Below are 62786 nucleotides of genomic sequence, written 5' to 3'. Positions count from 1 at the left end.
CAATTCACAATAATAAACATAAAAGAATCAGATGAAGTTGGACCAAGTGTCAGAATCTTTACAAATCACCTCAACTACACTCATTAGGAAAATGACCCTGAGAAAGAAGATATAGTCAATTGAGACTATGATGAATGAAAAAAACTAACAAAGGGCACATTGGTCCTGAAGTCTCGTAAAAAAATTGAAGGCACTTCTTAGATCGAGCTCTCAATCGGCTCTACTATGAACGGTAGTGGTATGGATCACCCAAACTCTTCCAGCAAGATGCAAAAAAAGTAGGCAGTCTTGCTAGGACTCCAATCTTGATATCGGTTTTGGATCTTCAAAGAATTCATATCCTTGAAGTAAAGGTACCCTTAAAAAAGCAAAAGAACCTAGAGAAGATTCACCGGACATATGAGATGACTTGTTACTTGGATAAGGCAATTGTAAACACCCCAAATTTTTCTCATCCATTCTCAGACAACCCCCCTTGTGCAGATGCCAACCCTGGTAAGTCAATATAGGAGTCTGACCCCAAGTTTGTCTTCAAAAATTACCATTTCACCCCCTCTCCCCTTTTATTAGGAAATTTACCATTTTACCCCTAAGTCATCCTAGACCCATGTCAGTCAGAGTCAACCAAGCTTATTCTCAGATCAGAAGAGTTAGAATATCAGTCATTTCCAGCTCACTTGAGCTCACGAGGAACAAATCATGTTCACTTCTGACCATTCTTACCAAAATGGGATCATTTCTTCAGAAATGAGCTCATTTCTCACTCAAATCCAAGCCAATTGTCTCTGAGTCAGTTATCCATAGTTAATCATATTCTCCTGAGTTTAGCTTGAGCTCACTAGAAGTTCAAGTGCTCTAGTTTCAGTTTAAATCCATTTCCAAGTATCTAGGAGCCCATTTCAGTTCATTTAGTTGAAATTGAGCTGAGTCCAGTCAATTGAGCTAGTGTTTGAGCTTCAGTTTTAGTTTATCTCAGTATTACTGATCTTTGTTTCATCTCAAACCCAGCTCGTGTTCGTAATTCACTTCACTCTAGTGATCATTTCTCACCATTTCTCTAAAAATGACAGTTTTTCTTGATAATTCAATCTAGGAGTTCAGTTGAATTGGTGTTTTGTTAGTCCAGTTGAGTTCTGAAACCTAGAACTTAGCTCATTCCAGTTCAAACCAGCTCAAGCCTCAATTTTTAGTGTCACTCTGACCCGGCAGGGATAAAAACCACTTTACTCATTTTATCAATTTTACCACTTTCTGAATGGATACAATTGTTAATCGGGGTCCAATATCCAAATTTTTTCATCCAGGGTTAGCATTTCGCATGGCATTTCTTATTATTTTCCATCATTTCATATCATTTCACTACATTTTCATTTCATTTTCGAGATCCAAAATTTCAGTTTTGAAAATTCCAATCCAGATTCGAGTTTTAAAGTTTTCAAAAATCAATTTCAAACCCTGGGTTTCCAAAATTGATATTTTTTCTCCCAGGACTCTAAATTTGAAAATATTTTTTCGAGAAAACAATCTGAATTCTTTTCAAACTTGATTTTTCAAATTTCAAACTGGATCTACTCTGTAAAGAGGTATAGAATTTCAAATTTTGAGTTTTATTTCAAAGTTGCCAAAAATAGCTCATTTTATCCAAATTTTTTTTTGAGAAACCATTCTACCCCTTTGGTTTTCAAAATGAATTTTGAAATTAAAAGTGGGCCCACTCCAAAATGGCTTCACCATTGATTTTATTTGCATTTTCTTTTAATGAATAAAAAAATGTTTCTTTTCATTTTCTTTTTATTTTATTTTTATTTTATTTCATTTTTTTTTAGAGAGGTGAGTCCCACAAGGGGGTCGACCCCCTCTCCCTTCCATTTTTTTTCCTCTTCCTTCCCTCCTTTTCTTTCCTTTCCCTTCTTTTCCCTCCTTTTTTTCCTTTCCTTCTTCTCTTTTCTTCTTCTTCCTTCTCTTTCTTTCTTCCTTCTCCTCCTCCTTAGTCGACTCTCTCTCTCGCAGAGGGAGAGAAAAATTTTGCGATGATAACTCCAGATTGAGTATGAAGAATGGGTTAAAGAGCATAATCTTTAGAGCATATCCAAAGGGAACTGGAACATATGCATGAGAGAAACAGAAAGTTCTCTCTTCCTCATTCTGATACAAATGATCCATCATCTGGTTAAAGTGGAAGTCGCTTCACAAAGATCCATATCTTGCATACTTGAAAACTCGGGGATGGTGCTGGTGGCATATGCTCAAGATGAGCTTAAACTCTAAAAAAGAGCATCCAAGGTCAATAACAGCAACCGAATGGCACTGAAAGGAATGCATTGGGTTTAGTGAGATACTAATCTTACCGGTACACACTCTTTAAAGAACCATTGTTTGACATATTTGTCCACCAGATTTTATGAACTCACCGTGTTAACTTCTAAAATGCCTTTGGTACTGCATTGCATGAGCGTGCCAGTCTTTAAAGATAAAAAAGAGACGGCACTTTTTCACATCTAAGGATGTCAACAACAATAAATGTTTGAGTTGGACCTCTACTAACCCAAATCTATTTACTTGGGATTTGGTAAAAAAAATTGAATCCCATTACTTAGTTGGGCGTATGATAGTATATGATAGAATCTAACTGATCCCAAATCCATTTTCACTGTAGCCAGATGAACATCTAAAAACATAAAAGAGTAAACGCAGGCGCAAAAGATTTACTAGCCACCTGTCCACTTGGAAGTTGCAGTACAGTCTGCGAGTTATTTCTCAAAACTAAACCTAACAGCATAATAAACTTGGATTATATTTAAATCTGCTAGAATATGAATATTTAATCAGATTTTGGTTTTCATAAAGTAGTTACTTATGTAGTCAGATTTGGATTTAGTTGGGCCAATTTCATGCTCCACTCTTCCTTCTGATTTCTGAACCAACTCCATGCAAAGCATACCTCTTGGTCAGATTTGACAATACCCAAATTAGCATATAATTGATTCAACGGCGAGACCAAGTCCCCAAGCAGTTTCAAAAATAACTCAACCTGCAGTGCCACATATTAGCATATAATTGATTCAACAGCGAGACTAAGTCCCCAAGCTGTTTCCAAAATAACTCAACCTGCAGTGCCAAATTCGCGTGTAATTCAAAGCTTTGCACTCGATGATTATATCTGTTTTCAACAGAAAACCTGCAATCAGCAGTACCTCCACTAATTCAGCAGCAACCAAACTCCATGGAAATCTGCTAAGTACTTGCACAAACACAGCACAACCTATTTCTTGCCACCCAATGTTCCAGTGACGGTTTTCTAGCAGATTATGAACTGATTGAAATACACAACTCTAAGTTTATGAAACCAGATGCTTTTGGCTCTGACAATATGTATTTTATACATCAATTTCGACAATGGAGAAGAGACAATATTTTAAATGTCCTATGTGACACTGCTAGGTTCAAGCAGGCCAATATATCTTATAACATATGCACCCCAAATCCGATGAGAGATAGCTTTGCTATATATGTTAAACAAGGATGCATTCATTCAGTTCTGCCATTACAATATCACTATTATACATCTGCAGAAGTTGGTTTGATGTTAGCTGATTGAGGGTCTTCTGCTTCCATTTGTACGGTATTGCGCGGGTTCAAAAGTGGTGTTATACTTTCAACATTGACAATACTGTCTCTTTTGTCCTTCCAGGAAGGGTATAGTATATAATGTTGGACAATAAACAGAAGATCGAAGAAAACTACTACCTGCAAAAACTCTCATTCAGTACAACAGCAAAGTCAAGCAAGTGATCAACTGATCATCCATAACATAAAATGGAAATGGTCGTCCACATTGAGTGAAAAAAAAGAATAAATAGACCCAAGACTTATACTGCTTAACTATGATACAGCATTACCGAACAACCAAATTATCATTTTAAAGTTTATTAACAACAAAAGTGGAATCCTTCCACTTTCTACAAGCTGCATGCTTTCTTGAATTTTTGAACTAGTGAAATGGAATGTAAACAAGAACAGTTTCATTTTCTTACTAATCCATTCAGTCAAATAGAATTTGGGCATACAAATGCCATACAACAAGCATTTCTTCAATTATACAGTACACATTAGGCGGATCAGAGAACATTTATTGATATCTTCAATTTTCTTTCATAGTTGAATAAGCATAAGAATAGAGATGTATAAGTTGATGAATGACATGTTGGGAGGTATCCACACAGCCAAAAGACATCTAAAATTTCCATTCAATGTAAAGGAACATTTACATCTTATTTACTGACAAAATAACGTATTCGATTCAAGGATAAATAAAAAGAATGAAACAATAATTCATCCAATTATATTCTTTGGGTTTAAGGCCACTTCATACAATCCTCACCCATCAATCACCTTATCACAACATTCCAATTTAGCTAGTCATTTCTCTCATAAACAAAGCATGATAGAAAGAGAATGGTGGACACACACTCATATATTTGGTCAGGCCTACTACATACACACACACACACACACTTGTGTGTGTGTGTATATATATATATATATATATATATATATATATATATATATATATATATATATATATATAATCTGGTTGGATTCAGGTACAGCCAAATTGGTCAAATGCTGAACCTAGAAATGAATAATCAAGAAAATTGATATTTTCTCAAAGATTTGGCTAATCACATATAAATTATTCTTGATAATAGAAAAACAAACCATGAAAAAGGAAACTTGGGTATTCTTTCTTCCTCATACAATGATAGTGGTTTCATTGTTATCGATGAGAGAAATATACATCCAATCACACATATATGAAATGCTAATCCAAGATTTCCTAAAGGTCGTATTGCAATCAAGAATGTGATCCCAAATTTTATCAAAATCCCAATTTTGTTTCAATTTTCTCTATTTACACCAATTTATGTTTTCCTAAAGGATTTATCTACAAGAACCATGTGCACTAGATTGTGACATGGAAAGCGCCATATGGTAGGTGGTGCCTACCAGAAGTTAAAAGTACTTGTTATGTCTGATGTTAGAGTTGATGTTAATGTATGACATAATAGGTCTCAACCACTATCACCGATATTGGTGATATTTTGAAAATATCGCGAGAAATACCAATATTTTAAGGTAGCCGATATTAAAGGTAATATCTCGCGATATTTTCAAAATATCGCCAGAAGACAAAATATCGCGATAATATCATGATATTTTTGGGGAAAACTCTCCTTTTTTTAATTTTAAGTTTGCATTTCTTATATTTTTGTTTTTTTTATATTTTAAAATCTTTAAAACATGTTTCTTAATATTTTTGAAGAAAAATAATGCAAAGCTTATTATTTTCTTAGCTTTTTTGCTGTTATTTATATTTTTTTTTTATTTTAAACTCCCAAGATATTGCCGAGATTTATCAACTTTTGAAAATCTCTCTAAGAAATACCCTCCCCGAGAAATTACCTTTAACGGTACAGGTGACTATGGTTTCAACCATTACAGTGAGGAGTCTGTCTTTTGAAGTACATGGAATAAGAAATTAGTTCCTTCTTTGTAATTTAATCAATCATTGTAATTTAATCAATGAAGAACTTTGTCATAATTAACTTGTTAAAATGCATAATTGCCTTTTATTCAGAATAATAATAAATCATTTCATTCCTTGAGTTAATCCAGTTAAATATATGGGTCTAGCTACAATTGCTTCTCTTTCTACTGTCAAATACTTTGTTGTTTTTGTAGATCACACTTTTGATGCCTACAAAATTTTCAAAGATTGTTCCAAAGCATTATAAGAAATAAGTATATTTACTTTGAATGATGAAGACCAGTATTCTGTTTTTCAGATGTGCCAAGTTAGCAAAATGAGGTGGTTGAAAGGAAGCATAGGCATATAGTTGAAGTTCCAGCAATAACTTTTCCCAATAATATACCAAACATTCCTGTGGTAGAAGCTTTTCAAACAATCAAATATCTTATTAATCTACTAGTAACGATTTTTTGCTATAAGTAGCTATCCGCAACACCAATTTGAAAAGATTCTGAATACTAGAAACTTAAGATTTTTGGTTGTTGGAGTTATGCATGGGTAGACAAGTGAAAATGGAGAAACTATAAGTTAGAATTTTGTATTTTTGTTGATTCATCCTAAATGATATAAAATACAACTGATATTTTAGGAGATCTAGAAACAAAAGGGAAGTTTTGACTTTTACACATCTGACATGATTATTATGATATATATCACCAGCAAGAAAGCCATATAAAAACATGTGCATCACAAAGATGAGCCTTTTTTTTAAGTGGTTTTCATAACAATAAAGAAACTTCACAGAATGATGAAGGCCCTGTTAGAAAGTGGTATTCCACCGTCAATCACAAGAGGAATAGAGAGGGAGAGAGGCGTAGGTGGCTGCAGAAAACCCAATTAGGGTCTGTGGTTTTGCTTCTCATTAACTATATACAGGTACAGTAATTAAGGTACAAAAATACCCTTTACATAAAGTGTGAAAATTACATGTCATTAATGAGCATGTGTTTAAATAAAACTAAAACAGATTGGCCAGGCCCAGTCGTGACATCTTTTCACCCTCCCTCAAGTTGTACATGGTTTTGAACCATGAACAACTTGCCTTTTAACATCCAAAATTTATCCTTGATAAGCCCTTTTGTAAATAAGTCAGCAACTTGGTCAACAGTCCGAACGTATTCTGGTTCAATTTCCTTCTCTTCAACCTTCTGTCTTACAAAATGTTGATCAATTTCAATATGCTTGGCACGACTGCGGTAGATAGGATTGAATGACATGTTGATAGCACTTTGATTGTCACACAAGAGAATGCTTTTAGAAATCGATTCTCCTACTTCTGCCAATAGGTGTTTGATCCATGTTACTTCGGCTGTAGCAGCTACCATTGATCTATATTCAGCTTCTGTGCTCGACCTGGCTATGGCCTTTTGTTTCCTACCGCTCCACGAGACAAGATTTAGACCAATGAAAACACAGTATCCTGAGACTGATCTATGCTCATCTGGATTTCCTGCCCAATCTGCATCTGTGTAAGTAAGAAGTTCATGCATTGTACAGAAGACCATCTCTAATAGTTCCCTTCAAATATCGAAGAATGCGTTTAACAACTTCCATATATCCAATATGTGGTTCATGCATGAAATGAGATACCTGATTGACCGAATAGACAATGTCAGGTCGAGTGAAGGTAAGATACTGAAGCATTCCTACTACCCTGCGATATCCTGTAGGGTCCTCATACAAATCTCCATCTTGGGAACTGAGTTTTTGATGAAGTACACTGGGTGTGCTTAGAGGCTTGCAATCTGTCATACCTGTCTTACTAAGAACATCAACAATATACTTATGTTGAGTAAGTGTCATGCCTTCAGAAGTCCTGTCAACTTCTACTCCAAGAAAGTATCACAGTTTACCAAAATCCTTCATCTTGAATCTATGGTTCAAAAGTTCTTTGACCTGCTCAATATGTTCATTAGAGTTACCTGTAATGATAATGTCATCAACATATATCACTAACAGGGTAACTATATCTTTGCATTTGAATATGAAAAGAGAATGGTCAAGAAGAGACCGACTAAAGTCATATTATATACTTCAAGAGAGAAACTGTCAAACCAAGACCCAGATGCCTGCTTCAGACCATATATAGCTCTCTTTAACCTGCACAAGTATTCTTTGGAATTCCCTTTAGCATACCCAGTCGGTTGCTCCATGTATACTTCTTCCTTCAGAGTTCCATGTAGAAATGCATTTTTTACATCCAGTTGACTCAGAGTCCAGTGGTGCTCAACAGCCAATGATAATATGATGCGAATAGTGTTCATTTTCACGACCGGACTGAAGGTCTCTGTTAAAATGTAAATTGTAATATATATATATATTATATTTTCTTTTTCTATTTTTCTTTATTTTCTTTTTTAGCATCTAGTTCAATAGAAACTAGATATTTGATCCAGTCAAGTTCCTGTTGGAACTTGACTATGCAAATAGTTGTTGGACTGTAGTCCAACAGCTATAATAAATGTTGTTCGACTATAGTCCAACAGCTATAATAATAAATGTTGTTGGACTGTAGTCCAACAGCTATATTAAGAGACGTTGGAATCCAACGTCTCTTTTGGAGAGCTCAAAATGAGCTCTCCTCTCTCCCACTTTTTTGTATATATAGGGGTGAACCCCTTCAATGTAAATAACTATGCTTCTTAAGCATTTTGTTCATGAATAAAGTATTATTTATTTTTCAAGTGTTCTTCCTTTTATACCCTTTCAAGGGTCATGCTTGTAGTGTCTCCAATAGACACTTGTTTGTGAGTTATTTGTGCATTTGTTGAAGACCACCATTTCATTACAGTCTCATCATAGTCTTGTCCTTGCTCCTGTGTGAAGCCTTTAACAACCAGTCTATCCTTGTATCACTCGATAGTACCATCCAGCTTATACTTTATCTCATACACCCACTTTGAACCAACCACATTTCGATTGTGTGGTCTGGGAACAATATCCCAAGTGCCACACTCATGGAGAGCCTCAATTTCTTCGTTTATAGCTTCAATCTATCTTTTAGAATTTATTGCTTGATAAAACATGGTGGGTTGATCTTCTTTGCCCAAAGAGGATAAGAAAAGTTGAAAATCCATTGTGAAGTTCTCATAACAAACCCACCTATCAATAGGATGTCGAGGCCGGGTAGACCTTATGTGAACAGGTGATTGAATGGAAACAGAGTGATACAAGGCTATTTCTACCAATGTGCGAAATATGGTGACGAGACTCATCTTCAGTGACAATACTATTTATACCAACATAAGGAACACGATTTAGGAGCTTATCAGCATCACCAGTGACATGAGTGGCTGCACTAAAATCAACATACCAAGTACCTTGATCATTCTGTTTGATGTTCAATTCAGCCAAGGCAGATAATAACAACTCTTTGACTTCTCCAGTATTATTCAATGTATCTATTCCCTTTCTTGTCTCCAATTGTTTTCCTCTATTTTGCAGGTTATACCAGCAATTTGCTCTGATGTGCCCCCTTTTGTTGCAGAGAAAGCAGGTAGGTATTGTCCTTTGACTTTGCAGATTAGGAGGCATACTGGGAGTAGGTAATATTCCACGGGCTTCTTGTCCATTCTTCTCTTGACCTCCCCTTTTCCGAGATCCATACCTGTCACATCCTCGACCATAAGTAACTCTTGTGGCAAGAACATCGTTGTTAGAAAGTGACTTTGAATATTTTAGGTTCGATAATGAACCCATACACATGCACATTAAGTGCGAATACACCCACTTAAGGGAACAACACAAGCACATCAAGTGCTAATACATAAACCAATAAAAGGGATAAATATGACTTAAAGTCATAAGTTGAATATTATTGAAGAAATAGGGAGAAGAGGGTAAAACCCCTATACAATGGAGCATAAGCTCCTCCAAGGAGTGAAGGAATTACAAGGGGGAGACCCCTATTTATAACACAAGAGAGGAGCCACCTAGGGGGCGTCCAAAGGAGTCGTTGGGAGCCCCCAACGGTCACATTTGTGACCGTTGGGGGCTCCCCAACGACTCTTTGGGGAGCCTCCCTAGGTGGCGCAAACCACAAAAAAAAAGAAAAATAAAAAAAGGAAAATTAAAAATAAAATTACAAACATATTCCAAATGGAATATGCGTAAAACTGTGAAATGTCTAAACTACCCCTATGCCTATAAACAGTGAAATATATATTTTATATATATAATTAGGATAATACATATGCATATATACCATATATGAATATGTATTATCCTTTATATATATAAAATATATATAATATTACAAATGTTGAATGATACATTTTAACACCCCCCTCAAGCTTTGCGTGGGGGAACGAAAAGATTAAAGAAAGCAAGAGGAAGAATCTCAAGGCTTCAAGAGCCTTCAGTACGAATGCCATTGCAAATGTCTTCCTCCAATGTCTTTAACGATGAGCACCTTCCATGATCTATCCAAGGTACTTCTTTTCCTCTTATCTTCAAGATCCTGAGGAACAACAACAAAGAACAAGTAAAAAATATCTTTGCACTTTACTCAAAAAATGAACATTCCTAACAAGGTGCAAAATTTATGCATAATAGGATAATTACTTTAGCATGAAAAGAAAATTTAGAAAACCAAAGTTTCAAAAATCAAATATCATGTTAAAGAGTGAGCGGAAACGAATTGCAAGAATGCATAATGCATTCATAAGGTCCAATATTGGACAAACACAACCCCACAATGGGAAATAACAAAATGGTCCACTAAGGGACACCACAATAAGTCTATGAAGAGGCATATGTTTTATTGAATGAGAGCCTAAAAGGTCATAATGAGCATATGCATATACTATCATGAAATGAATCAACACTTAAATAAAATCATTAATGAACATGCTCCAAACATACTTTAGTCAAAATGAACACGGATGCAAATGTTCAAAAGCATGATGAATATGAACTTCAATGGGCTTTATAATTTTAACACGCATAGATCAACAATAGAGTTTTCCACATCTTTAGGGAGAAGATCTATGTCAAACAAATGTCATATATAAGAAGCATGATTTGACTAAGTATATTAAAGCATCCACCCATGATTCAAAAAATGAATATCATTTGAGACAAAAGACTCATTTGCATATCAAATACAAAAGATGCCGAGAAACTGTAAGCACTTCATATATAGATTAAATACTAAAATATCAATTTTAAAAACATATCATAGATATGATTCACTTGTATCAAAAAACACAATAAATTTTGTAATTTTCAAAAATAGTTTATCCACTATAAGCAACTACCTCATTAGTCCTCTAAAACCCGTAAATCAAGTGTATAAGCTACTAGATCAAGAATATAAATATAATGTCATTAAAGGTCAAATGACACACACTAAGGTGTATAAAAATACCTCTTGTCTACATATAATAATACTTGAAATGAGTGCATCTACGACAAGAACAAGAGAATACACGCCAACATGGACCAAAAGCATCTTTTGTCTACGTAAAAATACACTCAAAACCAAGTATGTTCAGCTACTAGAACAAGAGTAACAAGCCAACCATGGGCTAAAACACAATACATCTCTTGTCTACATAAGATGACACTTGAAATGAGTGAAATAAGCTAACCATGGGCATACATCTCAGCGACTAGAACAAGGACACAAATGCCAACATAGGCTAAAATCACACACCATGGTGTGAATCAACGTGCCTTGTCTACATATAATAACACTCAAGACAAGTGTGTTCAGCTACTAGACCAAGAGAGCAAAAGCCAACAAAGGGCTACCAACACACGAAGGTATAATAAAATTTTTGTCTACATATGATAACACTTAGATAAGGGGCATAAAAGGAGAAGACTTTTGAGGTAATAAAACTTGGAATGACAAACATATATATAAATCAAACCTTGAATCAATAGAACAATATTCTTCAAAAAGAATACCCATAAAAATAACATTTTGGAATAAACTATGTAAAAGTATCTTCAACAAGATACAACAACCGATAGAACAATATTCTTGAAAATAAATGTGTGAACATACGCACACCAAGAACATATAGAATACTTGTGCACAAAAGCACGAAATCACAAATGTGCAAATGCACTCATATGATTCATAAACAATAAAAGATTGGGCAATAATCCCCAAAACCTTGATTTTAATATACCTTAAAACATTTAAGGTTTTAAACACTATATATCCATCACATTTACATATAAATGAGAGCATCAATTAGATCAATGGCCAAAAGAGAAAAAATGAGTGACACACTCATAATTAGAGATCATATAACAAATCATTTTAGAGTCCCAAGGTGCCCATAACTCACCTCAACAACCATCTATAATATGGCAAGTGGACAATCTAGAATGATATAACACGAGGTGCCCATAACTCACCTCAACAAACATCTCTAATAAAACAATAATAAGGCCAAACAAATGATGCATTAAATAACATGTGATGGACAAATATAAATGCCACAAAAAGGCAATAAACACTTTAGGAATCATTTTTCAAAGAAATGAGGACCGATTAAAAATTGAATCAAATGTCCAACATAATTAATCACAACAATATGTCATATGACAATAATGTTGTATATATACAAAATTATGTTTAATCATGATCATTATAAAAAGACTTAATCAACACAACATGAAATATTTAAGCTATGTCATATGGGAAAAAGGATTTGGAATAATCCAAGAAATAAATCAAGCCTTTATAATTAGCAATTTATATGTATACCAAGATGCAAAATGGCAATAATCTTAAATGTGCAAATTTAGGACAACATGTACTAAGATATTACGAAAGCATTTATAATGATAAAAGAAACAATCTTACAAGTCCATTTAGGGATAAAAACAAACACAAGCCCTAAAGAAGGCAATAAAAACATCTCTTTATTGAAAAGAGAGTACTATGTGAAAATGTCTATGGATAGACAATACGCATACAAGCATAAATATTTTATAAAAGAAGTGTACAAAGACATTTTCACAATCACTTGAACAAAATATGCAAAAAGCGTAATAAAGGAAAACATGTAGTAAAGCATGTATTTCATAAAAAGAAACAAATGCTTGAGACTCTCAAGCTTTAATTATGCAATCATATGCAATTTAAGACAAGGAAGACCATATTATGGCCAATGTAGGCATCCTTAGAGGAAAAATCAAAATAATGAAAATCTTTTATACCAAAGGATGCAATAGATACCCTATGCACTCTATAGAGTGTGAGAAGATTTTTAAAATAAACAACAAATATTTAGATGCAAGAAATTCTCATTATATCAAAATATATATATAATTTTTTTTTTCACAAAAAAGCATTAAAAACCATACACAAGAGTTTTAAGCAAAGATCATTAATTTAGCAGGAAAATATATATAAAAAGTTAATTTATAGGTTAATCACGAAATTCTTACGGAAGAATCATAAATCTCACATAATTGAAAACAATTTTAAAAAACATAAATTACTATTATATGTAATTTCAAACATAAATTACTATAATATGTAATGAGGAATCGATAACTTATATAAACAAGAATTATATATTTGAATAATAAACACGTTTACCAAAATTAAAAAGAGATATTTTTAAAATATACTAAAAGGAAATGATTCAACTATCTAAAAACACTAAATGTGCAAAAAATAGTTTCATAATGCATAATATGTTAAGAAAAGAGATACATACCGAAAAACTTCCAAAAAAAGAGAAGGAACAAAGAATACTTCACCATTTCTTGAGCACCACGCTTTCCGTTGCGCCAAGAGACAACCCCATCGTAACCGGGCTCTGATATCATGTTAGAAACTGACTTTGAATATTTTATGTTCGATAATGAACCCATACACATGCACATTAAGTGTGAATACACCCACTTAAGGGAACAACACAAGCACATCAAGTGCTAATACATAAACCCATAAAAGGGATAAATATGACTTAAAGTCATAAGTTGAATATTATTGAAGAAATAGGGAGAAGAGGGTAAAAACCCTATACAAAGGAGCATAAGCTCCTCCAAGGAGTGAAGGAATTACAAGGGGGAGACCCCTATTTAAAACACAAGAGAGGAGCCACCTAGGGGGCTCCCAAAAGAGTCGTTGGGAGCCCCCAACGGTCACATTTGTGACCGTTGGGGGCTCCCCAACGACTCTTTGGGGAGCCTCCCTAGGTGGCGCAAACCACAAAAAAAAAGAAAAAATAAAAATAAAATTACAAACATATTTCAAATGGAATATGCGTAAAATTGTGAAATGTCTAAACTACCCCTATGCCTATAAATAGTGAAATATATATTTTATATATATAATTAGGATAATACATATGCATATATACCATATATGAATATGTATTATCCTTTATATATATAAAATATATATAATATTACAAATGTTGAATGATACATTTTAACAATCGTGTGCTCCAATGGGGTTGTGAGTACCTTCGAAGAATCCCTTCAAGGTCATCTCATACTCTAAGAGCTTAGCACGAAGGTCTTCAAATGTAGGTAAGTCTGGCAAACACAACAAAAAAGTAACCATCATGTGATAATCGGGTCCCAGTCCGCTCAAAGTCTGTTGCACCATATTTTTGTCACTGACCGCTCAACCCACGATGGCCAACTGATCCTTGATAGTCTTCATTTTGTTTAAGTACTCCATGACCGTCATGGAGTCCTTCCTCGACATTTGAAACTCTTTCTTTAAAAATAAAATTCTAGACTGAGAAACTTGAGAATATGTCTGAACAAGACGATGTCGTAACTGCATAGTTGAGCAGTCATCTGGGATTGCCACAAAGCACCTCCTGTGACAGAGTGGAAGTGATGTAGGCAACCAAAGCCTGATCTCGCTTCATCCAGGATACATACTCTGGATTTCTAACAAAAGTAATTAAAGTGTCACCCTCCCCGTTCTTGCCTTCTTGTGATATGAACTTTGGAGGAATAGGAACAGAGTCATCCAAATGTCCAAAAAAATCCCGACTCCTTATGAATGGGATGATTTGTCTCTTCCAGGTTAAAAAGTTGGAATTGTTCAGTTTCTTAGACACAAGCTGACTGAGAAAGTTGGAAGAATGGCCAAATTGCGAAGAAAATGAATCCATAGTCAATGGGAAGCAAAAAATGAGAAGGATTAAGAGACCGGAAAGAGAAGTCACTTTAGAGCAAACAAAATAAAAACTTAGAACAGATAATTTAATTTCAGAGAACTCGGCTACCTTTTTTTTTAATAATAATAACTTGTAGACCCGAGGCAGAAAAAGCAGAATATGCAGTTAAGAAAAACTGCTCTAAAGAAAAATAAGTATCAATCAGTAAGAAAACATGTTAATATGAAAATAGCGTGTTTTCTTTAATGTGTTTTCTTTCTAAAAGGGAAAATTCCAAAGTGGAGAGGAAGATAGAGTGATATTAATCAATCAAGGTAGAACAGAGATCGTGTTCAAGTCAGATTCAGTTTTAACGTCAATATGGAAGAAAGGGAAGAACGAGTTTGACGTGATTTCAATCTTTGAAATCACGCAAACATGAATTCTGATATTGCGTGGTTAGGTAAGATTATTGTATGGATGAAATCAGATGCAGCAGTATGAAAGAAAGAATAGTGAGAGAAGAAACAAACAGGAGAAGAAGAAATCGAATATTTTGGATTGTGAAGGAAAAGAAGAAACGATATGAACCGAGAGAAAAATACCTTAGAAGATGACAAAGAGGCTGGACTGAATGCTCATAGGAGAACATGATCTTCAAGGAAGGATCTCTTGCTCTGATACCATGTTAGAAAATGGTATTCCACGGTCAATCACAAGAGGAAAAGGAGTAGAGAGGGAGAGAGGCGTCGATGGCTACAGAAAACCCGATTAGGGTTTGTGATTTTGCTTCTCATTAACTATATACAGGTACAATAATTAGGGTACCAAAATACCCTTTACATAGAGTGTGGAAATTACAACATGCCATTAATGAGCATTGTTTAAATAAAACTAAAACAGATTGGATGCGCCTCAAAATTTTGAGTCCAACGATATTTTACTTTTCCCAATCCGAGCTACGGTTGGCCCGAAAATCATTTTTTTTTAAAAAGGGACCGCCCAGATGGGTTGGATCTGGATTTGGATTGGACTAGATCCAAATCCATGTGATCCAAATTAATATGGATCTGGACTCAGTCCAAGACCCATATTAATTAGGAATTGATTCAATTTAGGATCCAAATGGATTTTGGGTATAGATTTGGATCTCGAATATGGATCCAGATCCAATTAAAATACAACTTTAAATTCATTATACAGGTTAATTAAAATAAAGTAACTATAAAGTTAAAAAGACTCCCAGAGGGATAAGATAACCTCTTCTGGATAATTATTTATTAATAAATAATTAAAATAATATTAAATAAAAATTAATTTCGAATTTCAAAAGTTACCTAATGGTGGGTCTCTAGAAGAATCCACCATAACAATAGGATAAGGAGAGAAAAAGGTAAGTAAAGGTAAAAGAAGGTAAGTAAAAGAAGTTTGAAAAAGTTACCAAAAAGGGGGAGTTTGCAAAAAAGTAGGAAAAGTAAAAATTGAAAATAGAGTGCAGCCCCAAATGAGAAACCCTAGAGGGGCATCACCTCTAGGAGCTCTCTCTATTTAAACAAAAGAAAATAAAATCGTGAACTAGAAAGAGGAAAAGAGAGAGAGAGAGAGAGGAAGAAGGAGAAGGAAAAGAGAAGAAAGAAGAGGCCATCTTCTTCTCCAACTATCCTTCATTTTTCCGGTCTTTTCAAGTTTCAAGAAAATTTATGGGTGTTCTCTCTTGTTTCGGATGAAAAAAAGAGCCTAAATAAGCTTTAGGCAATATTTTGTAGGGAACCATGGATTCTATTTTGGGTTTTCATCTTTTAATCCACGGAAATCGATGTAGGTAGGTCTAGAATATATGAAATTTGAATTCCTACATTATTACATTATTTTTGCATGTATTTGTATTTTTCAATATATATATATATATATATATATATATATATATATATATATATATATATATCCATAGATATTTTGGACAGATCTGTCTCATGTGTTTAGCGGACAGATTTGGCTATTGTGATGAGGGGCAGATCTGAACCCTTGTTCGTTCTGTCTGTCCTGGACAGATCTCTCTGTTGGACAAGTGAACGATTCCGAACAGGTGGATAAGGGACTCTTGATGCTTGAAATTTGAATCTGAACATGCAAATTTTTTTTTATATATCTGCTTAAAGAAAAGAAAAAAAAAATCAGACTCGATGTCACTGTTTTCCGGGACGGACAACTGTCCAGTCCCAGCTGACCGTCCAGGCTAGGACTCGGTCCCTGATTTAACAAAAAAAAGGGGATAAATCTATAAATAAATATATAAAGCGAGTCTCCAACCGACTCAGTCGGCTGGACTGAACTGGGACAGCTTAGTCCTAGATGACTGATTCGGCTGGGTTGGGTCATTGTCAATATATATATATATATATATATATATATATATATATATATATATATATATATATATATATATAATGTACAAAAAGGGGGGGGGGGGGTACTGAAGAAAAAAAAACCCATGATGTTTCCACTTATGCCTAAACATAATATTTATGTGATTCATACTTGTTATACATTCGGACTTTTCGATATGTTTCATGCATCGGATATCGTTGCAACTGTTTAGATTATGTATAGTTGATGTTCAAATTTATACATGACAAATATTCAAACTTTTGCCCATTAAATGTGTTGTTTTGAGCTTGATGAAAAAATTCATTTTGGTGAAATTATTTCTAGATTTGCCTATAATGAATGATTAAGCTACACGCATGTCAAAAATCTAGTGTTTGCATGGTTATGATTGATTGAGTGTGCATGATCAATATTTTAAATGCAATGTTACTCACATATGCATCTAGTGGGCATGTGAAAATCCTGAACTTTTGTATTGCTTTGCCTATGCATATTCGGATGGTTGTTCGCATTTGAGCATGAAATGATTCATGAAAAGAAATATGTATCTTGTATGATCATGTGAACACATGCATTGTAACGCCCCAAAAATCCAAGACTTATAACTTTTAGAATGGTTTAGAAAGCTTTGAAATCATATAATTATGAGAGTCTAAATAGTACTTCAGCGGAAAATAATATTTTTAAAACAACAAGTCGATGGACCTTGAGCGCATTACAGCGTAAACTTTTTTTTATCGAATTCCGCACAACTATTGAAATCAAATGGTTTTAAAATGCAATTTCAATGATGGAGAATTTGTTTGTTGAAACCAAGAAAAAGTTTACTAAAACAGTTTTAGTAACTCAAGGTTTAATAAAAAAGAGAAATTTTGAAATACACTTTATACCAAATTTACCAACATTTCCTCAGGAGCGAAACGTCAGGTAAAGAGCTCTATCTTGATCTCATCACGTCATCGTTCCATCGCAGACTGTATTACCTATCCAATACTTGCCCATAAAATGGGTCAGTTTCACTAAAAACTAGTAGGTGCACAGACAGGACATATAGAACATAATTAAGCAGAATAATTTAATATGTCAAGTAGGCAGACAATTAAATAGTAATTTGCTTTCAGCAGAGTCATAGAGCAAACTATCATGAGCACAACGCTAAAATTATTACAAGCATTTTACTGGCACAAGTAGGCTAACTATTACAAGCAAAGAACTGCATAAGAAATTTAACTAGCAAAATACAATATTTCATCACACACACGCAATTCCATAAGTATTGAACCTGTTGCACACTATAACTTTCATACGCGCATAACTCAATAAATTGTGTGATCAGATTATGTTTCAATATTAACTGGCCAAGTGGGTACGCACAAGGCACGACTCTAGAAACAGTCTAGACTGATCCAGGGGTTTATTATGCTATGTATTTTATGATAACCCGGATAGCTGACTGAGTCCGCACCTAAGGGGACGATCAGTGACCAAGAGAAAAATCCCCAAAGCAGCATAAACAATGAATGCATCCCAAACATGGAGAGCTACCACCTAGGATAATTATGGTAGTCCCATTCCCCTAACTCCGATGACTGGGGAAGCCGAGTCTTTTGCTCGTAACTGCCATCAATGGCCTATCCATCGAAGTTTTTGTACCTTCCCGTCCTCTCTCCTGACAGGAGTCAGCGGTTCGAATGAGTACATCAGGGGTAGTTAACTGAAGACCCATTCTACATACTCTGGTCTTTCGACCCAACTCGAGTATCTTGCCGGTGAAGGCGGAAACATCACTTATTTAGGTGATCACAACATTTTGTTATTTGCACTCATCGAGGTTGCCACAACCTACTCATCCAATCATCGCAACGTAAGAAGACGTACTTGTCAAAAAGTACGGTCATACTTGTCAAAAGTACGACTACGATGAAAGGGAAATGGTTCCACAAAAGAAACCCCAACAAACATTATCTGCAAAAGAATCAATACAACACAGTTTGGCAAGATAAGTCTTGAATTCACTTCAACAACATTTTGCATATTTCATGATGCAAGGTCGTCTCGGATCTCTCGTCTGATCAACAAAGTACTTAACATGGTGTGCATGTCTAACAGTACGCTATACTACACAAGGAAGGTGTGTGGGCTTCTCAAAAGGGATACTCAACACACAACTTCATAACGATCCAAAGAATATAAGAGTGCTCATTTGGCACGATTCATTCTTAAAAGTCATAATGCCATATTAAGTCATTCACGCAAGGTATAACACTATCAATCTTGCATTCAAAATTTATCTTAGTATCGACATGCAACACTAGATTGTTAAATGAAGAATGGATCCTTCAACAGAACCCCACTCATTCATAGGCTCATGCCCCTGATCGGGTTATTCGAATTGGGTCGCAACTCGAATCGGGGTTATAAAATATTTCTCCCAAGTGTGTGGACCTGGGAGGGCCCAAATGTGACTTCGCAATCCGACAAAACTTAAAACTTAACTTTGCAAAAGCTGTGCATTTTGAAGAGCCCTGGGTTTGTAGAAGGAAATCCTCTTTAAAAGAACTATAGCTCACAAGCGCAACTTCTAGTGTTTTGAAAACAACTGAATCAGGATAGGCACAAGACTTCATTTATGTAAGTACATATTTACCATAAATGTGAGCATATGCAGGTTATAATATGACGACAAACAACTCTCAACTTGCGATGCCGCACATCAAGCGAAAAACACATAAATAATACACGAGGTGTCAAACCATACTTTGATCACTTAGATAGGCAAACACATAAGGTCATAAGTAATACATGAGACACGAAGTCGTACCTTACTCAAAGGAAATATGCAGGCAGAAATGTATACAAGCAAACAAGGGCATATGTATTTCAAAAGTGTGAAACCACCTTCAACACATAAGCAAATACGCAAATTAATACTCGAAGAGTAAAATCGTACATTGACTCATAAACATGCAGACAAGAATAATACGCCACGCAAAAGCAATATAAATCTAAGTACAACTAGCATGGACATCTTAATTATTTCAACTTAATTAGATCTATTGCCCCTTGTGCGACTTTACCCTACCTTGGGATGTTGTGCAGCTGCGTACGCCTACGCGTGAGGATAATACGAGGGTTGAGCCACGGAGCACGAACGGGACCTGTTGCAACAATCTGCAAGAGTGACAATATTCAATTATGCTAATATAATTAATGGTGCAACGGAGCAAGGATAGGATTAGGCGGCACGGAGTGATCCCCCGACTGCCGACGACAACGGGGTGGCAGGGAATGAGCCATTGTCAAACATAGCGAGGCGGCAGGGGGCGAGCCCCTGCAGACAGCACTGAAGCGGCAGGGGTCGCACCCCTGCCGACGGCACTGAAGTGGCAGGGGTCGCACCCCTGCCGACAGCACTGAAGCGGCAGGCGTCCCACCCCAGCCGACGACAGTGAAACGGCAGAGGCTAGCCCCTGCCGACAGCACTGAAGCGGCAGGGGTCGCACCCCTGCCAACAGCACTGAAGTGGCAGGGGTATCGCCCCTGCCGACAACACTAAAGCGGCAGGGGTCTCACCCCTGCCCACGGCAGCGAAGCGGCAGAGGGCTAGCCCCTGCCGACATCAACGAATCGGCAGGGGGCTAGCCTCTACCGACAACACTGAAGCGGCAGGGGTCGCGCCCCTGCCGACAGCACTGAAACGACAGGGGGTCGCACCCCTGCCGACGACAGCGAATCGGCAGGGGTCGAGCCCCTGCCGTCCGGCGAAAGGACGATGGCAGGGGGACAAACCCCTGCCGAAGAGAGAGAGATCGGGGCGAGGGGGTGTCGCAGGGGCCATTGGCCCCCTGCCGGCGAACCCCCCCCCATGGAGGAAAAAAGGGGACGACAGGGGCCCGTAGGCCACCAGTCGGGCCTCCGATGGGCACAGGGGAGGTGGGAGGCGCGGCAGGGGTCGTGCGTCGCCTGTCGGCCTCCCGACGAGGTGATAGAGAGAGAGAGACGAAGAGGGAGGAGACAACATACCTGGGAAGAAGCCGACGACGATGGTCGGCGTCGTCGATCGGCGTCGACGTGGGTTGCAGCAGCGGCGGCACTGGAGGCGTGCGCAGGGAAGAAGGAGACGCAAGGGGGAGGTGTGCCTCCCCTTGTCCTCCATGGGTGCTCTTAAAGAGCTCGGGGGAGGAGGCGTGAAATCAGGAAACCTCGATTTCCATCCTTATCGGGTTGAAAAGGGGGGGATTGCGGCGCAGAGAGGAAAGGGTTTTTCTCAAAACCCTTTCTCCTGTGTCGGGTTTTAAAACCCTAACGACAATGGGCTCGGGTCGGGTCGGGTCCGGACCAGACCCGGCCCGGGTTCGATAATTTTTTTTTTTTAAATGCGGGTTTTACATCCTACCCCTCTTAAAAGAATTTCGTCCGCAAAATATCATTAAAAGATTATCTGCAACAATCTGGTTCTTAGTTAATCGTTGTTAATGAGGATGCCCTATATGTGTGAGCGGTCTGAAACACGTATGCTATTAAAGTAGTCGGGATAGCACATAATAAATTCCTGAAAAAGATTCGAAGCCAACAATTCGATTGAACAAAATGTGAGTGATTTCGTTAATAATTTATGTCTTCGTAAGAGTTTATTTAGAGCCACATCAAGGGTTTGGCAGAAGATTCTAAGAATGTTTATTTGTCACCTTCTACTAGATTCGATACGAATGAAGAGACACAACGAGACATTGCTCTTGCTTGTTTACGTTCCTTGAACGGGGGTTTCTGTATTTTATCATAATCAGGTTGTCGTTCGTTACCCTTACTATTTCTAACAGACTCTTTGTCTGGAATAGCCTCAACTAATCCCCATATCGCAAGGCCTTACATGGCCAGTTGTCCTATATTCGCTTAAGTTATCATTCGTAGAATGGCCCTAACTTTCGTAGAAGACAAAAAACATAACCTTGTATCAAGATCTAGAATCGGCAAGGATCCGATTTTCTAATCTAAAACCAGTATATAATCATGCTACAACAGAGAGCCAAATTTAAAGATTCGTAAATAGCTATATCAAATGCTCTCAGAAGAGCATCAAAACACACCAAAATTCTCTACGAAATCAAAATCTACAAGTTCTACGCTGGATCACCCGGTCTGGGAAATGTACGACCTCACAAGGAATTACCGCCCTAGATGGTTTACCTGGTCTTGGACAATATACTTCCTCACAGGAATTCACCGTCTTTGCGGCTACCCGATCTTGGACAGTTTACTTCCTCACAGAGATTCACCACTCTAGTCGGATTACCTGATCTTGATCATAAATACCCTCGCAGAGAATCCTTTACGGACAAGGTCCTCAACTGGTACCCTAATCAGTGATGCATACATCAAAACAAATCACTGCTCTCAGGGTCGATAGCCACCAATAATGGGCACAAGCATATATATCATCAATGAGCATCACATCACTTTATATGGTACATACATAAAAAATCACACCTTTCACCAATAAGGTTCCATGAGTCATAGTTCATTATTGAACTTTATAGCTTCAATCTATCTTTTAGAATTTATTGCTTGATAAAACATGGTGAGTTGAACTTTTTTGCCCAAAGAGGTTAAGAAAAGTTGAAAATCCAATGTGAAGTTCTCATAACAAACCCACCTATCAATAGGATGTCGAGGCCGGGTAGACCTTATGTGAACAGGTGATTGAATGGAAACAGAGCGATACAAGGCTATTTCTACCAATGTGCGAAATATGGTGATGAGACCCATCTTCAGTGACAATACTATTTCTACCAACATAAGGAACAAGATTTAGGAGCTTATCAGCATCACCAGTGACATGAGTGGCTGCACCAGAATCAACATACCAAGTACCTTGATCATTTTGTTTGATGTTCAATTCAGCCAAGGCAGATAATAACAACTCTTTGACTTCTCCAGTATTCTTCAATGTATCTGTTACATTTCTTGTCTCCAATTGTTTTCCTCTATTTTGCGGGTTATACCAGCAATTTGCTCTTATGTGCCCCCTTTTGTTGCAGAGAAAGCAGGTAGGTATTGTCCTTTGACTTTGCAGATTAGGAGGCATATTGGGAGTAGGTAATATTCCACGGGCTTCTTGTCCATTCTTCTCTTGACCTCCCCTTTTCCGAGATCCATACATGTCACATCCTCGACCATAAGTAACTCCTGTGGCAAGAACATTGTGTGTTCCAATGGGGTTGTGAGTACCTTCGAAGAATCCCTTCAAGGTCATCTCATACTGTAAGAGCTTAGCACGAAGGTCTTCAAATGTAGGTAAGTCTGGCAAACACAACAAAAAAGTAACCATCATGTGATAATCAGGTCCCAGTCCGCTCAAAGTTTGTTGCACCATATTTTTGTCACTGACCGCGCAACCCACGATGGCCAACTGATCCTTGATAGTCTTCATTTTGTTTAAGTACTCCATGACCGTCATGGAGTCCTTCCTCGACATTTGAAACTCTTTCTTTAAAAATAAAATTCTAGACTGAGAAACTTGAGAATATGTCTGAACAAGACGATGTCGTAACCGCATAGCTGAACAGTCATCTGGGATTGCCACAAAGCACCTCCTGTGACAGAGTGGAAGTGATGTAGGCAACCAAAGCCTGATCTCGCTTCATCTAGGATACATACTCTGGATTTCTAACAAAAGTAATTAAGGTGTCACCCTCCCCATTCTTGCCTTGTGATATGAACTTTGGAGGAATAGGAACAGAGTCATCCAGATGTCCAAAAAAATCCCGACTCCTTATGAATGGGATGATTTGTCTCTTCCAGGTTAAAAAGTTGGAATTGTTCAGTTTCTTAGACACAAGCTGACTGAGAAAGTTGGAAGAATGGCCAAATTGCGAAGAAAATGAATCCATAGTCAATGGGAAGCGAAAAATGAGAAGGATTAAGAGACCGGAAAGAGAAGTCACTTTAGAGCAAACAAAATAAAAACTTAGAACAGATAATTTAATTTCAGAGAACTCGGCTACCTTTTTTTTTTAATAATAATAACCTGTAGACCCGAGGCAGAATATGCAGTAAAGAAAAACTGCTCTAAAGAAAAATAAGTATCAATCAGTAAGAAAACATGTTAATATGAAAATAGCGTGTTTTCTTTAACGTGTTTTCTTTCTAAAAGGGAAAATTCCAAAGTGGAGAGGAAGATAGAGTGATATTAATCAATCAAGGCCGAACAGAGATCGTGTTCAGGTCAGATTCAGTTTTAACGTCAATATAGAAGAAAGGGAAGAACGAGTTTGACGTGATTTCAATCTTTGAAATCATGCAAACATGAATTCTGATATTGCGTGGTTAGGTAAGATTATTGTATGGATGAAATCAGATGCAGCAGTATAAAAGAAAGAATAGTGAGAGAAGAAACAAACAGGAGAAGAAGAAATCGAATATTTTGGATTGTGAAGGAAAAGAAGAAACGATATGAACCGAGAGAAAAATACCTTAGAAGATGACAAAGAGGCTGGACTGAATGCTCATAGGAGAACATGATCTTCAAGGAAGGATCTCTTGCTCTGATACCATGTTAGAAAATGGTATTCCACCGTCAATCACAAGAGGAAAAGGAGTAGAGAGGGAGAGAGGCGTTGGTGGCTACAAAAAACCCGATTAGGGTTTGTGATTTTGCTTCTCATTAACTATATACAGGTACAATAATTAGGGTACCAAAATACCCTTTACATAAAGTGTGGAAATTACAACATGCCATTAATGAGCATTGTTTAAATAAAACTAAAACAGATTGGGTCTGGATCCTGAGATCCAGGCCCAATCGTGACATCTTTTCAGGCCCTAGTGATTCAACAAACCTCATGCAATTCTTTGATATTGAACATGATGATCTGCTGCCCAAACAAATAATGATGTAGATGAACCACAAGTTATGATATAAAGCAAACCATATAGAAAAGAGGTATATTAACAATAGTCAAACTCAACTAAGAAGAGATTTTTCCTGTTCTGAAGATTATTATAGTAAGAGTTGTTCTTTGCTCTACTACATAACTGATTCATCATCAATCGGGCCAAAGGATTGCCTTTTATATAGAAATTTGAAAGTTCATATTAGTAGCCAGTGGGTTTAAGTGAAACCAAAGATTGGGCATGCACAGAAATTTAATAGATTTATTTATGAGTTTAAACAAGTATTAAGAACTTGGTTTCAACATTTTGTGACAGTTTAAAGAAAGGAAAATTGAATATATATATATATAGAAGTGCAAGTATGGTGATAGTACTTCATGTTAGAATTTAGGGAATCCGATGTTCAATCACACGAAGAGAGAAGAGAACATAAGAGAGAAAATATGTTGCAGAAGATGTAATGTCATGCATTTTCATACTTAGACAACTAAGTGTTGAAGGAAAATTGATGAACCTTCAATATTAGGAATACGTTAATCGAGTCTAGGCTTGGCCCAGATCTCATCGACAAGGTCTAAATGAGCCAACAAAAAGCTAATAAAGAGTTTTATTTTTTGACCTTTAAATTGAAGCAAAATTTGGGTTAAATTCGGGCAAATTTCGGAAGCGAAATTTGAAGTATATGTCGTTGGATGCGCCTCAAAATTTTGAGTCCAACGATATTTTACTTTTCCCAATCCGAGCTACGGTTGGCCCGAAAATTATTTTTTTTCAAAAAGGGACTGCCCCGATGGGTTGGATCCGGATTTGGATTGGACTAGATCCAAATCCATGTGATCCAAATTAATATGGATCTGGACTCAGTCCAAGACCCATATTAATTAGGAATTAATTCAATTTAGGATCCAAATGGATTTTGGGTATAGATTTGGATCTCGAATATGGATCCATATCCAATTAAAATACAACTTTAAATTCATTATACAGGTTAATTAAAATAAAGTAACTATAAAGTTAAAAAGACTCCCAGAGGGATAAGATACCCTCTTCTGGATAATTATTTATTAATAAATAATTAAAATAATATTAAATAAAAATTAATTTCGAATTTCAAAAGTTACCTAATGGTGGGTCTCTAGAAGAATCCACCATAACAATAGGATAAGGAGAGAAAAAGGTAAGTAAAGGTAAAAGAAGGTAAGTAAAAGAAGTTTGAAAAAGTTACCAAAAAGGAGGAGTTAGCAAAAAAGTAGGAAAAGTAAAAATTGGAAATAGAGTGCAGCCCCAAATGAGAAACCCTAGAGGGGCATCACCTCTAGGAGCTCTCTCTATTTAAACAAAAGAAAATAAAATCGTGAACTAGAAAGAGGAAAAGAGAGAGAGAGAGAGAGAAAGGAAGAAGGAGAAGGAAAAGAGAAGAAAGAAGAGGCCACCTTCTTCTCCAACTATCCTTCATTTTTCTGGTCTTTTCATGTTTCAAGAAAATGTATGGGTGTTCTCTCTTGTTTCGGATGAAAAAAAGAGCCTAAATAAGCTTTAGCCTTTAGGCAATATTTTGTAGGGAACCATGGATTTTATTTTGGGTTTTCATCTTTTAATCCATGGAAATCGATGTAGGTAGGTCTAGAATATATGAAATTTGAATTCCTACATTATTACATTACTTTTGCATGTATTTGTATTTTTCAATATATATATATATATATATATATATATATATATATATATATCCATAGATATTTTGGACAGATCTGTCTCATGTGTTTAGTAGACAGATTTGGCTATCGTGATGAGGGGCAGATCTGAACCCTTGTTCGTTCTGTCTGTCCTGGACAGATCTCTCTGTTGGACAAGTGAACGATTCCGAACAGGTGGATAAGGGACTGTGATGCTTGAAATTTGAATCTGAACATGCAAATTTTTTTTATATATCTGCTTAAAGAAAAGAAAAAAAAATCAGACTCGATGTCACTGTTGTCCGGGACGGACAACTGTCCAGTCCCAGCTGACCGTCCAGGCTGGGACTCGGTCCCTGATTTAACAAAAAAAAGGGAATAAATCTATAAATAAATATATAAAGCGAGTCTCAAACCGACTCAGTCGGCTGGACTGAACTGGGACAGCTTAGTCCTAGATGACTGATTCGGCTGGGTTGGGTCATTGTCAAAAAAAAATATATATAATATATATATATATATATATATATATATATATATATATATATATATATATATATATATATATATATATATAATGTACAAAAGGGGGGGGGGTACTGAAGAAAAAAAAACCATGATGTTTCCACTTATGCCTGAACATAATATTTATGTGATTCATACTTGTTATACATTCGGACTTTTCGATATGTTTCATGCATCGGATATCGTTGCAACTGTTTATATTATGTATAGTTGATGTTCAAATTTATACATGACAAATATTCAAACTTTTGCCCATTAAATGCGTTGTTATGAGCTTGATGAAAAAAATCATTTTGGTGAAATTATTTCTAGATTTGCCTATAATGAATGATTAAGCTACACGCATGTCAAAAATCTAGTGTTTGCATGGTTATGATTGATTGAGTGTGCATGATGGATATTTTAAATGCAATGTTACTCACATATGCATCTAGTGGGCATGTGAAAATCCTGAACTTTTGTATTGCTCTGCCTATGCATATTCGCATGGTTGTTCGCATTTGAGCATGAAATGATTCATGAAAAGAAATATGTATCTTTTATGATCATGTGAACACATGCATGTAAAATTTGTTATTCATGTACATTCTTGTTTAGTATGTATGAATGTGCATTTGAAAGTATGATAAATGAATGCATAAGTGACATGCTAATTATGGTTTTTGCTTTAGAGCCATCGGTGGTCAAAAGTGGATCATCGTAGGTCGTGTGGGCCTTGAGCAGGTGTTGCTCCATGTTTAGTTTCTCTTATGCATCGCAAAAATCAACTTAATATTTATTGAACTAATTGCACTGTTCCATGTTGCCACGGGCTGTGGTCCCGTGATGAGTTTCGCATGTTGATTTGTGAAATGTATGTTGTAGTGTTTTGCATGTTGAATTGCAAAATAAATAACTGAAATAAATTATTCTTTTAATAAAAAGATAAAGAAGAGAACAGTGTAATTCACGTTTTTCTTGGATGTCCCTTCTTTAGTGTAGGAATCCTTGACTGTGGTTTTAGGGAACCGTGAGGATACTAAAACTCGATGTGTGTTTGTGCCCCTGAACCCAACTAGGTGGTTCACCTCCCGTCCACGATTTTAGAGAAATTCTGTCACTTTCCCTAGGGGTCGTATGTAGACACAGCTGTTTTTATTGGTATACCAAGAAAGTGGCATCAGTAGATGTTGATTTTTCTAGTGTCCCGGCATTATATATTGATTTCTAATGTTCCGATGGATAATGTTGATTCCTGATATGGGTCGAGGGCTAAGTGTGAAACCTAGTAGTAAAATATCAATTTGTGTGCTAAGCCATAACTGAGAACCTAATTTGACCTCAAAAATTGTTGTATCTGCGGGTTACGGTAATAAAAAGAGAAACAAAATTTGTGAGCATTTAATAGGGTCATCCATATAAAAAAAACACTGATAAAAGATAATAAATTAGTCATGCATGTGCATTGCTATCATGCATATTCCTGTTATGCATTAGATCATGCATGTTTACTTGTCCCCGTATTTGTGTTATATTAATGGTTGCAAGATAATTGTAAGGCCCGAAAAAAAAAATTACCTTGGATTCGTGTCATTCATTTAAGAGTCATTCAATAATTTTGGAACATTTATGAATGTCCACACTATTGATGAGTCATTCAATAATTTTGGAATGACCCATCCTCCATTCCTTCCACCTTTTCTCATATTCGGAAACGACTTTAGCCATTTCCTCTCCTTGAAGCGCAATTTTTTTTCCATTCTCCAACTTTGTAAGGATGAGTTTTGGCTCTTTGTCGGAGCCGTCAACTAACCCCCAAAGCCCCTTTTCCCATATTTTATGTTTTACTATGGATGCCCACATCACATAGTTGACGCCATTTAAGTGTATGGGAATAGAGACAATCACTTCCATCTCATTCTCTATTTACAACAAACGGAAAACAAAAAATAAGAGAAGGTGAGAAAGAGAAGAAAGAAAAAGGATATGATAAAAGGCTCTTTTTTTAGATGGTCCGCTTCCCGATGCAACAACCGAAATTTTTCCAAGTCCAAGAACCCTCCTTTTGATCACGATCTTCTTTCTAGCAAACGTCCTTTGGAATAACACCAAAGCTCTAATACCATGTAATGAAATGGATCGAATCCGATACACATGCAAGAACATGTAAGAACAAACTCTCAATCAAGTTGAATGCTTGATTGAATCACCGAACTACCCACACAAGGGTCTTACAAATGTTGGCATTGCATAAATTCACTCATAAGAGTGTTAAAGAATACAAGGCCTTTAAGGCCAATTTATAGAACAAGTTCACCATTAGGGGCAGCCCAAGGTGACTCTTGGGCTACTCCCAACGTTCAGAGTTATGACCGTTGAGAGCAGCTCCAAAAGTCACTTGGAGTTGCTCCCAATATTACAAAAACCTAGAAAGCAAAAAAGAAAACAGAAAAAAAAGAAAATAAAAAAGAAATAAAAAGGATTGTCAGCCCCTATTGGGTTGACGCCTATTACAGTGAAAGTACCAAAATACCCTTGATGGATATTTTGGTTTACATCACTTTAAACATACATATACATATATGTATATGTAAATCTATATCTTAACATGCATATTCATATGTGTATATGTATACATATAGACATATGTATATGCATATCTTACATATCTTAACACCCGATCCAATCTGTGCATTATATATTTGCGTCAAGGGATAGGGCACAACGCTTTTTCACTGAAGAATAGTGATAACCGCTGCAGTCTTCTCCCTTCTCCACTTCCACCACAGACAAAGAGGAGAACTACATACACAGGTGCATGGTTTCTTTCATGGTATCAGAGTGGGTTGAAGCCTAACGACCAGGTCGAGTTTCTCCTCCTTCTCTTATTCTAAATAGTTTCTCCTCCTCTTATTCTAAATCAGATTCCTCGAACAATTTTTTCCTCTCAGTTATTCTTTCTTCTCTCAACGCCGATCTAAATCAGATCTTTCCCTTAAACAATTTTTTCTCTATATTGATTCAGGTCACGTTAGCTTGATTTTCCCCTTTCTTCCAGAAGTGGCAAATCAAATCTGATCATATCAGATCAGATTTGATTCTTTTGAATCCCGATCGCCACCCAATCTCTTCCCTAACGTCGGATCTGATCATTCAGAACAGATCTCATCGTCTGAAAACAAATTGATTTTATTTTGATTGCGTCAAATCAAGTTTTTTCTTCTTCTAATGTCAAAACTGAATCTGATCAATTTGATTGCGTTAAATTGAGTTTTTCCTTCTTCTCACGTCAAAACTGAATCTGATCATATCACATCAGTTTCTTTTTCCCTTCTGCTCTCGTTTCCCAATACGATCCTCAAATGTTCACGATGTTGTTCTATACTATCAGAGTATATAAGTATATCATCAATAAAAACAATCACAAAAGTGTCCAAGTACGCTCTGAATACCCTATTCATCAAATCCATGAATGCGGCGAGAGCATTTGTCAGTCCGAATGGCATAACTACGAATTCGTAGTGACCGTACCTTATTCTAAAGGCTGTCTTGGGAATGTCATCGTCCTTGATCCGAAGTTGGTGATATCCAGATCTAAGATCGATTTTTGAAAACACCTTAGCCTTTTGCAATTGGTCGAACAAGTCTTCAATGCGAGGTAGGGGATACTTATTTTTGACTGTTGCTTGATTCAACATCCGATAGTCTATACACAACCTCATAGAACCATCTTTCTTCTTTACAAACAGAATTGGTGCTCCCCATGGTGACACGCTTGGTCTAATGAAACCTTGTTCCATCAACTCTTGGAGTTGTTTCTTCAGCTCCTCCAACTCTACTGGAGCCATACGATAAGGTGCTTTCGAGATTGGTGCCGTCCCAGGCACCAACTCGATATGAAAATCCACCTCACGCTGTTGAGGTAGTCCAGGCAACTCATCCGGAAACACTTCTGGGAATTCACGAACCACTTCAAGTTCTTCTAAAGGTGTGACCTTCGACTCGCAGGAGAATACATTTACTAGGAATGCTCGGCACCCCTGTCGCATATACTTCTGAGCCTTTAATACTGATACAATTCGGCCCTTTACTGTAGGTCTCGAGAGCCGAAACTCAACCTTTGGCAATCCTGGTCGGGACAAAACCACTTTCCCTTGGCGACAGAGAACGTTGGCATAATGTTCATATAACCAATCCATCCCCAAAATGACATCATATTCAGTCATATCGAGCAAGATTAGGTCAGCAGGTAAGTTTTGCCCTTCAAGTACAATTATGACATCAGGGATGTAGTTTACACATATCGAATTATATCCTATCGGATTGTACACATATAATTCATGTTTCAGATATTCAGTATGTGCACCAAGTAATTTTGCAAATTCTACGGATATGAACGAATGTGTAGCACCACAGTCAAATAGAACAAGTGCAGCACAGCCATTGACAAATACAGTACCTTGTACCAGATTTCCTTTCTCCAACTCTTCCGCAGTGGTGGCATATACTCGTCCCGGCACCCTCTTCTGTGCATTTTGCTGTGGTGTTTGCTGCGGCTGAGATGGTTGATGTTGTTGTCCTCCCCCGGCATTACGTTTCTGCATATCCGCCATCTTCTTGTGGCACTGACGGGCATAATGACCCATCTTTCCACAGTAGAGACATGCTCCTGTGTCTCTAGGGCAAGGTTGTCCGTAGTGGGACCGGTTGCACTTCTGGCACACCCGATTTTGTCCTTGTTGCTGCGGAGGACGATTTTCACCATTGTACTTTTGCTTCTTGTAAGGTGGCTGGTACTTCTTGCCACCGTGGTGCTGCGGCGGACCGGCTCCCCGTTTCCCCGGTGTGTCTTTTTGACTCTTCCTTGATCGCTCCCATTCTTCATTCAGCATAGTAGCCACTTCAATGGCTTGTGCGAGAGTGGACGGCAGATTTATCATCACTCGTGGTCGTAATCCGTCCTTGAGTCCGCGCACATACCTAGTTGCTCTGGCTTTATCATTTGCGAACAAATTTGGGCAATAACGCTCCAAAGTCCGAAATTTGGTAGTGTATTCCACCAAATTCATATTTCCTTGAGTAAGCTCCAAGAACTCCTGATGCTTCTGATCACGAGCGTACTGGGGGAAATATGTCTCTAGAAATGTCTGCTTGAATTCTTCCCATGGAATAGTATCCTCTCCGGCAAAGTGGATGGTTCGGGTCGTGTCCCACCATTTCTGTGCATCTTCCGTCAAGCGGTAAGTGCCGAAGTCCGTTTGCTTATCCTCGGGAACAGACAGAACCCGAAAAGCTCGTTCTGTCTCTGAAATCCAATTCTCAGCTAATTTAGGATCAGCCTTGCCTGAGAAGGTAGGCGGGTTCAACTTCAAGAACTTCTCATAGGTGATTGTGTTCGTATTATGCCTTTCACTTATGGCTGCGGCTAACTCCGCCTGATGGCGCATTTGAGTGTCCATGGTTTGAGCCAGATTACCGAGAGTTTCCATCACGAAACCCCTTTGGTCCTGCCATTCGTTTGCCGTGCTCGAACTAGCTTGGGATCGACGGTACATCTAATAACCATTTCAATACACACAGTTTTACTATCTTTGCATTATAGTGTTTCAAAAATCATTACAGGTATATATTTATACTTATATAGGAGAAACAATGTAATTATCATGACTACTAAAGTAAAATAAGTAAAATATACTCACAGAGCGATCTCAGGATGTGGCATGACCGTGAACTTTGATTTATTGTTCCCAGGCTCTGATACCATAACTGTAACGCCCCGAAATTTAACCCAAATTTTCAAGGATTTTTTTTTTTTTAGCGGAAACAACTAATAATTCCCGGGTTAAGCATTTCAGAACGATACAGGAAGGTAAAAGCAAACCACACCATTTATTTCCACTTCAATAATAATAAAATCCAACATCAGAGTTTTCACATTGTGAGTCTCAAAACAAAAATCTCAATCTGAAAGAAAGCAGAACCGCCAGGGAACAAATAGATCAAGTCTGGGTCAGCGCCTCATCCCGCATCGCTCATAGAACTACTCTTCTCCTGAAAATAATAGAAATTATAGGAATTAGACTACCACGTCTAAGTAGGAAAACTGTAATTATTCTTGCAAGTAGATCATGTGTCAAGTGTGATGTGGGTGTCGTGTTTGAATTTCAGTCTAACATAAACACATAAGGAATTCGATGCAACAACAATCATAGACATATATCTGAATAGAAAGGTAGATTATGTAACAGTTATACTTAAGCACAAAAAGCATTTTATGCAACTACAACAATTAAGCAAGGTATTAAGCAATTAAAGCAGAACTTACACTAACATGAATAACATCCATAATATGAATTCAATTAACTAATACATACACAATTTAGGCTGTCGTTTCCTCATATGCACCGAATATAAAGCATGATGAAAGAGTAAGCAAGTGTCTCTTTAATGACTCCAACACCGTGATACCTAACTGTTCTAGTTAATGTTTATCTTTTCTTATCCCGCGGGTACACACGGGCCAAGGCAACCATCACAGAAGAGAACGTTCGGGGGTATATTATTCAAGGTTGTTTTATTAACCCGAACCTTCTAACTGTGACTGAAGTCCCAAGGGAGCGGCCAGTGACCGAGAGAAACTCCCAAAGGCCAAAACCAAACCGGGATGCATCCCTAACTTCTGCAGAAGAACATGGAACTACCACCTAGGACATATTGGTAGTCCGGGTCCCCCAACTCCGAGGACTGGGACCAACGAGTCACTTTAGCTCGAAACTAAAATTATGTCCCCGGAGTTTTGTACCACTTACCCTCTCCAAGGTAAGCCCGAATCTGAGTGAGTAAATCTTTTCATTTAGTTAACCTTTCAGGGTGTAGGAGCATTTTTCCCCAAACCTACTACTACCACAGTCGTAGATTTCCAACCTTAGTCATTTTACCCCAGTGTATGAATCAACCCCATCATTTTCCATGTTGTTTTCATAAACTCACTCAGGGTGCTCTGGTGCCTTTAAACCAGTCAAGCACAAGAGTTAATATTTTAATTTTCTTACCATAATAATTGAATCAAACCACGTACCTTCATTAGGTATCTAACCCATATCGCCCATTGAGCAAGGTTTCCCAACCAAACCCCTAGTAGAAAGGGATAACCATGACTTACTTAATCATTTGCCCATTTAGGTTACCACTAGATTATTTCCTTTCAATTCAGAATGCTCCAAGGAAAAGAAATTCACATACTCTGAACACGGGCAATATACAATGTCAATACATAACATTTCTTTGATATGTCTCACTCATTTTCTACATGAAGAGATCAAGGAATTGTCTTAAGACTTTAAAACTATCATTGGTGTACAACTGCTACTCTAAGGCGGAAGTTGGAATGTAAGAGGACTTGCAGTTTTATGTGGAATCTAAGCCAAAAATCACAAAGACTGTAAACCCATTCAGCCTATTTCAGTAATACAAACACAGAAATTTCGTGCACAAGAGAAGTGACAACTAGGTATTATTCAGCTAGCATATTGAAATTCTAAAATCCAACATGAACCACTCAGCCATTCTACTGTATCCCACAAGTTAACTAAGTGATGCACAACACGCTGGGTTACACAGAAAATAAAAGAAGGAACCAGAATTCATTCAGCAGCATGAACTAAACACATATTTTTTTGTTTCAGTTCAGCCACCATACAGCATATACATCAAACAATGGTTTCAGCCATTCTACTGCATTTTATAGTATTGTTAAATATCAAACAGCATGTTGTGTTATACAGAAATAAAACAACAACTAGACATTCATTCCGAACCTATGGTGTGATCAAGATAACTCAGCTGAACCCCAAAAAAAAACGAAAGTAACTACCTATTAAGTTCTTCCACAGGTTAAATCGTAGCGGCAATCACCACTCCTAAGTATATCAGGTGCACACGGTCATAACACAGAATTGATAAACATAAATGAACGATTATTTGAAGGTATGATATATTCATCTTTTAAGTATCCCAAAACAATTTTAGTGATGATTCATACAACATCAGACATAATTTGAAACGGTCATGCACATTTCAGGCTTGAAAGGATAAAAAAAAACACACAGACTCTTAGTTAGGGCTTTCAATACCAAGGTCAAGAAAAACACAATTCGAACTAGGGTTTTCGATTGAAAAGGATATAGATTTAACATCTAAATTTCATACTAGTTCACTAATCCGAGAATGAGGAATGAATCATCAACAAACACCCAATCGGTTAAAAGAAAAAAGAAAAAACAATCCCCTCTTTCTCTTCTTTTTTTTTTCCATAATAATCTAACCCCCCCCCACCCCACACACATGCTCGATCCCTAAAAACAGAAATCCGAAACCCCCAAATTAAAAATTTGGGGTTTTCGGTTTGGGGTGACAGACAACCCCAAATTGGGGATTCCCCCCCCCCCCCACGAGTCGATTGATTTGGGTTTTGGACAACCCACATCCCACCAACCCATGATTGACCTGAAAAAAGTTACAGACCCTACCATTTTCCGGCGAGGAGGTTGCGGCAGCTACGATAGGAGGTCGGTTGCGTCTCCTGTCAAGGCTTCGAACAGCAGGCCCGAGCTCGGGGTGATCCGAGGGTTTAGAGAGAGAAGAGAGTGAGAGAGAGAATAGAACAGAGAGAGAGAGAGGTTCGGGGTCCCCTCTTTGTAGGAGGGTGGCCTCCCGAAAAGGAAGGAGCTCCTCCTCCTCCCGGCGGCTGCGGTGTGCTCCCCCTGTAACGCCCATCACCTTATGTGTTAGGGTTCGGCTGAACCCTAACACCCGATGTCTCGGGGGAGAGGGTTTCCCCCCCCCCCCCTTTTTTAATTTAACAGGGTGTGGGTCGGTCCGGGTCCGACCCACGACCCGAAATGCTGGACCCAAATTTGATTTGGGTCCGGGTCACTTAACCAGCAGTGGACCCAAGAGTTGGATCCACTTGGGTCCGAACCGTGAATTTGAAATATCTAATTTCTTAAATATTTATTTATATACTATTACTAAAATACTCTAATATCCGAAATTTTCTTTTGGGTCCAATAACGGATCCTAGGCCCAAATCCACATAATTCTTAAGTTTTTAGTGTAAAATTTGTGGTTCTTACAACTGTGGCAGATACTAGCGCAGACCTATTTATAGATTTCAGAGGCTAGGATTCTTCATTTAAAGCGAGAATTTCAGCTCTTGAAGAAAGAGAATTTATCGGTTACAGAATACATGAACAAAGTCAAGAGCATCACAGATCAATTAGCGATGGTGGGTTGTGTAATTCCTGACAAAGAGAAAGTTCAACAAGCGCTAAATGGTCTTGGATCTGACTATCACATGTTGGTCACTTCTCTTCTATGTCTTCCTTCATTGCCTAACTTTGATGATATGCGGGCGAAACTACTGCAGTATGAAGTTACTATTAGAGGTGAGGAGTTGACTCAAAATAGCAATCGTGAGGTTCTCGTCACAGGCATGGTGGCAGGACAAGGACGTGGAGGCTTTCGAGGTGGATGGGGACAGACAAGAGGTAATCGAGGAGGTCGTGGATTACTTCCCACGCCTAACATGTCACCCAACTCACTCTCAGGGAACCATTCTTCTAGACATATACCAACGTGCTTTCAGTGTAATAAAAAGGGGCACATTAAGGCAAATTGCTGGCATAATCCGCAAAACAAAAGCAAATTTAATGGGACTGGGCCTTTCACTAGAGAACAAGCAAGGGATAAACAGGAGAATGCGAAGAATCTCTTGATTTCTGCTCTTTCTGAGTTAAGTTTCAAGTAGACTGAGCAGGAAACTTGGTACATTGACTCTGGGGCTGCTGCACATGTGACAGGTGATGTTGGTAAGATTTCACAACCTATACCTTATCGTGGTAAATTTAGTATTAAGACTAGAGATGGTGCCCTCCATTCTATCTCTCATGTTGAAAACATTTCTCTTCCACTCCCAAATTCTTCTCTTCTTTTATCTAATGTTTATCACTCACCCAGTATTGTTAAAAACATTGTTTCTATTTCTAAACTTGTTGATTATACTAATTCTTCTGTCAAATTTACTCCTTCTGTATGTGTCAAGGATCTTCTCACGAAGAAGACGCTCGTTGAAGGAGAACAACAGGGAAATATGTATGTCCTCAAGGAGTCTCCTTTTGTTCGTGTTGCTCCAATAAACCCACAACCAATGTCATTCAAAGATTGTTTTAGTTTGTCTCAGTGTAATAAGCCAGACATTTGGCATCATCGTTTGGGTCATTGTAATCGTTCATTTATTGAAAGACTTGTGTCTAGTGGACTTGTTCCACAGTCTAGTTTGAGTAAGTCTGATATTTCTCTTTGTTTCAATTGCCATTTATGTAAGAGTCATGTTCTTCCTTTTCACTTAATAAATCAAAGAGCTTTTGCGCCTTTTGAAATTGTATATTTTGATGTTTAGGAACCTGCCCCACAATCTTCTTTGTCGGGCAGCCGCTATTATGTTACTTTTATTGATAGTTATTCCAGATATACTTAGATCTACTCTATGAAACATAAATCTGAAGTGCTTGAGGTCTTTCGTGTATTTTGTGCCTTAGTTTGTAATCAATTCTCATCTCAAATACAACATTTTCAATGTGATGGTAGGGGAGAGTATCTATCAAAGGAATTTACTGAATTTCTCCAGGATAATGGAATAAGTCATCAAATATCTTGTCCACACACACCGCAACAAAATGGTGTGGCAGAAAAAAAACACCGACACATCGTAGAAAGTGCATTAAGCATGATACATGTTACTCATGTTCCTTTAAGCTTGTGGACAGAGGCTTTTCATTCTGCCGTGTACGTCATAAATCGACTGACAATGAAATTGCTTGCGAATCAATCTCCTTCTTTTACATTCTTTGGGACTCACCCTGATTATAATGAATTGCGAGTGTTTGGTTGTGCATGTTATGTTCATATTGACAGTTCCCAACGTGACAAGTTCCAAAACAAGGCAAGCAAGTGTAAGTTCGTTGGTTATGTTGATCAGTACAGAGGTTATCGTTACTACGATCCCACTACTAGTCGAATCAGAGTATCACGGAATGTTGTATTTGATGAGACTTAAACTGAGAGCCTAAGAAGGGTAAAAGAACACAACGTGGATGATGAAGGTTATCAGTCGTGGCTTGCTGCTGAAGTATTCGATCAAATGGCCACACACGATGCTTCCTCATGTCATTCCATATCAGCTGAACAGAATAAAATTGATGTGTGTTCACAAATGGAAGAATCACCAAATACCCAGGGCATTATGCCTACCGTTTCAGATGTTACCAAGTTTCAAGGAGCTATGTAAGGCAAAATAAAGACAATGCTCAGCGAACCGATGTGCAAGCTAGAAGACCTAAGAGGATTCGCCATCTTATTGAAAGATGGGTTAGTTATAACAACTTCTCTACAAACTTACAGTTGTTCATCTCCCAGATTGAAAAACAGGATTAACCTATTAGTTTTTCACAAACATCTATGTCACTCAAGTGGGTTGAAGCCATGGTTGCCAGTTGAGGAAGCGAGAGCGGGAAGCGATACGGGAAGCGGGAAGCGAGGCACTTTCAAAATTTTAGGAAGCGTGGGACCACTTAGGACCGATTCAGGAAGTGTCTCGGAAGCGACCTAAGAAGCGTCTCGGAAGTGAGGGGGAAGCGAAAAAAATAAAAATAAAAAATAAAAAAAAAAATTGAAAAAAACAGGGGAAGCGAGGGGGAAGCGTGATGGGAAGTGTGCTTCCCATTAAAGGGAAGTGTGTCCCCCATTAAAGGGAAATGTGTCCCCCATTAAAGGGAAGCGCGCTTCCCAAAAAAGGGGGACGCTTCTCCCCACGCTTCGGAAGCGCGACATTTCGCGCTTCCCCTTTTAGCTAGGTGCTTCCGGTAACCTTCGTTGAAGCCATGAATGAGGAAATGAAAGTCTTACATGAGTGTGGAACTTGGGAGATTGTCCCTAAACCATCAGATAAAAATATTGTAGGGTCTATAAAATAAAGTATAAACCTGATGGATCCATTGAGCGTTACAAGACAAGGTTGGTGACAAAAGGTTTCACACAAAAATATGGGCAAGATTACGATGAGACTTTTAGTCCTATGGTCAAGATGGGAATTATTCAATTAATTTTGTCTTTGTCGGTTCAGTATGGATGGACTCTTAGTCAGCTTGATGTCAAAAATGCATTCTCGCATGGTAGCCTAAAAGAAGAGGTGTATATGGAACAACACTCTGGTTATGCAGAATACAGCCCCACCAGCACACACGTTTGCAAACTACGAAGAGTCATCTATGGGTTCAAGCAGGCTTCTCGTTTTTGGTTTGACAGTTTTTCCCTTGAAGTTCAGTGATACGGTTTAATTCGTTCTCACCTCGATCATTCATTGTTTATCTTATGTGATCGTCAGGTACATACCTTGATTCTTATATATGTAGATGACATCATTATTATTGGGAATTCAGATGAACACATAGAAGCCACCAAGGACTTACTGAGTCGGCAGTTTAAAATGAAAGATTTGAGAGTCTTACATTATTTCTTAGGAGTTGAAGTGGATAGACAGAATGGATCTCTTTCATTAACCCAACACAAATATACCTTGGATCTATTGGAAAAGGTAGGCAGGACAAATTGTAAACCACTATCCACTCCTAGTGTATTAAATCACAAGCTCAGTTCTCAAGATGGGGAACCATATAAAGACTCTAGGCAATATCATAGTCTCGCTAGTATGCTTCAATACCTCACCTTCACCAGACCAGACATTGTGTATGCAGTGAACCAAGTGTCATAATTCATGCATGATCCACGAACAGAGCATATGAATGTTGTTAAGAAAATTCTTCGATATTTAAAAGGAACTCTTTGAGATGGTCTAGTTTATAATCGGTCCAAGTTCAAAGGAGAGCGACATCGAGTGGATGTTTACACAGATGCAGATTGGGCTGGAGATCTAGATGACAGGCGATCAGTTTTTGGATATTGTGTTTTTCTTGACGGGAACTTGATAGCATGGAGTAGCAGAAAACAACGTGCAGTTGCACGATCCAATACAGAAGCTGAGTACCGATCTATGGTGGCTGCTACAGCAGAAGCTACATAGCTGAGACATCTTTTGACTGAGATCGGAGAATCTATTATGCCCACCAATCTCTTTTGTGATAATAAGATACAAATTGCCTTCAACCCCATTTATCACAGTCGTACCAAACATATAGAGATTGATCAACACTTTGTTTGGCAAAAGATCGAAGATAGAAAAGTTGAGCCAGCCTATGTTCCCACGGCTGACCAAGTGGCAGATTTGTTTACTAAGGGTCTTACCAGCATCCACTTTTGGTTTTTGAAAAACAAGTTGTCCATGGTACAAAACTATGCACAACTTGAGGGAGGCTATTAAGACTGTATATGTATATACGAGTCCAGATCTGGACCCATATCCTTGTATCCTCACATGATAGGTTATCACTGGAATATCGGGTCTGGACTGAAGAATCACAGACCCGATCCAATCTGTGCATTATATATTTGCGTCAAGGGATAGGGCATGACGCTTTTTCACTGGAGAATAGTGCTACCCGCAGCAGTCCTCTCCCTTCTCCCCTTCCAGCACAGACAAAGAGGAGTCCTACACACACAGGTGCATGGTTTCTTTCAATATGAAAGCTTGAAATAAAATCATGAAATATGTAAAAGAGATTACTTTATATTAGATCAGTTTTCCATGAGAATAATCCAAGTAAACAACTGATTCAATCAGTTTGTAGTCAGGTCTAGCACAGAAGCAGAATATTGAGCATTGGCAGCAGCATCACCTATGTCACAGGGATTCGGCTAGCAGGGTGACGCACCCGCGTCGACGCGACTCAACGCGGGTGCGGGTGCGGCACCAGGTGCGGTCAACCCGATCCTGGGTGCGTTGACCGCACCCAGGATCATTTATGTCCTTTTTTTTGGATTTTTTTTAAAAAAAATTGCCCCTGCGAATTTTTTTTTTAAAAAAAAATCTGCTGACAGCAGTTGTCAGCTGCTGTCAGCTCCTGACTTTTCAATGATGGTGGTAGCCTTGCTTGTGCTATCGTGCAGCTGTATATAAAAAAAAAATCTGCTGCTGTCAGGAGCTGACAGCTGCTGTCAGCTCCTGACTTTTTAATAATGGTGGTAGCCTTGCTTGTGCTATCGTGCAGCTGTATATAAAAAAAAACTGATAGCAGCTGTGACAGATGTTGTCAGCTGCTGACTTTTCAATGATGGTGGTAGCTTTGCTTGTGCTATCGTGCAGCTGTATATACAAAAAAAAATCTGCTGACAGCAGCTGTCAGCTCCTGACTTTTCAATGATGGTGGTAGCCTTGCTTGTGCTATCGTGTAAAATTTGAAAAAACCCGCCCCCCCCCGACCCCTTATATATATATATATATATATATATATATATATATATATATATATATATATATATATATATATATATATATATATATATATATTTTACATTTTTGCCCCTGCCACACCCCCGCACCCGCACCCGCACCCGCACCCGCACCCGCACCCATGTGACATAGATCATCACAAAGATTCTTTGGATACAATGATATATTGAATCTATTGGGAGCGAGAATATGTTGTTAAGTTACGTATTATCATAATAGAAGTGCATTGGAAGTGGGGGCAGAAGCAGATCCAAACAAAGTCATCAATATCAAGCATAAATATCTAAAGGTCGAGTTGAACATGTTCCAGCATGATGTGCCACTTGAGTGTAAAGATTATTGAGCAGTCAATAGGGGCATTTTGATAATTCCCCAAAAAGCAAGTGTATTTTGGTTGTGCTACTTTTCTAGAAGCCCAATGAGAACCATTTTACAATGAAGTATTATTTGCTTTATGTATGTTGATAACAATCCACATGTAATTCTGTTGCATGACTATTTGTAGCCAGCTCTAATAAAGGCACTTGTATATGAATAGAATTCTCTAGTCAGCCCTATTTGCTGATAATGTTAGGGGTCAATAGGGCAGTTTAGTTGCTTTCCCTCCCTCTTCCCTATTGAAAGAATATACAAGGTTTTACAAATAAAAGCTATTAACAAAAGAAAAGCTTTTTATATTCAGCACATAGCTTGCAAGTAGAGACAGCCAATGGAGGATTCCTTGATACTGATTAAAAAGATTTTTGTTTTCTCTTCAAAAGTTACAAGTTTTATAGTTTCATAGTTTCTTTCATAGAAGAGTACAGGCCAGAACTCCATAGATGACCACTGTACAAAACATCACCATCATAGAACTGCCTGAAGGAGTCAAAGACACAAAGGCAGAAATCATAGCACACAAAAGCAAACTGAGAACAAAAATACAAATAAATGCGTCAAGAGTTACGCCATAATAGGCAATTTGACATTAAACATAGACGTATATACAAATTAAAGACAATGATGAGTAATCTCCCAGAGAAGATTTACTACAATAAAAAAAAAAAAAACTAATAGTAATCATAGATAGTAACCAAAGAGATCATTTAACAATCTCAATCCAAATACTTTTATCTTTGATAAATGTAAAAGAAAATCCCCCTATCGCAATATAGGAACCAAATACTCATGGTTCAATTATTTTCACAATGCACAAAAGAATGACTAAAAAGAAGACCAGCAATTGTACTAACATGCCATAAAGAAATTAGCATAAACTAATTGATCCAAGCAAAACTTCACATAATGCAACACTTTGTCAGAAAGATACAAAACTTAATAAGTACACATACCAAGGAAAGCAATGTCTTCCCTATATTGCCATAAAAATTGACCAATGAACCTACAAATTCAAACAAAACTTTGTCACAAAGATACTAAACTCCACATGAATGCTAAGGTTAAAAAAGAAATACCACCATAGAAAAAAGAATTACAGACGTTGGTCCAAAGACTGAATGCATATTTGTGCAAAGTTTGTAACACCACCAAGCAAATCAAGAAGAATAAATCCAATACTCCATCCAACTGTACTCTTCCTCGCAAAGTTCATGAGGGCCTACACTACATTAGAATATTAGAAACAAGCAAAAACAGTATATGGAGAAGTGGATGACATAATAAATTATTATGCATAACCTTGGCAGTGCATAGCGTATAATGGTAACAAGGATGATGTTTAGCAATATATGTAAAGGAACAGAATGTATTGACAAGGGCTAAAGATTCCTATGATTGGACTTGAGCATCAAAGTAAACATCCTTCCGAACTGCATGTTAGTTTACTGGACTCAAGAGAAAATTTCATATTTAGATTGGCTGTATGTTAGCAACTATTTATTCATAACAACTATTTATTCATAACTAGATGGGGTTACATGAACTCAGATTTAATCAAGATCTGTTGCCTGCTTCACTTTCATAGTAAGGACTAAAATAGCTATGGTTGGACTCTAACCATCAAAGGAAATATCGTTCTGGATTACATTAGTTTATTGGACTAAAACAAAGAAACTTATATTTGGATTTTTTATTAACGTTAACACCTATCTATTTACATGTTAAGTGTTGTTACATGAAGCCAGTGACAAACAAGTTCCATTATCTCTATCAGCAAGTTGGTTATGAGAGAACCGGTTCCCCTTTGGATGATGCCCAAAACCTAGTTACAAAATGGAATTTGGGCATAAAACCTGAAAATCAGATCACGTCACCTGAAACACTAAAGAGAAGATCAGAGAGAAGATGAGACAAAGGGGCTGCAGTGAAAATTTTCCCACACACGATAGGGTTGTGGGTTTCCTTTTAATCAACATAATCATATTTTTATGTTACAAATATGTCCTTAATTCACATACATAAGCAACAACAATTAATAGGTGATGAAAAATAGACAAAATAATATAACATGCTGCAACATGATGTAGAGCTGTAATCTGGATCCAGTATTGGATTTGGATCCAAATCCCATCACGCATCAATACCCTCCCTCAAGAGAACCATGAACAACTTACTCTTCAAGTACCAAAACCTTTCTTTACTTAATCCCTTTGTAAACAAATCTGCAACTTGATACTGGGTCCCAACAAATTGCTTAGAGATCTCTCCATTTTCAATTTTGCTTCTAATGAAGTGCTGATCTATCACTATATGCTTTGTTCTTCCATGCTGAATAGGATTGAGGGATATTTTAATCGCACTTTGATTATCACAAAACAAGATGAAACTTGACATTTATTGATGTAGATCAGTCAATAAATATCTAATCCAAATAATTTTAGATGATGTTGCTGCCATGGATCTGTATTCAACTTCAATAATTGACCGAGCCACTGCTTCTTGCTGCTCCATGAAGCAAAGTTATTACCAATAAAAACACAATACCCAGAGATAGGCCTTCTTTCATCCAGATCTCCTGCCTAATCAGCATCTGAAAAGGCCATGATTGTTAAATCACGTTCTCTATAATCACCCTTCTGATAATATAACCGATCTTCAAGGGTACATTTTAGATATCTAAGAATTTTTTTGACAGCTTCAACATGAGTCACAAAGGAGCAGTGCATGAACTGAGAAACTTGATTGACAACATAAGCAATGTTAGGCCGAGTAAAAGTGAGGTATTGAAGCATATACACGATGCTTCCATATTTTGTAGGATTGCTAAAAACATCCCCTTCGTCACATTCAAGTTTTTGCTGCAAGACACTTGGTGTAACGCCCCAAAATCCCGAACTTGTAATTTTTAGAAAAAAAATGAAATTTTAACAATCAATCCTTTTTCAAAGTTGAAAATAATAATTCAGGGAAAGATAATTTGTGGAAAGAACAAGTCAACGAACCTTGGGCGGATTACAGGCGAAATTCTCATCCAACAAATTGGGTTTGTATCTCAATACATTCATTCAAAACCATGAATATTAAAAAAAAGGTTTTATATAGAAAGAGTTATTACAATTATACAAAATTACAAAAATGTGCTCATGAGAGAATAATAGAGAAAATGGATTCTTGATATCATTGTGTCATCGCACCATCGCCTGCAGCATCAGTCTATTCGTCACCTCTTTCCCATAAAATAGGTCAGACTTATGAAAGCCTGGTAGGTGCATTGATATCAGACAAGACTAACATATGCATTATCATATTTCATAATATTCAGTTTCAAGAGAAGCAAAATGAACATGATAATCTTGTTTCAATAATTAACAACCTGTGGGTACTCATAGGACAACTGAGACCATTCGGAGGTTTATTATTTTATATAAATTATAACCTAAAGGACTAGCTGAGTCCACTCCAATGAAAAAGGTTTCAGAGACCGAGAGAGAATTCCCCAGAGGCGAGAATAATTGGAGGATGCATCCGAACTTCTGCAGAAGTCAATGGGATCTACCACCTAGGATAATATTTGGAAGCAGTCCCTAACTCTGATAATCGAGAACACTGAGTCATTGACACTCGAGGAACATAGTTGTTAACAACTTATTCATCGGAGTTTGCACCTCCTATCCTCTCTCTTGACAGAACCAATGGATGAATGGGTGCGTCAAGTCTTATTTTATCTGACAACCTATTCAATATGCTTTGGTCTTTTAAACCAAATTGAAAATCTTGCCTATGAAGGCGATCATCTTTATTTACGTGATTTTTCCATAAAATGGTGTATTATCACACAACGAGGTTTGTCATAAACCTTTAATTATTTCACCGTCGTACGAGCATGTCTTACATGTCTGATAGTACTACCATGATGAGAAAGATATTGGTTTCTCAGAAAGAACCCCCAATCACAACACTAAAAATCATAATTTTCTAATAAGGACGAACGCAACAACCTTGATGCATGAGAGCATATGAACTGTATTTTGTTCGTAGGATAAGCAACACATGTGCATGCTGAATATCACGAACAAGCGAATGTAAAACTCTTATTTTATTTTACGAGACATCAGAGTATGCGAACTTGAAATCTCGCATGAAAATTCTTTTGAAGTTTTAAAGCAAGAATGCGTAAATCTGCGTCTTAAAATAAAACTAGCATAATTTTAAAGTAAGCAGGAGTACGTAAGAGTACGCAAAACTGTGTACACTATATAATTATATATGTATACAGGATACATATATATTAAAGCAGAAGCATTTGCACATAATAGCGCGAGACGACAAAGTAAATAACATAGAGTAGGGCCCGGTGTGTGAAACCACACATTGGGCTAAATAAATTGCATAAGGCCCGATGCACAAAAGCGTACATCAGGCTAACTAAATTGTGTAAGCAAGGCCCCGTATACAAAACCGTACATTGGGCTAAGTAAATTGAGTAAGCAAGGCCCGGTGTACGAAACCGTACATCGAGCTAAGTAAATTGCATAAAGCAGGAGCTTGTGCACACTACAACGCGATGACAAAATAAACAATGTAATTTAAATGGGTCAAGAATACGCAAAATTGTGTCCTTGAGTTAAAAGCATACATATATATATTTGACGTAAATATAATACATATATATCAGAAATGTTCCGCCGTTGTCATCGTATGCAACTTTCTCCTACTTCAGAGATGGTCTAAATCTCTGACGATTCTGAGCGTAGGTTATCAATTTGTTTGTGCCTCGGTATGCATGTCAGAGGTACGGAGTCTTGTGTATTGCACCGATATGGTGCGCTAAAAAAGGTTTTTATCGCACTGTGTAAGGAACGAGGTTCTTGGGAGGTTTTCTGCAATTTAAAAAAAAATCACATTTTTTGATGGCTCATTATAGAGTCTTGTGCTTTCTACTTGACCTATGAAATGCCTCTTGTTGGTCTTTGGTAAGCTTTATCCCCTCTATTTTTAGTGATATTCATTGCGAGTAATACGATGGAAAAGGAAGGGATTCAAATTATCCCAGTTAAGTTAAACGGGACAAAATATGCATATTATGCTAATTTTTTGGAAGCAGTGGTTGTTAAAAAAGGATTGAGAGGCTATTTAGATGGTTCAAAAGCAAACCCTAAAGCTTTTGATGAGGGTTTTGACAGGTCTATCAAGGAATGGGTTATGAACAATGTTAGAGTCAAGGCTTGGATTCTTGGGTCCACGGAACCAAGAATGGACATGAACATTTTAAAATTCCATGAGGCAAAAGAAGCTTGGACTTATCTCTGGCAAGTTAGGCAAGAAAACTGGGCAAGACATTATCAACTCACCTAAGACTTGAGAAGTATGCGCCAAAAAAGCAAGACAATAGAAAAATTTTATTCTGATATGCAGAGGATCTAGGATGCTCTTGCATTGATGGAAGGGTAGAAGAAATGTGAGAAGTGTACAAAGTGTGTGTCTTGCACTTCATGTCAAACTTGTTTGGGGGCTTCTTGATCAGCACAAGGAGACAAACAAAGTCATTGAGTTTCTCATGGCTCTTCGAGCAGAATTTGATGGGACAAGGAGTGCCATCTTACATCAATCTCACTTACCATTCGTGACTCAAGTCATTGCTCAGCTAAATGCAAAAGAGACTAAGATAAAGTATCTTGGATCTTTCTCTTTTGGGGATAATGTCATGGTTGTATTTAGGCAGATGGGTGACAGAATGGGTAGAAGAGGAGGTGGTAGGACTGGAAGACAAGGTGAGATGGGATTTGGAGGAAGAAATGACCTTAGTTCTGTTCAGTATCACTACTGTAAGGGCTTTAGTCGTATGAATAATTAATGTTCCACACTCAAGAGAAAGAAAGGGGGTGCATATGCAGCTTCTACTGAGAGTGAGGGTGTAATGCCCAAGGATGAGCAATTAGGTGGTTTTACATCAATTGGTGGTGAAGTGATGGGTAGTGGACAGCTTCAGAGACTAGAGCAGGTTTAGTAGGAGATCCAGCACTAGATTCAGCAATTGTAGCTTCTTGCTCAGTCAGTTGTTGGTTCTTCTTCCTCTACCACTCCTGCCTCTTTTTATGGTACTGCTTTCTCAGGTATCTCAGGTCCTTCCTCTAGTTGGCTAATAGACTCTGGGGCTTCATATTATATGACAGCTAATAAGTTTGTCTTAGCTAATTGTCGTCCCTGCAATAGCAATTTTCGAACTGCAAATAGTTCTTCTATGTTTGTCTTTAAAGTAGGTTCAATTACCTGTGACTCTTATCCTGGTGGAAAATTTAATCTTTCTCAAGTTTATCATGTTTCATCCCTTGCTATGAATCTTATTTCTAGTTAGTCAAATTACCAAACTTAACTATAATATTATCTTCTCCTCTGTTGGTTGTGTTGTGTAGGATCAGTTATCAGGAAAGAAGATTGAGATTGGACATAGGAAAGGAGATTTATACTACCTAGACTGGATTGGTACGAAGAAGCAGAAGGAAGTTAGAACCGGATATGGAGCTTCAGTTTTGTATGAGTCTGTTTTCTGGCACCAGAGACGGGTATATTTTCAGCTCTAAGTTGCAAAGTTTAGTGTCATAAGAAAATTTTGGAAAATCTAAGCTAGTTGTGTCAAATCATGTTAAAGATTGTGTGAGTTGGCAATTGACCAAGAGTCATGCTTTGCCATTCAAGTCAAGTGATAGAGAACCAGATAGTCCCTTTGATTTGGTTCATTCAGATGTATGGGGTTTTTTTGCTATTGTGTCAAAAGGAGGATCATCTTATTTTGTGACTTTCATAGATGATTGTACAAGGTTTACTTGGATATAGTTTATGAAAATAGAAGTGATCGTTTTGAAATCTTTAAAAGCATTTGTGTCATGGTTGAGAATCAATTTACAGCTAACATTAAAACTTTGTGTACTGACTCTGGTGGTGAATATATTAGTTATGTGTTTAAAAGATTTCTGCAAGAAAGATGTGTGGTTCACCAAAAGTCGTGTCCTTACACTCCTGAGCAAAATGGTATAGCTGAGAGAAAGAACAGGCATATCTTGAAAACAGCAAGAGTTCTTCTGTTTGGTAGAGAAGTACCTAAAGTATTTTGGGCAAATGCAGTTCAACTGAGCATTTATCAGATAAATCGTATGCCTTCTGGAGTACTTAAAGGTATATCTCCTTTTTAAAAACTATATGGAAAAGTTCCAAACTATGATATGTTGAAGGTATTTGGTTGTTTATGCTTTGTCTTGCTAACTGACAGATTCAGAGATAAGTTATCTCTTAAAGCTGTCAAATGTTGCTTTCTTGGTTTTTCTGAGAGCCAGAAAGGATACAAGTGCTATGATCTGATTAGAAAGAAAGTTATCAGATTTCGTATGTGTGGTTCAGCTTCACAGGAAAGTAGAGAGAGAGAGAGAGAGGAGATGCACAATCGGCTGGGGCAGCACACTTAGGGCTCGACCTCCAAGCCCTAACCTTTATAAAACAAAAGGATATACAATGAGCCTTGTAATATCAGAGATATTACAAGGATGCTATTAATGAAGCAATATTTAGCATGTGTCATTTAACATGCCATGCGTATGGATCTGGATCCAGATCCATACGCAAAACTCTATTTTAACACCCTCCCTCAAGTTGTACGTGATTTTGGAGCATGTACAACTTGCTCTTCAATAGCCAAAATTGGCGTCCTGTTAACCCCTTGGTAAACATGTCTGCCACTTGATCTTCTGTTCGAACATGACATAGTTCTATCTCCTTCATCTCGACTTTCTGCCGTATGAAATGTTTGATCAATCTCAATGTGTTTCGTTCTGCTATGATGGATAGGATTACATGCAATGTTTATTGCGCTTTGATTGTCACATAAAAGAAATGATCGAATAATTGTCTCCCCAAGGTCACTCAATAAGTGTCTAATCCATGTGGCTTCTGCCGTGCTTGCAGCCATCGATCTGTATTCAGCCTCTGTACTCGATCGTGCCACTGCCTTTTGTTTTCTGCTGCTCCAGGACACTAAATTGTGTCCAATATATACACAATATCCAGAGACAGATCGTCTCTCATCTGGATCCCCTGCCCAATCTGCGTCTGTATAAGTGATGAGTTCATGTCCTTTACGCAGATTATCGTTCTTGCAATAAATAAGTCTGTCTCCTATAGTTCCTTTTAAATAACGTAGAATGCGCTTCACAGCTTCCATATGACCCTCCGTTGGAGCATGCATAAACTGGGATACCTGATTAACAGCATAAACTATATCAGGTCTGGTAAAGGTCAAGTATTGTAACATCCCCACGAGACTTCTATACGTTGTAGGGTTGACACAAAGATGACCATCTTCAGAGCTCAGCCTTTGATGTAATACACTAGGAGTACTGACTGGTTTGCAATTCGTCATCCCGGCTCTTTCCAGAAGGTCAAGAGTGTATTTTTGTTGCATGAGTGTCAATGTGTCTTGTTGTCTGTCAACTTCCACACCAAGAAAGTACCTTAACTCCCTTAAATCTTTCATCTTGAAAGTTTTCATTAAAAACTGCTTCACGTCTTGCACATAATTATCTGAACTCCCAGTGATCACAATGTCATCAACATATATAAGAAGAAGTATAACAACGTCTGCCTTTTGGTAAATAAAGAGTGAGTGATCCAGAGGGCATCTTCTAAAACCATAACTCTGAATTTGCATAGAGAAACTTTCAAACCAGGAATAGGACGCCTGTTTCAACCCATACAGAGATTTCCTTAGTTTGCACACTCAGGCAGTAGGATCCTTCTCGGCATAACCAGGAGGTTGCTCCATATACACTTCTTCCTTTAAAGTTTCATGCAAAAATGCATTTTTAACATCCATCTGGCTAAGGCTCCAACCTCGATCAACTGCTAGGGATATGATGACACGAATAATACCCATTTTGACTACCGGACTAAAAGTTTCATCCTAGTCTTCACCATATTGTTGTGTGAATCCTCGAGCAACAAGTCGTGCCTTATATCTGTGAATGCTTCCTTCAGACTTATACTTGTTTTATAAACCCATTTTGAGCCAACTACATTCTTTCCTTCTGACCGAGAGACTATTTCCCAAGTCTGGCATTCATGAAGAGCTTCCATTTCTTCATTCATAGCTTCAGTCTAATGACGGGATTAAAGAGCTTGATTAAAACAAGTGGGTTCATCCTGTTTTGTGAGCTGAGACATAAACAACTGGAAATCAAGGGAGAAGGTCTCATAACTCACCAATCGTTGAATAGGATGCTTAATGCGTGACGGCCTTTGAGCTGGATCATTGGCGATGCTTTCCACATTCCTCGGCTCTGTATTTTTGTCCCGTCTAGTGTATATCTGCCCAGAGAAGCGTTCTACTGGGAGTGGTTCAACTGGAGACTCAACTGGAGATAATTCAACATGTATCTGTGAGTCATTCAACTCCCTACTCAAGCCGAAGGAAGGACAATTTGTCTGACATGTTTCTCTTATATTAGCAAAAAGATTTGCGCTCATCCATGGATCATAAACTTCTAATTCTCGAGATGGCAACGCTGCAGAGTCATTGACTTGAAAATTTCAAAGAGGCCATCAGGCTCTGGGAACATTGGTCTCTGCATTGATAAAGATCTTCTACCTGGTGAGCATGGCCGTGTCGTGAGGGAAATAGTAAAATCAGGTGCACTCTTAACTATTGGAGTTCTAACAGCAGGTTTGATTAGTTTCCGGCAAGGAAATTCTAGGCTTGGTCAAAAGCTAATGCGAGCTCGTGTGGTTGCCCAGGGTGCTACTGTTGCGCTAATGCTTGGTACTACTGCGTACTACTATGGAGACAAGGACAAGTTCTAATCACTCTGATACCATATCAGATTTCGTATGTGTGGTTCAGCTTCACAGGAAAGTAGAGAGAGAGAGAGGAGATGCACAATCGGCTGGGGTGGCACACTTAGAGCTCGACCTCCAAGCCCTAACCTTTATAAAACAAAAGGATATACAATGAGCCTTGTAATATCAAAGATATTACAAGGATGCCATTAATGAAGCAATATTTAGCATGTGTCATTTAACATGCCATGCGTATGGATCTGGATCCAGATCCATACGCAAAACTATATTTTAACAAAAGTATGGGTATCCAGACATGTTGTCTTTCAGAAGAATGTGTTATACTTTAGTCAGTATAGAGAAAAGACAAAAAAATGAGACTAACTTGTCATTTTTGGTTCCCTTTGAAGAAAAAGGTGGGAGAGAGAGGATTGAGAGTCAAGGGGAGAAAGTTCTAGCTAGAGGAGATAGGTTTGGTCAGACTTACTCGAGGAGACAGGTTTGGTCAGTCTTAATCGAGGAGACATGAAGGTGTGATTGCAATTCCATTTTTAGATCAAGTGGAATAGCAAGGAAGTGAAAAAGTCAATCTTGATCTCATTCCTACATCAGTAGATTCGGGACAACAACGACAAAACTTTCAGTTACTATCTTCTTCTTCATCTTCTGGTCAGGTATGTAAAAGTTCTAAACCTTTTGTACTTTCGTCTCATTTTGCTTCTTATGAGTCTTTTGCACCTCATCATCGTGCTTCCATAGCTTTAATCCTTGTAAGAATATGAGCTTTTTCAAAGATGTTCACTAAATCACCAATAATGGACACTCAAAGAGTTCCACTAAAAATACCAAAATAAACAATCAAAAGAACCATAAAAAGGTTTCACACACAAATACCCACTAAATGGGTTTAAGAACAAGAGAAAAATAATGAATTTATTGATTGTAATCCACACTAAAATTCATATATTGAGTGAGGGCAATGGCCCATATTTATACACAAAGAAAAGGAGTATATAGAGAGTTGTTGGGCTCCCAACAACTCTATTTAGAGCCATTGGGAGTCCAACGACTCTCTTTGTATTGACTAGTCAATACTTTGACTAGTTTAATACAAACAAAAAGCAAACTAAAAAAGCTAAAAAATAAGAAAACCTAGTTACTAAGTTTATATATTTACATTTTTAACAATTCATTCCTATGTTGAGCCTGAGTCCTATGCAGAAGGAGCAAGAAAGGAGTGGCAAAGAGCCATGATTGATGAAATGGATGCACTTGAAAGAATGCAGGTATGAGAACTAATAAAACCTCCTCCCAAGAAAAATATTATAGGCAGCAAATGGGTGTACAAGGTAAAGACAAAGGCAGATGGGTCAATGGAGAGGAATAAAGTCAGATTGGTAGCTAAGAGACAATTAGCGGTTTGAAATTGACTTTATAGAAACTTTTGCTCATGTGGCTCATATGACCACGATTCGTACTCTTTTAGCAGTGGCAACCATAAAACAATGGAATCTTTGACAGTTAGATGTCAAGAATGCATTCTTGAATGGAGATTTACAAGAAGAAGTGTATATGGAATTACTATAAGGATACTCAGATCCAAAAGGTAGAGTTTGTAGACATCGTAGAGCTCTATATGGTTTCAAACAAACACCTCGAGCTTGGTTTGAGAAGTTCAGTTCAACAGTGAAATCACTTGGTTTTGATCAAAGTCATCACGATCCTGCTTTGTTTGTTTTCTTTTACTCTTGGAAAATGTATATTGTTTCTTTATGTAGATGATATGGTTCTCACTGGAGATGACATAAAGAATACTGAAGAGACCAAAAAGAAATTGGCCAGTATGTTCGAGATGAAAGATTTAGGGCATTTGGAGTACTTTCTTGGGCTTGAGATAGCCTACTCTTCAAGGGAACTATACTTGTTCCAACATAAGTATGCCACAAATTTGGTTGTGAAAGCAAGATTGGCAGATGACACAAAACAAGTAAATTCCCCCATGGAGGCTAACTTGAAGATGAGAGCAACTCATGGTATTGAGCTAGAGGATCATGTAGTATACAGGCAGTTAGTTGGGAGCCATATATATTTGACTATATCCAGACCAAATATAACCCACAGATTTCATGTAGTAAGTCAATTTATGAGTGCTCCCCGATCAATTCACTTGGCATCAGTGCTCAGGATCATCAGGTATGTCAGAGATTCTATACACTACAATATGCTTAGGATCATCAGGTATGTCAGAGATTCTATACACTACAATATGCTTTTCTCGTCTTCATTTAGCAGGGAGTTGAGAGTTTTCTGTGATGCTGATTTTGGAGGCTCCACTAGAGATTGTCTCTCTACTAAGGGTTTTGTGTTTTTCTTCTCTACTAAGGGTTTTGTGTTTTTCTTGAAAGCTCCCTGAATTCGTGGAAGATCAAGAAATAGCAAAGGGTTGCCTTGTTTACTGCAGAAGTAGAATACAGAGAGATGGCTCAAGTTGTCGCTGAGATTATTTGGATTAGATGGTTATTAAAGGAATTGAGAATTTCATATGAAAATAAAACTCAACTATATTATGACAATATGAGCGCCATTCATATTGCAAAGAATCCAGAGTTTCATGAGCGCACTAAGCACATTGAAATATATTGTCATCATACAAGAATGACTTATGAAGATGAGATTATAGCTTTTGAACATGTCAACTCAAAGAATCAAACTGCATATGTGTTTACAAAAAGTCTTTTTCCTTTGCATTTCAGTTCTTTCCTTCCTTTCCAAACTTGGAATGATTCATTTACATCCTTCCAAGTTTGAAGGAGAGTATTGAAAGTTTATGTAATATAGAGTAGCATAGTGTTATGTAAAGTAGCTTTATATATGTTAGTTTGTATATACCTTATAAAGAAGGGGCATAGTAGTTATTTTAGATTTTTTCTTTTATGTTGTACTAAAGGGGCCAACCCTCGATGAGTTATTGTTCCTCATTCATGACAGGCAATACAAGAACTTTGTTCTCCCCATTTTGTTGTGCTTCCTCTAACCCTAACCTCTACTCTTATCTCTTTGGATTTTCAACAGTCCATTTGGTGAAGAACATGCATTAGCTCAAGAAGTTTTGATATGTAATACAGTTCTCTAGAGGAATTTAGAAAATCAATGACTCGCAATCAACCAAAACTTCACAACAAAAAAGGTATGAATAATTACATCAAAACAATTAGATTCAAAGCATGTTGTTTTCTAAAGAAACTATAACACACCTAGAGGCTCTGATTAATCAAACAATACCTGAGATCACGACTTTCTGCTAGAGCATGGTATTCTTGAGGGCACCAACATATATACACACATTCACACAGTATCTATATACATTTATATATATGGTCCCAAGATTCTGAATCTGTCAATATATTTCAGATTCAAGTTAGATTAAGATTTAAAATCATCTAATTTTCGTTATAGTTCAAATAAACTAGTTAGATGGACAGGTCTCAATAACATAATCGAAGGATCTTGGATTTGAACCCATGGGGGTTATCCCCAGATTGCCTATCCAAAAAAGAATACAGGTATGCAATCAGATATTTGCATCAGTCCATTGCGTCAAATTTGTATTCAAATAGCAACTCATATTTGGTCTGTGTTTCTCTTTTGCAGCAAATATTGACAGTTTGACATGGAAATCTGCCACCATGGCTTCTAACAGGATGTTCCATGTGTTGTTGGTTACAGGCAAAGAAGATTATGCATTATTGATAAATCGAACAATAGAATGCAGTAGACCCTAAAAGAGTGCATATCTATGAAGCAAGTTTTTCACTGAGATGCTATTTTCATGCAGATATAGGCTATCACCTACAATAAGTCTCCTTTGAAGTCGATTGTTCGGTAGTGCAGTCAGTTATAGCCTTAGACCTTAGGATTATAATAAGCCTAAAGCAAACTGGAAATTTTGAAACTTGACTATGTTTACTCTATAACAGAAGACCTTGCATATCTGTATAATACCTCGATCAGCTATCTCCAAACACCATTACAAGTGTCAGTTCAGCATTGCTAGGTATATCTTTTATGCATAATTGTCTTAATCAGCTTTCTAATTGGCATATATGATGTACAAAATTCACCGTAAAACTAATATATGTTGCAATCAGATGCAGAGATTGAATCAGTGAGCACACAAAAAATACTCTGGGATGCTTCAAATCAGTTACCAGGCATTACAATTGTCAAAGGTAAAAGGAACATTAAATAATTCAAACCATGGTGAGGTAAATAATAACCTGGGGAATGTATTTGATGGTTGTCATGAAAACTTGTATCGAACTGCATTGAAGAGAAACCATAATGCTTCAGTTTCATCTTAATTTCACTGTAGGTTTGAAACTTTGAATATACAATGCAAACATCATCATCCCAGGAAAATTATTCATGTAGATATAAGAAATGAAAGCATATGAAGTTATTTCAGGTTGGACAAGATCTTTTTCACATAATAAAATCTTTACTAGAGATACCCAATGCATACAAACTTATATGAAACTACAGTTGGCATAGAAGCAATTCAAGCTGACAGAATCAAGATAATTACAACATAAGAGCATGCAAAAAGAGTTGGATTTCATCACTAAGCATAGAATACAAAACAACACCAGTGAACCTCTATCAATTTCAATACTAACTAAATGGAGAAGAAGCATAAAAAGGGGAAACTTCATTAGCTGTCAAAGAATGAGTAATACAACATATAGAGGAGGTCCCCTTTAGATTACACATGAAGACAAAAATACTTGACTAAGGCTCCTATAACTATGTTATAGAAATGCCCTTCTAGAATAGACATATGTACAAAGGAAAGGGGGTAGCAGATATACGTGTAATGAAATATGCGAAAATACAAAATGATGGCCTCTAAGGGCTTACAAGATCATAAACACAAACTGCACAACTGCACATGCACATACATAAGTCCAACTAAGGGACAATACAAGAGCACAAAGGCACAATACAAGCGCTAAGTGCATTCAAGACATTAAAGAACTAAAGAGAAGAATACAAAATATAAAAAATATTGATATTATTGAGCACGAATGCTTAAGAGAAGCATTAAAAAACAAGAGAGGGGTTCACCCCTATTTATATACAAGAGGTAGTTCAAATAGAGCTGTTGGACAATTCCAACAGCTATAAATATAGATGTTGGACTCTTCCAACAGCTCTATTCACTAGTCAACTATATGTTGACTAGTTCAAAAAGAATCCAACAGCTCTATTTGGTCTTTAACCAAATAGTTCCTATAAAAACAGAAAAGGACAAAAAAAATAAAATAGAGTAAGAGAATTAATGTGCCCCTAATGGTTATTTACCTATTACATCATTATAAATACATATATATGTGAATACATACAAAGCATATATATATATAGAGAGAGAGAGAGAGAAATATATATATGCATAGAACTTAACATGTAATATCAGTCAGAGTTGTCAGTCGGGAAAGTGGGAGCGAGAACCGATTCGAGAAGCGGAAGTGGGAAGTGAGGCACTTCCAAAATTTTAGGAAGCGGGAAGCGCGGGACGACTTAGAAGCAAACAAGGAATCGTCTAAGAAGCGACCTAGGAAGCGAACAGGAAGCAAGGGGGAAGCGAAAAAAGAGAAAAATGTAAGAAAAATAAAAAAACACAAAAAAAAATTGAAAAAATAAGGGAAAGCGAGCTTCCCATTTTTCTTGGCGCTTCCCCGCATGTTTTGGAAGTGCCACATTTCGTGCTTTCGAAACACGCTTCGGGGAAGCATGCTTCCCCATATGGTGTGGCGCTTCCGGTAACCCTGATATAAAATTTACATTCCTTAACACTAATGAAGTAGTATGATTCTCCCAAGTCCCTCATGTGGAACCTTTTACCTAAATATTCCTTTATCTCACTCATCAATGATGTTAAGTTCCCTATGATAATAATGTCATCAACACATGAAAGTCACTGTATTCACTCCATTTGATGAAAAGTGAATGATCAATGGCTGCTCGCATGAAAAACCATGCACAACTTTAGGGAGGCTAATAAAAAGTGACTTTGGGGACAATTCTGAAATTTTATCATAATGTCATATGTTGTAAATGCAAAAGACTTGTGAAGGTACTTTAGATATAATGTGTCATTCTTAAGCATAAACCTTTAATAGAATGGTATAAGCCATGTAAGAGAAATTGGTGGCTTGCTCTCCTGTTATTCAAGATTTTCTTATCTTCATCTATACATCCCTATGTAACATAGGTACTTCTAGAAGACCCAAGTACCCTAGCTGCACAGTGTGCAACATGGGGACAGGTACGGGTACAGATGTGGGTGCAGTTAGTCAAGGTCAACATGAGTCAGGTGTGGGCAACAAGCAACCAACTTTACCTAGATTTTAGACAGTTAATATAGAACGGAACAATTTTTTCCATTTTTAGGTTTTAGTTCCTACTGACTTTGGATCATTTTCTCCAAATTTTGAGCATTTTAGTTCATCATGTGCAGTCAACAAGCACCAACAAGATCCATCCTATTTTTTAGACAGTCGACATTGACTTGATCAACGTTGTACAATTTTCAAGCTCAATTAATGTTGACAATGTCCAATCTTGGTTAAGATTGTTGAGTACATATACATATGTATAGCTGCACCCTCATACCCATCTTTTACAAGATTTCCCATGTCGTACCCAACACCTGCACTTGTACATACTGGGTGTGTCCTCTCCTCTATTCCTATATCATCTTGTGACCCTTTCCATTCACATTGGAAGATTCATTAATAGTTTAATGTGTTACTTTTTTGTGACATTCACTATTATAGATGTACTTCACCGCTTTAAGCATATGCTTTAAACATTGAAACTCAAACCTTGGTTCAAGAGATGCTGATGTTGAATAGGAAGCTCACTGCTACTGACGTTTTAGAGTTTAAATTACATGGAAAAATTGCATGCTCTGCATAGCCATTAGAACATTAAAGCTTCTCCATGAAATTTATGATATGCTATATACTTAGTCAAACCACCAATTGTTCACTACTATATGTATCCAACCTATACTAAAAATATGGTAGGACCCACTTCAAACCTGATTAGGGCCCATTACCATGCATTGCAAATTATTTTACAAGATAGGTAAATTTCACAGCACATCAGTGAATGGCTTTCAACCAAATACATGCTAGTATACCTACTTCAGATTCAGTTTTAATACTTTTACAAGTGGAAATTGCTTGCATGCTTGCAATCGTCTCACTTGAACATTGAGATGAGCCACAGCCAAGAATGGTTTCCCAATGCTATGAAAAAGCAGACTGCAGAGAAAGCCCACACAGCAACAGTGATTGCAATACAAAATTTTGAGACTCTTTGACAACCTCGCTGCAAAGATCAAAAGAAGCGCATGCATAAATATATTGATGTTAAAGGACATGATATTAAAATGTTAGTTTGTCTGACTCAATTTACTTCATAGATGAGAACTTGGAAAGTAATGAATCCTGTCAAAAGAACAGCATGGACTGAAAATGCTACATCATTTAAAGCTACTGGTATCATCTGCAAAACAGAATGATCGATTAACAATGAACCATTTAGGTTGTATGAACATCAGGCAATAAATATAATTGTATGAGTTGCATGTACTTAATACATGGAGTAGGTAAAACTGTAACAGTAAGTGTTTGGGAATGGAAGGAAACTCCATGAACTAAAACACATGGAAAGAAAATCGAACCAATTCTAGAACTCATTGAAGGGGTAGAAAGACACAATAAGCCTAGCTATGCAGCAAGGAAAAGTATGTGAGAAAGAAAATTAGCCAAATTTCCATTGGCTGTATATTACAGCACAAAAGAATAAAGAAAGTTGAAAAATCAAACATTAACATAATCTCTAGGACTCAAAACTCAGTCATAATCAAGAGTCATGCCAACATGCTGTGATGCAAATTCACTATGCAGAAGTTATCATCTCTAGGTTCAATATTTAACCCTGACTTCTTAATTAATTGTGACAAGACTTGATAACATCCTATCTTCCCCAAAGAAGACAACATTCACATGCTAAAAGAAAATCATAAACACCACCTACCTGAGGAGACTTCATAAAGAAGTAAGCCAGTTTATAATGAATGCACAGGCCCCACGCTTGCTCATGTGTGTGTCTGCGCGCACACACACACACACACACACAAAAGGGAGGAAACTAGCCATGCTTTTGAACTATGGAATTCTACGATTTGAATTATAAAAAAGATCTTTGCACAATAAGCCAAGGAAAATGAAACCCATAAAAAATTCCATGTAAATTTCCAAAATTCATGTTGTGGGTGTTTATCAGTTACTCAAAACCCAAAATCGAAAAATGAGAAAAGAAGAAAGACGAGAATACCTCATCATACCCATATTTCTGGCGATACTGCCTTTGAACAACAGGGCTGAAGTATAGAGTGGCGTTGTAGATGAGGTAAGCTGTGTGCTTCGTCAAATTGAGCACTGGGAAATCGAAATTCAATCCCACCACGCTAGAGGAGCACAAATCAAAGAACCATGAGGGAGAAAGAAGGAACATTGGCATGAAAAAAATGATGGGTATTGCACAAATTACGGAATAATTAGAAAACAAAACAGAAGAAGAAGAAGAAGAAGAGAGAAATGGTGAGACCTCTTCCGGTAGTAATTGAGGAGGACTTGTGGGTAGAAACTGAGGGACCAAGAGGAGAAAGCAACCCATCCAAGAACTTGGTACGTTACCTCTAGAGGGAGGGAGTGCCAGGACGACATTCTGTGTGTGAGTGTTGTGCGAGTGTATGTGCCCGCGCGCTATGAAAAGGGAATCTGAGGGCCCGGCACCCCAACAAATCTATCTCAACGGGTAGGATTCGGGTCGGATCTAGATATAATCGAATCCGACTTAATCGAATCAAACCTAATCAAATTTGGATTCGGATGAAAAAAGATAGAACCGAATCCAGATTCGACTAGTCCAAAATCGATATTTACACTTAATTGGATTCGGATCTTAGTCCAAATGGGCGTTTGATCATATTCGGATTCAGATTCCAATAAAAAATAATATTGAATCCCAATCTGATTTTTAATAAGATCTGGATTTGGCTACCAAATCCGACTAATCAGATTTGGCTACCAAATCCTTTCTATGCAGGTTGGATTGCTCTCCGTTAAACAACATTAATTTGGAATGTAAATTACGGTTTTATCCTCTTACAATTTTGAATAATTGGCTAGAGTTAGTTAGGTGAACCAGAAATAATTCAAGTGATCATCTAAGCAATTTCTTTAAAAATGGAGTGTTTGTCTTAAATATTTGAAACTTGAGGCAACTAAATGTAATTCAACATAGGTTATGCACCTGTGTGTAAATTATCCAACAAGGTGTATTAGATCATAGTCACAAAACTTGTCCTTGAACATCTTCATCTCATGGAACAATCTTGGTTTGTTAAAATTTTGCTCTTTTAAGTTTTGAGAAAACTTGGGTAACTTAATTTTTTCGTTAATTATCCAAGAAAATAAAAATAAAATAAAATCAGATAAGACGCCTTACGAAACAGGAAATGAGAGAGGGAGAGAGAGATTTTGAGTTATTGAAGAAAAAGATTAGGAACTCAATAGTTTAATAAATGTTGTATTATTTATTACATTATTGATCAGTAAAGATAGGGCGAGTCAATTGCAACTTTTATGTTTAAGTTATTCATTTTAATTTGTTAAGTCAGGTTATCATATTTTTTGAGATAAATTCAAAATATCACCAATATTTCTATCTATGGTTAAAATTGTTTACCCAAGCATGAAGGAGATTTCTAATGTACATTTGAAAAGTGAAAGTGATCCAGTTTCACACGAAAATAAATTTATTTTATTACAATAAATCCAAATCAAACGGTAGATATAAAATTTGATTAAACAGGCGTTAATGTCACACTTTTCCTATGCAACCCCAATTCTCATGACAAATTTTCACCCACAATTTACTCTTTCTTTCCAATTTGCCAACTTGCACAATAAGCACTACCAACTAGGACTGGGCAGCAAGCTGACCGGCTACTCGAGCCCGGCTTAGTCCGGGTTCTAGCTCCATCCTTTTCTCAATCATGAAGTTAGATATCAACAAAAACCTATTCACTAATTGGTCGAAGGGCAAGAACAACACAGTGACTGACCCACCAAAGACCAAAGGGAGGACGTTGCTAAATGCTTGGCCCATTTCCCGCTCATGGGCCTGTGGGTCAGTGGGCCTAGGGGTGTCAACGAGTCTGGTTTACCCAGACTCGACATGAACCAAACCCTATAGGTTCCAGGTGATAAATAAGAAGACCTGATTAAGACTTGGATTCGGGCCCGAAGGTTTGATTAATACATGGATCGGGTATATTATGTGAAATTTTATACCAGCCCCAGACTCGACCCGAGTTCCGATTAAGACCTACAATTTTTCAATGTAAAAAGGATAAAAACTATGATTTGACTGGGTATGGTCTGGGTTTGGTTCATGTAGTTTTTATCGGGTCTGAGTATGATTTTTCTTATAGTGGACCCGATTAGACTTAAGCCTCGACCTGATACCGTACCCAAAAATCTGGTTTCATTGGGTCTGAATCAAACCCGACCAGTTAACACCCCCACTTGGGGTGACCTAACCTAAGAATAAATAAATAATATATAGGGTTAATCTAACAAACTAGTTGTGTTTAACATTAGATGAATTCAACCATATAAAATGACTAAAATATCCTTAAAGTAATGGCATTTGTTAAAATGCAAGAGTACTTTTTAAAGTTGAAAAGGTAACTTTGATAGCTTTATAAAAGGTACTTTTTTAGAAAAGGTATTTGACATTTCAATTCCCAGCAAAGCTCAAAAGACCTATAATGCCCCAAAAAATAATCTTACATTCTAAAAAATACCATTCTTTCAAGGGTATTTTAGTTATTTTAATAAAAT

General features: G+C 37.3%; 1 protein-coding gene across 2 annotated transcripts; it reads right to left on the bottom strand.

Moving 5' to 3' along the window:
- Positions 1-3265: 3265 nt before the first annotated feature.
- On the bottom strand, positions 3266-60658 carry LOC149829778 (cystinosin homolog). Of its 2 annotated transcripts, XM_090015621.1 has the most exons (8): positions 60484-60658; positions 60211-60343; positions 59287-59376; positions 59075-59199; positions 56082-56124; positions 43084-43201; positions 42936-42985; positions 3266-3747 (listed from the first exon to the last, which is right to left on the bottom strand). In XM_090015621.1, the coding sequence occupies exons 1-8, from the start codon at positions 60600-60602 to the stop codon at positions 3559-3561; spliced, it is 867 nt and encodes a 288-aa protein (XP_089871747.1). In that variant the 5' UTR covers positions 60603-60658; the 3' UTR covers positions 3266-3558. The 2 variants fall into 2 exon arrangements, with proteins under 2 accessions (XP_089871747.1, XP_089871748.1); XM_090015622.1 differs by lacking the exon at positions 59287-59376 and having other exon boundaries at positions 60484-60614.
- Positions 60659-62786: the final 2128 nt, after the last annotated feature.

This window comes from Nuphar pumila, chromosome 8 (genome assembly GCF_984573655.1).
Source record: "Nuphar pumila chromosome 8, dmNupPumi1.hap1.1, whole genome shotgun sequence".
Classification (NCBI taxonomy): domain Eukaryota; kingdom Viridiplantae; phylum Streptophyta; class Magnoliopsida; order Nymphaeales; family Nymphaeaceae; genus Nuphar; species Nuphar pumila.
The sequence above is the reverse complement of the archived record's forward strand: the minus strand, read 5'-3'. Positions and strand labels throughout refer to the sequence as shown.

What these genes read in the sequence shown, in the direction of transcription:
- LOC149829778 (XM_090015621.1), bottom strand. Translation starts at nt 60,602, where the DNA reads ATGTCGTCCTGGCACTCCCTCCCTCTAGAGGTAACGTACCAAGTTCTT. An exon ending in CTCAATTACTACCGGAAGAG is followed by an intron (nt 60,344 to 60,483) that starts GTCTCACCATTT and finishes GTGCTCCTCTAG; the next exon opens with CGTGGTGGGATTGAATTTCG. An exon ending in TCCAAGTTCTCATCTATGAA is followed by an intron (nt 59,200 to 59,286) that starts GTAAATTGAGTC and finishes TGATCTTTGCAG; the next exon opens with CGAGGTTGTCAAAGAGTCTC.